Raw genomic sequence first — 72,089 nt, 5'->3', positions numbered from 1 at the left:
TAGTTGGTGGTGTTGTTCCCTACCTCTCTCTTAGCTGGTGGTGTTGTTCCCTACATCTCTCTTTGCTGGTGGTGTTCCCTACCTCTCTCTTAGCTGGTGTTGTTCCCTACCTCTCTCTTAGCTGGTGGTGTTGTTCCCTACCTCTCTCGTAGCTGGTGTTGTTTCCTACCTCTCTCTTAGCTGGTGGTGTTCCCTACCTCTCTCTTAGCTGGTGGTGTTGTTCCCTACCTCTCTCTTAGCTGGTGTTGCTTCCCTACCTCTCTCTTAGCTGGTGCTACTTCCCTACCTCTCTCTTAGATGCTGCTGCTTCCCTTCCTCTCTCTTAGCTGGTGCTGCTTCCCTACCTCTCTCTTAGCTGGTGCTACTTCCCTACCTCTCTCTTAGCTGGTGTTGCTTCCCTACCTCTCTCTTAGTTGGTGGTTTTGTTCCCTACCTCTCTCTTAGCTGGTGTTGCTTCCCTGCCTTTCTCTTAGCTGGTGTTGTTCTCTACATCTCTCTTAGCTGGTGTTGTTGTTGCCTACCTCTCTCTTAGTTGGTGTTGTTCCCTACCTCTCTCTTAGCTGGTGGTGTTGTTCCCTTCCTCTCACTTAGCTGGTGGTGTTGTTCCCAACCTCTTTCTTAGCTGGTGTTGTTCCCTACCTCTCTCTTAGCTGGTGTTGCTTCCCTACCTCTCTCTTAGTTGGTGGTTTTGTTCCCTACCTCTCTCTTAGCTGGTGTTGCTTCCCTACCTCTCTCTTAGCTGGTGTTGTTCTCTACATCTCTCTTAGCTGGTGTTGTTCCCTACCTCTCTCTCAGCTGGTGGTGTTGTTGCCTACCTCTCTCTTAGCTGTTGGTGTTGCTTCCCTACCTCTCTCTTAGCTGGTGTTGTTCCCTACCCCTCTCTTAGCTGGTGGTGTTGTTGCCTACCTCTCTCTTAGCTGTTGGTGTTGCTTCCCTACCTCTCTCTTAGCTGGTGTTGTTCCCTACCTCTCTCTTAGCTGCCTGTGTTGTTCCCTTCCTCTCACTTAGCTGGTGGTGTTGTTCCCTACCTTTTTCTTAGCTGGTGTTGTTCCCTACCTCTCTCTTACTTTCCTACCTCTCTCTTAGCTGGTGTTGCTTCCCTACCTCTCTCTTAGCTGGTGTTGTTCCCTACCTCTCTCTTAGCTGGTGGTGTTGTTCCCTACCTCTCTCTTGGCTGGTGGTGTGACTTCCCTACCTCTCTCTTAGCTGGTGGTGTTGTTCCCTACCTCTCTCTTAGCTGGTGGTGTTGTTCCCTACCTCTCTCTTAGCTGGTGGTGTGACTTCCCTACCTCTCTCTTAGCTGGTGGTGTTGTTCCCTACCTCTCTCTTAGCTGGTGGTGTTGTTCCCTACATCTCTCTTTGCTGGTGGTGTTCCCTACCTCTCTCTTAGCTGGTGTTGTTCCCTACCTCTCTCTTAGCTGGTGGTGTTGTTCCCTACCTCTCTCTTAGCTGGTGTTGTTTCCTACCTCTCTCTTAGCTGGTGGTGTTCCCTACCTCTCTCTTAGCTGGTGGTGTTGTTCCCTACCTCTCTCTTAGCTGGTGTTGCTTCCCTACCTCTCTCTTAGCTGGTGCTGCTTCCCTACCTCTCTCTTAGCTGGTGCTACTTCCCTACCTCTCTCTTAGATGCTGCTGCTTCCCTTCCTGTCTCTTAGCTGGTGCTGCTTCCCTACCTCTCTCTTAGCTGGTGCTACTTCCCTACCTCTCTCTTAGCTGGTGTTGCTTCCCTACCTCTCTCTTAGTTGGTGGTTTTGTTCCCTACCTCTCTCTTAGCTGGTGTTGCTTCCCTACCTTTCTCTTAGCTGGTGTTGTTCTCTACATCTCTCTTAGCTGGTGTTGTTCCCTGCCTCTCTCTTAGCTGGTGGTGTTGTTGCGTACCTCTCTCTTAGCTGTTGGTGTTGCTTCCCTACCTCTCTCTTAGCTGGTGTTGTTCCCTACCTCTCTCTTAGCTGGTGGTGTTGTTCCCTTACTCTCACTTAGCTGGTGGTGTTGATCCCAACCTCTTTCTTAGCTGGTGTTGTTCCCTACCTCTCTCTTAGCTGGTGTTGCTTCCCTACCTCTCTCTTAGTTGGTGGTTTTGTTCCCTACCTCTCTCTTAGCTGGTGTTGCTTCCCTACCTCTCTCTTAGCTGGTATTGTTCTCTACATCTCTCTTAGCTGGTGTTGTTCCCTACCTCTCTCTCAGCTGGTGGTGTTGTTGCCTACCTCTCTCTTAGCTGTTGGTGTTGCTTCCCTACCTCTCTCTTAGCTGGTGTTGTTCCCTACCTCTCTCTTAGCTGGTGGTGTTGTTGCCTACCTCTCTCTTAGCTGTTGGTGTTGCTTCCCTACCTCTCTCTTAGCTGGTGTTGTTCCCTACCTCTCTCTTAGCTGGTGGTGTTGTTCCCTTCCTCTCACTTAGCTGGTGGTGTTGTTCCCTACCTTTTTCTTAGCTGGTGTTGTTCCCTACCTCTCTCTTACTTTCCTACCTCTCTCTTAGCTGGTGTTGCTTCCCTACCTCTCTCTTAGCTGGTGTTGCTTCCCTACCTCTCTCTTAGCTGGTGTTGTTCCCTACCTCTCTCTTAGCTGCCTGTGTTGTTCCCTTCCTCTCACTTAGCTGGTGGTGTTGTTCCCTACCTTTTTCTTAGCTGGTGTTGTTCCCTACCTCTCTCTTACTTTCCTACCTCTCTCTTAGCTGGTGTTGCTTCCCTACCTCTCTCTTAGCTGGTGTTGTTCCCTACCTCTCTCTTAGCTGGTGGTGTTGTTCCCTACCTCTCTCTTGGCTGGTGGTGTGACTTCCCTACCTCTCTCTTAGCTGGTGGTGTTGTTCCCTACCTCTCTCTTAGCTGGTGGTGTTGTTCCCTACCTCTCTCTTAGCTGGTGGTGTGACTTCCCTACCTCTCTCTTAGCTGGTGGTGTTGTTCCCTACCTCTCTCTTAGCTGGTGGTGTTGTTCCCTACATCTCTCTTTGCTGGTGGTGTTCCCTACCTCTCTCTTAGCTGGTGTTGTTCCCTACCTCTCTCTTAGCTGGTGGTGTTGTTCCCTACCTCTCTCTTAGCTGGTGTTGTTTCCTACCTCTCTCTTAGCTGGTGGTGTTCCCTACCTCTCTCTTAGCTGGTGGTGTTGTTCCCTACCTCTCTCTTAGCTGGTGTTGCTTCCCTACCTCTCTCTTAGCTGGTGCTGCTTCCCTACCTCTCTCTTAGCTGGTGCTACTTCCCTACCTCTCTTAGATGCTGCTGCTTCCCTTCCTGTCTCTTAGCTGGTGCTGCTTCCCTACCTCTCTCTTAGCTGGTGCTACTTCCCTACCTCTCTCTTAGCTGGTGTTGCTTCCCTACCTCTCTCTTAGTTGGTGGTTTTGTTCCCTACCTCTCTCTTAGCTGGTGTTGCTTCCCTACCTTTCTCTTAGCTGGTGTTGTTCTCTACATCTCTCTTAGCTGGTGTTGTTCCCTGCCTCTCTCTTAGCTGGTGGTGTTGTTGCGTACCTCTCTCTTAGCTGTTGGTGTTGCTTCCCTACCTCTCTCTTAGCTGGTGTTGTTCCCTACCTCTCTCTTAGCTGGTGGTGTTGTTCCCTTACTCTCACTTAGCTGGTGGTGTTGATCCCAACCTCTTTCTTAGCTGGTGTTGTTCCCTACCTCTCTCTTAGCTGGTGTTGCTTCCCTACCTCTCTCTTAGTTGGTGGTTTTGTTCCCTACCTCTCTCTTAGCTGGTGTTGCTTCCCTACCTCTCTCTTAGCTGGTATTGTTCTCTACATCTCTCTTAGCTGGTGTTGTTCCCTACCTCTCTCTCAGCTGGTGGTGTTGTTGCCTACCTCTCTCTTAGCTGTTGGTGTTGCTTCCCTACCTCTCTCTTAGCTGGTGTTGTTCCCTACCTCTCTCTTAGCTGGTGGTGTTGTTGCCTACCTCTCTCTTAGCTGTTGGTGTTGCTTCCCTACCTCTCTCTTAGCTGGTGTTGTTCCCTACCTCTCTCTTAGCTGGTGGTGTTGTTCCCTTCCTCTCACTTAGCTGGTGGTGTTGTTCCCTACCTTTTTCTTAGCTGGTGTTGTTCCCTACCTCTCTCTTACTTTCCTACCTCTCTCTTAGCTGGTGTTGCTTCCCTACCTCTCTCTTAGCTGGTGTTGTTCCCTACCTCTCTCTCAGCTGGTGGTGTTGTTGCCTACCTCTCTCTTAGCTGTTGGTGTTGCTTCCCTACCTCTCTCTTAGCTGGTGTTGTTCCCTACCCCTCTCTTAGCTGGTGGTGTTGTTGCCTACCTCTCTCTTAGCTGTTGGTGTTGCTTCCCTACCTCTCTCTTAGCTGGTGTTGTTCCCTACCTCTCTCTTAGCTGCCTGTGTTGTTCCCTTCCTCTCACTTAGCTGGTGGTGTTGTTCCCTACCTTTTTCTTAGCTGGTGTTGTTCCCTACCTCTCTCTTACTTTCCTACCTCTCTCTTAGCTGGTGTTGCTTCCCTACCTCTCTCTTAGCTGGTGTTGTTCCCTACCTCTCTCTTAGCTGGTGGTGTTGTTCCCTACCTCTCTCTTGGCTGGTGGTGTGACTTCCCTACCTCTCTCTTAGCTGGTGGTGTTGTTCCCTACCTCTCTCTTAGCTGGTGGTGTTGTTCCCTACCTCTCTCTTAGCTGGTGGTGTGACTTCCCTACCTCTCTCTTAGCTGGTGGTGTTGTTCCCTACCTCTCTCTTAGCTGGTGGTGTTGTTCCCTACATCTCTCTTTGCTGGTGGTGTTCCCTACCTCTCTCTTAGCTGGTGTTGTTCCCTACCTCTCTCTTAGCTGGTGGTGTTGTTCCCTACCTCTCTCTTAGCTGGTGTTGTTTCCTACCTCTCTCTTAGCTGGTGGTGTTCCCTACCTCTCTCTTAGCTGGTGGTGTTGTTCCCTACCTCTCTCTTAGCTGGTGTTGCTTCCCTACCTCTCTCTTAGCTGGTGCTGCTTCCCTACCTCTCTCTTAGCTGGTGCTACTTCCCTACCTCTCTCTTAGATGCTGCTGCTTCCCTTCCTGTCTCTTAGCTGGTGCTGCTTCCCTACCTCTCTCTTAGCTGGTGCTACTTCCCTACCTCTCTCTTAGCTGGTGTTGCTTCCCTACCTCTCTCTTAGTTGGTGGTTTTGTTCCCTACCTCTCTCTTAGCTGGTGTTGCTTCCCTACCTTTCTCTTAGCTGGTGTTGTTCTCTACATCTCTCTTAGCTGGTGTTGTTCCCTGCCTCTCTCTTAGCTGGTGGTGTTGTTGCGTACCTCTCTCTTAGCTGTTGGTGTTGCTTCCCTACCTCTCTCTTAGCTGGTGTTGTTCCCTACCTCTCTCTTAGCTGGTGGTGTTGTTCCCTTACTCTCACTTAGCTGGTGGTGTTGATCCCAACCTCTTTCTTAGCTGGTGTTGTTCCCTACCTCTCTCTTAGCTGGTGTTGCTTCCCTACCTCTCTCTTAGTTGGTGGTTTTGTTCCCTACCTCTCTCTTAGCTGGTGTTGCTTCCCTACCTCTCTCTTAGCTGGTATTGTTCTCTACATCTCTCTTAGCTGGTGTTGTTCCCTACCTCTCTCTCAGCTGGTGGTGTTGTTGCCTACCTCTCTCTTAGCTGTTGGTGTTGCTTCCCTACCTCTCTCTTAGCTGGTGTTGTTCCCTACCTCTCTCTTAGCTGGTGGTGTTGTTGCCTACCTCTCTCTTAGCTGTTGGTGTTGCTTCCCTACCTCTCTCTTAGCTGGTGTTGTTCCCTACCTCTCTCTTAGCTGGTGGTGTTGTTCCCTTCCTCTCACTTAGCTGGTGGTGTTGTTCCCTACCTTTTTCTTAGCTGGTGTTGTTCCCTACCTCTCTCTTACTTTCCTACCTCTCTCTTAGCTGGTGTTGCTTCCCTACCTCTCTCTTAGCTGGTGTTGTTCCCTACCTCTCTCTTAGCTGGTGGTGTTGTTCCCTACCTCTCTCTTGGCTGGTGGTGTGACTTCCCTACCTCTCTCTTAGCTGGTGGTGTTGTTCCCTACCTCTCTCTTAGCTGGTGGTGTTGTTCCCTACCTCTCTCTTAGCTGGTGGTGTGACTTCCCTACCTCTCTCTTAGCTGGTGGTGTTGCTTCCCTACCTCTCTCTTAGCTGGTGGTGTGACTTCCCTACCTCTCTCTTAGCTGGTGGTGTTGCTTCCCTACCTCTCTCTTAGCTGGTGGTGTGACTTCCCTACCTCTCTCTTAGCTAGTGGTGTTACTTCCCTGCCTCTTTCTTAGCTGGTGTTGTTCCCTACCTCTCTCTTAGCTGGTGCTGCTTCCCTATCATGTATCTCTTGTTGTTGCATGGATGAAATACATTTCCATGCCTTTTCCATGACATACACTGACCAGGTGAAACCGTAGTGAAAACTTTGACCCTTATTGATGTCACCTGTTAAATCACTTCACAATGTAGATGAAGGGGAGGTGACAATTGAGACTTGGATTGTGTTTGTGTGCCATTCAGAGTGTCTTTGAGGTAGTGGGTACCAGGCGCACTGGTTTGAGTGTGTCAAGAACTGCAACACTGCTGGGGTTTTCACGCTCAACAGTTTCCTGTGTGTATCAAGAATGGTCCACCACCCAAAGGACATCCAGCCAACTTGACACAACAGTGGGTGGCATTGGAGTCAACATGGGCCAGAATTCCTGTGGAACACTTTCGACACCTTGTAAAGTCCGTGCCCTGACTAATTGAGGCTGTTCTGAGGGCAAAAGGAGTGTTCCTAATGTTTGTACACTCAGTGTATATATTTGGCTAATAACTGAATAATAATGTTGCTCATTTTTTTACTGAAAGTTGTCTCTTGCGAAGTTTCACTAGAAAGCATAATGAACTATGTCCCAATACTGCTTCCTTTTCATGTGCGTTTAGGACTGGACAGATGAAAATGAGATGGGTCTGTCTGTAGACCTACAGTGTTTCCTGGGGTTAGCAGAGATAGAGGGGTCTCAGCTGTGCTAACACACTATGGGATAGTAATGCCAATCTGAACCTTCCTATAGATAACAATGCCAAGGAACTGGAGCAACAAATATAATTACTGTCTTCTAACAGGATGAAAGTGTCCCAGTCCACCCCATTAAAAGCATGTTGTTCTTCATCATTATACTGTTCTGTTTCTGTTTGGGTTGAAGAGACACGTACCCCATGCCTCTCCCTGACCCACTAGGGAGCTACAGTACAGTAGTGGGGAGGGAGAAAATGGTTTAATCACAGGATGGATCCACCCTTTTGTCTTTACTATGTTAGATATTGAATTACAGGCAGGGGGTGGGGGTGGGGGGGCACTGGGAGATACTGCAAGGAGATCACACAGAGTAAAGGCATGGTCGTGACGATGCTGGAGTGCTTTCTAATAAAGTGGAAAAGCAGGATGCATTGTGTGGGGCACGGCATGGTGGAAGTAGGACGGTTTAGAAGGTACAGGAGGTTGTGGCTATGCGTTCCACAGGGTGAGAGGTGCAGGGAGGTTGATGGTGAGGTGTGACTCTAAGGGTGATAATAAGATGGCTCTTTATTGGTTCTCTCCACAGACAACTGTTTGTTTGTTTGCTTGCATGATGTAGAGGAGCAGTTGTCCATGCATCTGAGACTGGGCTGGTTGATGCTGCCCCCTGCAGGGCAGGCACTCTTCCCCCTCACAGTGTTTGCGTGCAGTTTTGGGGAGTAGTTATGTAGTTCAGCTGGTAATTCAATTGCATTTTTCAAGAGACTTGGTGGTAATTGAACTAAATTCAAATGTAAGTAGTGTTTTCAGCAGTTAATTACTTTTTTGTCATGTAGTGGTGTAGCTAACTACTGGAACTACACACTACTTTTTTCTCAAATAAAAGATTGGATGAAGTCGGCAATGATTTCATTTATTTTAAACATAGTTTTTGTGTTTAATAGGGCACATTTCATATTCTGTTAACATATGACCCCAAAGTGATCTGTTGTTGTAATTTGTAGGCTATGACATTTTAGATTTACATATGATAATTTTTGAATGTAGTGAACATGAATATACTGTGCATATTATTCTTAAGGGTAGCTTCAGTGTAGCTTCACTTCTTCTTGTGTGTGTTACCATGCTTACAGATAAGACTGTTGGGGACATTCTTATAAAGTCAGCGGAGGATTTTCATAGACATCCTGTGAACATTCATAAGGTATCATGAATTACTCATGGATGCCCCCCCCCCCCCCCCCCCCGAAAAGAATAACCTATTCTGTCAACCTGTTTTTAATGTGCTCTGTCTCTCTCCCTCTCTCCACTCTCCCCTGTTTCTTAAGGCTACTTTCTGGAGCTTCCCGTCACCAAAAACTTGGCGATGCAATAAGTGAGGTGAGGAAGCACATCTCTCTAGTGCCTCTCTGGGAGGAGGTGGGGGGTGGGTGTTAGAGTTTCACATTTCACGTTTTAATGTCATGTGCAGTGAAATGCCATTCCAAACCAAGCAACGCAGTAATCAATAGCAACGTGATACTAAAAATAACATAAAGTAGAACAAAAACACACAAGAAATAAAAAATAAGAAATAAGAAGAATATGAGAAAGTAAACAAGCATACTATATACAAGGCCAGTCAGTTCCAGTACCATATTTACAGTGTGCAGGAATACTGGAGTGATAGAAGTAGATATGTGTAGGGGTAAGTCGACTAGGCATCACCATATATGATAAACAGAGTAGCAGCAGCGTATAAGATGAGTGTATCAAAGATGAGTGTATCGAATACAATTGGTGTGGACTTTTCAGTGAAATGCTTGCTTACGAACCTTCCCCAATGATGCAAAGTAAAAAAACAAACATAAAATAGTAACTAACACAAGAGAAATAAAATAAAATACACAAGAATGGAGCTATATACAGGGAGTATCACTACCAGATTAATGTGCAGAGGTACGAGGTACTTGAGGTAGATATGTACATTCCAGATAGATAATAATAAGAGTAAAATAAAGAACAGAGTAGCAGCAGCATATGATGAGTGTAAAAGTGTGTGTGTGTGTGAGTGTGCGTAAGTAGAGTTTGAATGTGTGAGGGATTTGTGTGGGTGTGACAGTGTAAGGTGTGTGAGTGAGTGTGTATATGTTATGTATATAAAGTCTAGTCAGTGTGTATATGTTATGTATATAAAGTCTAGTCAGTGTGTATATGATGTTATGTATATAAAGTCTAGTCAGTGTGTATATGATGTTATGTATATAACGTCTAGTCAGTGTGTATATGATGTTATGTATATAAAGTCTAGTCAGTGTGTATATGATGTTATGTATATAAAGTCTAGTCAGTGTGTATATGATGTTATGTATATAACGTCTAGTCAGTGTGTATATGATGTTATGTATATAAAGTCTAGTCAGTGTGTATATGATGTTATGTATATAAAGTCTAGTCAGTGTGTATATGTTATGTATATAAAGTCTAGTCAGTGTGTATATGATGTTATGTATATAAAGTCTAGTCAGTGTGTATATGATGTTATGTATATAAAGTCTAGTCAGTGTGTATATGATGTTATGTATGTAAAGTCTAGTCAGTGTGTATATGATGTTATGTATATAAAGTCTAGTCAGTGTGTGTAGGATCAGTGCAGATATTTCAGGTACCATTAATGTACTATTTGCAGTCTGTCTCTTTAGCAGTCTTATGGCTTGGGGGTAGAAGCTGTCTCATTGACTGTTGGTCCGAGAGCCAATGCTCCGGTACCATTTGCCGGATGGTAGAAGAGTGAACAGTCTATGGTTTGGGTGGCTGGAGTCTTTGAACATTTTCGGGCCTTCCTCTGACACCGCCTGATATAGAGATCCTGGATAGCAGGGAACTTGGGCCCAGTTATGTACTGTGCTGTCCGCAACACCCTTTTTAGCGCTTTGCGATCTAGGCCGTCAATTGCCATACCAAGCAGTGATGCAGCCAGTCAAGATGCTCTCTGTGCAGCTGTAGAACTTTTTGAAGATCTGAGGACCCATGCTAAATCTTTGCAGCCTCCTGAGGGCGAATGTGAGTGAGTGTGCGCAGGGCTCGAAACTACGAGCGTCCCGTTTATTTCTGGGATGGTTGAAAACACTTTGGGACAGTCTGGGACAACAGGCCAGAAAAATATCAAATGCATACAACGGCGTTCCATAATAAAATGTTTAAACACAAAGACGAGGCTGATGAAACAGCTCAAAAAATGTAGCTTAAAAGTTGATAAACTATGAATAATTTACATTACAAGCGCAGCAATGTGTTTACTCGTCTCGGCCATTACGAAACGCGCACCTGATGCGAGCGGTTTTTATAATCAGACATGTGGTAGAAATTTAGAAAGAAGTCAAATGTGAAGATGCAGCAATAGGATTGTGCCTTACTGCCTTTGGCCAGTAGAAGAAGAAATCCTGGTGTCAATGGCAAATAAGGAAATCTTTGCTTTTTTTCTATTGGATTTTGGTTGTAGGCTATCAAAAGCAAGGTAAAATAGGCTATGTAAAACGTCCATGTTTCAAACAGTGATATGACTAGCTAGGCATCGCATGTGTAATTATTTAGGTTATGGAAATGTATAATATTAGAATATCATTCCAAAATTGGTTAAATATGCCTATTAGAATGCACATTTTACTCTCCCAGCTTGTCTGGGGGCCTGAGGTTTTGTGTGCTGGGAGTTGCCATGGCGTTTGCATTGTCTATAGGCTACGGCAGGCAACTACGGTATTCTAGAGAATATGGTTGTAACTCCCTGACCTGAACCGAATGCACTGTAAAATGTGCAAAGTAGTTCTGCCTCGCGCTGCAACACTGCCTGACGGGCTGTGCCTGCACATGTGAAGAGCTGAGTGACCGATTCATTTTTAGAAGTGCTGCGCACAGGCATACAAGTTTGTTTAATTTACTTGAAACGGAAGTCTACTGAAGTGAGAATTTGTCCTTGTGTTCCTTGGCTATTTACAATGTTTTCTTCTCAAGCTAGGTTGTTTTTCAATGTTTGAGTTTGAACTGCTAGGAAAGAGAAGCAACGTGGATACTAGTCAGACTCAATCTCAGAGGCACAAACATTTGAGTTGCATTACCACGGTAGCCTCTCCACTTTAAAGGGGCAGGTGAAAAATGTTGTCTCATCTGTGATATTTTGGTTAAAAGACTCAGGTCAGTGAGTGTGTACTGTATACTGTTGTGTATATAAAGTCTAGTGAGTGCATATGATCTGCAAGATAGAGTCAGTGATTCAACTTTATTCCTATATTGTCTCTATGGAGGTCATAGTGGGACTTGTTCCTGTCCTCAGCCGTAGCCTTAGGGTAATCTGCGGTAGCCCTGTCTGCGGTAGCCCTGTCTGCGGTAGCACTGTCTGCGGTAGCCCTGTCGTTTAGTTTAGCGCCATCCTCTGTGTTAATCCAGGACTGATTATTGGGGAAGCAGCAAACCTTCAATGTGGGGACAATGCCGTCGATGCATTTCCTAATGAAGCCAGTGACGGAGGTGGGAGAGGGTGATAGGGGAGTTGAGGTCTGCTCCAGGAGAAAGATTAGAGCGGGGATCAGTGTCATCAGCAGCAGGAGAGTAATGGCATGGGCCAGGTTCAAGGCGAGAGCCCAGAACATATCGCCATCACAGCCACCCCCATCATCCCTCCCCCCCATGAAATAGAGGTTAACTGTCAATCCTAGACTTTTCCCCCCTTTTACTGAGGGTGAAAACTACCGTTGGGAGTCTCAGGACAATTTTTATATAGGATTAGAAAACAAAAATCAATATTTAATTATCTGTGAGCTTTTTGTGTCACTGCATCTTTAGATCAGTAAGTGTTGGAGCGCCCGGGTCGGCCCGCCACTTTAAGTGAAGGAGTCGTTAAAGAGACAGTATCTTTTTACACAGCGCGAACTGTACAAGGTTCAGGTTTCCTGTATCGTTCCCTTGTGGGTGGCTGCATGTTTGTGTTTGTATGAGTTTGTATGTGTGATAATAACGATAATAATAACTGTGTCTGAGAAATACATTTTATTCGGAAATGCCTAAAACGTGATCTTACAAGAGAATGATCTCAAACTCTTGATTTAACAAACAATACAACTTCATGAACAACGGTGAAATAAAACCCAAGGCGGTGCTTGCATAGCACAAAAGCTTCATGTTCATGTTTATCATGATATGAATAAAATGAAAGAAACTATCAGCAAATGAGTAAAGACAAAATAACTTGCCATTGCCTTTGTCTTTCCTCTATCAGAGTAAAACTATGAACATACCATTTTTTTGCCTGTAGAAAATACAAGGCCAGGCCTTATGCAATTGCATTTTATGTTTAAAGGAATATTCCTTTCACTTTCGCTGTGTTTACTTCAGATAGCCTGCACTGACCCAGTACACAGCAATACACACCAGTGCCATGCACGGCCTCAGAGCCACAACATAAAGCAGCGTGCGTTTGCATGGCTCTCTGGCAGTGTGTTGGATTAAAGTTAGAATCCGCAGTTGCTACATCCATTTTTGGATTTATAACGTAACGATATATACCAATTGATTCTTGAAGAATGGAACTTATAAATGCCTCATGCATCTTACCCCATCAGAACCCCAAATATCAGCTTGTTTTACTTCAATGTTTGCAAACAATGTAAATGTAAACAAACACTGTATATCCTCAAAGCATGGTTAAAACTACAATTTATATTATGGACTGTCAGTCCTTGCATCAATTGCTCTGTCTATGAATTTGAGAGTGGTTACATTTCTCCAGGCCCATCACTCAGCTTTTCACCAATACACAGGTGGGGTGCCCGCTTTGTTGTTTCAACTGTGGATTCTAACTTTAAGGTGGCTCTTTAGCTTTTTCCCCGTGGCAGTGGACGATGGGCTGGTGGAGTGCATGTGACGGCCGCTTTAGCAGTGACAAGCAGAAGGTCAGTGTCGCTGATGAAGGATTGAGACCAGCTGGACCTCTGATGTAGCAGAAAGGGAGAATCTATCCTAGTCAAGACAGACACCCCAGACAGGGACGAACCAGGGAGACACAGAGAGAGGGGGGGGGCTGAGAAAGATAGCGAAATGAGGAACAGAAGAATGAAGCAAGCTATTTTTACTCAGCAAGCAAGCCCATTTTTACTCAGCCCCTAGAGTCATTTATTGGAGGGATGAAAAGCACTGTAGGATGCTATGAATCAGACACTCATGGCCCATATGTATGCTGTTGGGCCGAATGTCCAGGCGCTCACACCAGCTGATGTTAGGTTAAACCAAGTCAAATGGTGGTTGGACAACTTAAGGAGCACCAGATAAAAGTGACCCTTTTTCTCCGCCACATATTGACCTATTTGACTTGGAAATCTAAGTGGCATACGTCTTCAAGCTTAACTAGGACAGTTACCATCCGAGAGGCTACTACTGACACTAGATCCACGCTGCCACTCACATACAGTGTTACCCCATTCCACAGATCCCACCCCATCCCACTGCATCCCACTTACCCACCGAACCCCAGCCCACTGCATCCCACTTACCCACCGAACCCCAGCCCACTGCATCCCACTTACCCACCGAACCCCAGCCCACTGCAACCCACTTACCCACCGAACCCCAGCCCACTGCCCACATCTGCACAACACTATGTGAACTTGGCTGTGCTAAGTCAAGCTGGGCCATGTCATGCCAGGTGTTTGCCTCATTTCCCTTAATGAGGATAGGGAAACTTCCAGGCTCCAATATATAGACATCTGTAATCATAACCCAGTGGTGAAGCACAAGGGCTATGGATAATGCTTGATATCACTGAATTGCTGTAGACATACATGGGAAACACATTCTATACTGTCAAGACAAGGAATGGAACACAGAACTTGGATGGAAGCATAATATTTTCATATATGCAATAAAATGAACATTTTACACAAATGTCCAGGTGCATCTGTAATGTCTCCACATTAAATGTAAAACTAAATTAAACAGATTGAAAGGTTATGTATCTTTTCCTAGATCAAACATAAGTGGAAGGTGTGCATGTATAGATCCATGCTATGATTTATATGCTACCAGCTTTAGATTCTGTTGATTGATCAAAATGATACCTGTCACTTTGGGCACATTCCTCTGCCCATGGCGTTGCTGACGTATGCCAGATTTGACAACGCCTGGATAGGTATTTTACGCATCAACTAACCACATCATATGTTATAGCAATCTGTCCGTCGATGACACAGTCGTTGATGTGGCACGCAACCATTGGTTGATGCATGCAAGGTCTGAGCAGGGGAACGCAACCTTTAAGTATGGGGTCATGTGAGTAGGAAGGGAGAGCAACATGGCTGTGGTATGAGAAACAATGAATTAAATGTTTGTTTGAAAACTTGTAAAGTAAAATAGTTTGAAAATAGTTTGCTTTAAAAAAACAGTTCTTTGTATTATCTACCTGGTAAAAAGGGAATTAGTGTACTAATCTCACATAAGGACTTCATATCATCACCAAGGAATGGTAAGCATCAAAATGTTTTTTCCTTTGTTGATTGAATCTCCAGCATGTCCTATTGGATTAAAATGTATCTTTGTTTGGATTTTTGGGGGGAGAAATAACAGAATTTAACTGAATGTAATACTTTTTGGTAATGTGACCTTTGAACTCTGGACTACTGAATTGACTATTGACTTTGAGTTGCTTTGATTGCTGGCTATAATCAATAATAAAAGCTTTATTGCATGACATTTTGAGTTTGGGATATGAGTCCTGTTGCTGATGCTCTATTGCATCCATTGAATTACTAATCAAAGCTTTCATCTGTTGCTTATTAATGTGTCTTGCATTTAGCTGTGTTTGTGCATAATATGCTTATAGTGCATGCGGCCTGCTATTCTGCAGGAAGGTCTAGGTGTCAAATGATATTCTACACGGTTCCCAATCCTTGTTTTATACAGACTTTATGATCAGGAACGGACAGGTGATTGTTTTCATTTGTCCAATCCAAATGAGTTTAAAGCTAAATTAAAGTCTCACTGTACATGGAATACCAGGATGTTGTAAAATGTAATGATCTAAAATGTTTTATGATATCAGTAAAATGCAGCAAGACAAAATGGGAAACGTTACAGGGTGGCCATTTCCTCTATTAGCACTTACTTACAAAATGCTTACAGTTATTGTAGGACCGGATATGTTCCATATTTTGTCCATTTAACTCGTATTGATAGCTCAGGTTGAGAGGTTAAAAGCTAGATTTAAAAGGTTTTTACTGAGGTGATTTTTGTCCGAAGTGTTAATGGCCATTATCGTCAATTGATTCTTGGATCAGTGAGTACTATTTAACTGGCCAAAGCTCTGAATGTTTGGTCACAAAAAATGTGTCCACTCATTTACTGATAATGTCACACTTGTCTGACAGCACTTACAGAGAGATACAGTATGAAAGGTACTGTATGAAAAGGTGTTGTACAAATATAGGATTGTTATTGCCCCCCCCCCTTCTATCTCGCTCGCTCTCTCTCCCCCCCACTCTCTCTCTCTTTCGCTCTCTCTCTCGCTCACACCTCACCTCAGTCTAACACACAGCAGCAAGCAATCGATACACACTCAGCCGAGAGCAGGGAGGAATTGTGGCAGTGTGGCCATCACACATTACAGGGTGGCCAAGGCCAATAAGAAGAGGAGGGAGCTAGGGGAGTGAAGCAACGGTAGAGTATGAGTTCCATAGATTGGCTTTTCGTGTTTTAACCATTTTCTTGTTTCTCTTAAGATGATGCATGAAGTTGTATTTTTTTCAGGAAGTGCTAATTTGACCTTAAAGCTGGATTCCTTAATGGTGAAACGGCCACGTCTGTTTGCGATATTACAACAACAAATAAGTTACTGCAAACAAAGAACAGTTTTTTTCCCTCTAGACATCATTGCACGCACGACAGAAGAGTACAATATGCACTGCAATTTTGTTGCCATGCTGCGCGATGCTCCTCAGCTCAGCAACAAAAACAATAACAATGGTGGTGGGGTGGTCAGTGGCGCTGTTTCCCCTACTCTATTAGAAAAAAAGGCTATTCCTATGAGGACAGCAGAGTAACCCTTTTTGATTTTTTTTTCTAATAGAGTAGGGGAAACAGAGCCACTGACCACCATTGTTATTGTTTATTGGTTCCAGAGAGAACCCCTCTGTGGAAAGGGTCTTACATGAAACCCAAAAGGTTTCTACCTGGAACCAAAAATGTGTTATTCAAAGGGTTTTTCTATGGGGACAGCCAAATAACCCTTTTAGGTTCCACATAGCCCCTTTTTTTTCTTTGTGTACTACGGATTCCATCTTTACTTTTATCCGTAAGGAAGAGCCTTTTGACTAAAGCACCTCCCCAGCCAAATTACTGTAGTCATTACTGCTGTGGAAGTCTACATTATACAAGGGGAAATAAGACAACAGTATCACACTTACAGAGACATCCCTCCATGTTTCCATGGCAACACATCACACTTCCTCATCATGAACTTAAATGACAGACACAACCTATTAAGCCTGCTAAGATATGAATTACAGTTTGCTAGCATACGAGTAGGAGTGTGTGTGCATGTGTGCATGTGTGTGTGTGTATGTGAGGGAAATTGCTCCATAGCAACCAGCATTACAAATGCTGGACATAATTTTTGATTGGTGCAGCTGGTGTGAATTCTGATGTAGCCTTTAAACTAAACTTTACATGAAGACTAATGTTGTTGTGCTTCCTGCTGGTGCAGCAGCTGACCCCTGCTGTTCCTCTGCTAGGATGTTCAGGGAATTAGGAGGAGCCTAGTCTGGTGGCCGTCAGGTTAATACTGGCTTGTTGACTGATTGCAGTAGGCCTACAATCAGTGCCACCCAAACAGTATTATTAGCAATATAAGACCCCTTTCCTATTTCTAAAGGAAAATCAGAAAAAATCAAAATGCAAGATGTGTGTCTGTGTGCGCATGCGCGCATATACAGTGACATCCTTCTTTCTCATATTGTCTGAAAATAGGTAAGATGGCGCCAACAGACATGGCAGCTCTGCTAAAAGGCAACTTTTAGGAATATATATATAGTTTTTGCATTATTTCTTACATTATTGGCCCTGAAAGTTTTTTTGTGTTATTACATACGGACGGAAATAACTTTTGGATATCAGAGCAGTGGTAACTCACCAGCATTCCGACCAGAAAAACAACTTTCCCGAACTGTACCCCCCAAGGCAATTTAATTTATCCAAGAGGCGGCTCCAAGACGCCGCCGGTGGAGAAGAGGTATTTTGAGTGGCCGTCTAGTCCGACTCAGGAGGCGTGTACACCATCCACCACTTCTGAGTATATTACTCGCTAATGTTCAGTCCCTGGACAATAAAGTAGACGTGCTCAGGGCGGGGATCTCCTTGCAGAGAGACATCAGGGACTGTAACATACTCTTTTTCACGGAATCATGGATGGCTCTTTCTGGATATGCTATCCCTGTTCGTACAGCCAGCTGGGTTCTCAGTACATTGCGCAGACAGAAAGAAAGACGGAGGTTTATGTTTCATGATTAACTACTTATGGTGTGATTGTGATAACATACAGGAAGTCAAGTCCTTTTGTTCACCCGACCTAGAAAACCTCACAATCAAATGTCAACAGTATTGCCTCCCAAAATAATTATCTTTGGTTATAGTCACAGCCGTGTATATTTTCCCTCAAGCAGATACCACGACGGCCCTAGAGGAATAACACCAGACTTTGTGCAAACTGGAAACCACATATCCTGAGGCAACATTTATTGTAGCTAGGGACTCAAAGCAATCTGAGGAAAACTCTACCGAAGTTCTATCAACACAGCGACTGTAGTACTCACGCTTCAAAAACTCTCGACCACTGTTACTCTCCCTTCCGAGTTGGCTACAAAGCCCTCCCCCGCCCTGCCTTCAGCAAATCAGATCACAAATCCATTCTGCTCCTCCCTTCCTATAGGCAGAAACTCAAACAGGAAGAACATATGCTAAGGTCTATTCAATGCTGGTCTGACCAATTGGATTGAATGCTTCAAGATTGTATTGATTGTTTTGCCTCTGAGAATAACATTGATGTATACACGTGGCCACGAACGCCTCCAACTCAGTCATCAAGTTTGCAGATGACACAACAGTGTAGGCCTGATTACAAACAATGACGAAACAGCCTACAGGGAGGAGGTGAGGGCCCCGGTGGAGTGGTGCCAGGAAAATAACCTCTCCCTCAATGTTAACAAAATGAAGGAGCTGATCGTGGACTTCAGGAGACAGCAGAGGGAGCACGCCCCCTCAGATACACCATTGAGAGAATCCTGTCGGGCTGTATCACCGCCTGGTACTGCACCGCCCGCAACCGCAGGGCTCTCCAGAGGGTTGTGCGGTCTGCACACTTCCTGCCCTCCAGGACACCTACAGCACCCGAAGTCACAGGAAGGCCAAAAAAATAATCAAGGATATCAACCACCTGAGCCACAGCCTCTTCACCCCGCTATCATCCAGAAGGCGAGGTCAGTACAGGTGCATCGAAGCTGGGACAAAGAGATTGAAAAACAGCTTCTATCTCAAGGCCATCAGACTGTTAAATAATAATCACTTGCCGGCCTCCACTCAGTACCCTGAACTTAGTCACTGCCACCAGCCGGCTGCCACCCGGTTACGCAACCCTGCACCTTAGAGACTGCTGCCCTATATACATAGACATGGAATCACTGCTCACTTTAATAATTGAGCACTGGTCACTTCAATCATGTTTACATACTGTTTTACTCATTTCATATGTATATACTGTATTTTACTATATTGTAGTCAATGCCACTCCGACATTGCTCATCCTAATGTTTATTCATTCCATTCTTTTACTCTGAAATGTGTGTGTATTGTAATGAATTTTTAGATACTACTGCACTGTTAGAGCCAGGAACACAAGCATTTTACTACACCCGCAATAACATCTGCTAAATATGTGCATGTGACCAATAACATTTTATTTTCTATTATTGGCAGGTTCAGGGTCCTTTTCTAGAGGTTTAGATCAACAGTCCTTATCATTTTGATTCCATGCATGTGTTTAACTGTAATGATAGTGATGATCTCACACCATAAATCATTTAATTTATTGAGCCTCTCATCCTGTGCCTGCCTGACCATGTCCTCTCTACACCGACTGTGGGCAGCACATCCAGAGCCTTGTAAATGGAAGTGTGTGTGTGACTCATCAGGCAACCACAGTCTTTGTTCAGAGGGACCAGTCATTTGTTGAGGCTAAAGCACAGCGTTTGGAGAGAACTGCATCATACTCCACACCCTGCCTCTACGGCTTCCTGGCCTGGACCACCAGTGCTCTCTCTCTCTCTGCTTTGTTGTGGATGCTGGAGTCCAAGAGGCGGCTCAAATATCAAAGGCTGATGAGTGACCACATCAAGAAGCTTGGGAACATGTGTTGAGCACACACACACTCGAGCAAACACACACAAATGCGAGCACACATGCACACTCACACACACACACCCTAAACCAGGGATCATCAACTAGATTCAGTCACGAGTCGATTTTTTTGTTATTGAGCGGATGGCCGGGGGCCCGGAACATAGTTACAAATCATTTGTAGACTGCAAGAAGCCCAAACAGACATAATGTTTGACTAAAACATAATAATTTCAAACCTTGCTTACATTGTATATGATCACCTGTCTCTCTATTATGCCTGGGGATACTTGGGAACAGATTTCTTAAATGAAAATCACTTGGCGCTGATTTCCTGGTGTTTTTCGTCTTTCATGTCTAACAATAAACAAATCGATAAAAATTCTAATTTATCCGCAGCTTTCAATGGGATAATTCCTTCATTTCTATATACCCCATTTTCGAACAACCACTGCGCTAGCCATAGTTTTCTATGTCTCTCACATGCTTCTTTCTTTTTCACACTTTTTTCAGCCCCCCACCCTCTTCTATCTCGTTACCCCCTCCTACCTCCCCTCTACTCCTCATCACTCCTTTCCTCTTCCTTCATAGAGTGACTCTCCCCAATTACATTAGCACTTTCTTCAATCACATAGGAACAAATTACCTGACAAATTAAAAAACATCAGTGATATTCCTTGGCTGGCTTTAGAGCGGGCCCATCTTATCCTTAATGGAATTTGCAGCGCTATACATCTGTTGTCAGTCATGCATTGCTCCTCCAATCTTCCCCAGCCCCCTGCTGTTTTAATATGTATTGTCCTGATCATTATTTCCATATCAAATGTGTGTCACCGTGTCTGCTTCTCGCGCGCTCGTCGTTTTTTCCACCGTAAAATGAGTCCCCTACTGCATTCCTTTCCTTAATGATGACTGGATTAAAAGGAGACACGTATTTGAATATGTATCCACCGCAGTCCGGTTACACTGCTAACACGCAGATGTAATTTGAGTGATTTAAGAGAGTTATACAATCAGTGTCAGGTTCAGCTATACCTAATGAAAGACACATTTTCTTATAATATCCTTCATGGTTACTATACCAAGCAGAATGCAGGTCTATTTCTCTGCTCTCCTCAAATTAAATGTGTCTTCCACATTCAGGAAACCATTAATTATATTTGTAAATCTTTCTCTATCCTACCCTGAAGAAAATATTGTATTCATTACAGAATAAATGTACTCGCACAAGTATGTTCGACACACCGTGAGGTTAAATTAAATGATTCAGCATGCAGACAAATATATGTGTACAGTATGAACATCCATATTTGAGCTGTAGCTACAGGCTCATTTTTCACACTGTCTGTTTATCTACTTTAGTCTCGTGTTTGAACTAGAAGTTATTGGAGGAAATAATAACCTTTCCTTCACTGCAGATCTGGGCATACTGAGAGATGATATACACTTACACGCACACATTATTTGTGTGTGTGTCTGTGTGTGTGTGTGTGTGTGTGTGTGTGTGTGTGTGTGTGTGTGTGTGTGTGTGTGTGTGTGTGTGTGTGTGTGTGTGTGTGTGTGTGTGTGTGTGTGTGTGTGTGTGTGTGTGTGTGTGTGACAGAGAGAGAGAGAGAGTCTAGTGCAGACACATGCTAAGTAAGAGTAGTGGGACACAGAAAGGCTGGATAACAGTTATACAGATATCAATATTTGGCAAGCTGTTATAAAGAGATATTGAATTCAGCTAATGCTTGATATGATGTGTTGTTATATGTTATGACTCCACTTCCTTAGGTTGGTTGGTTTCCCTGCATATCATAAAGCAAGTAAAAATAGCTGTATTATAACAAGAGTAGGTCTTACTGAATAGTAATGACATCTTACGTCAAGTAGTAGTAGGCTGTTTTTCCTGGTCGTTTCGTGTCATCCTCAGTGGACGTTCAACAATGTGCAAAGTTTCAGTCTGTCCTATGCTAACCTACACAGTATCACTGGAGAGTTCATAGGAATCTGTTTCCCTGTGAGCAAAAACCCTACAGAGAGAGGACTGGAGGGATCTGTGGTGATAAACTTGGCTCAGGATGCAGAAAGCAGATGCCGGGGTTGGGAAGGGGCCAACACATGCTGGAGATCAGGGAGGGAGCAGGACAGGGCTGTGGATGAACAGAGAGAAAGAAATGTTTGCTTTTTAGAGGTGAGGTTTAAATGGGGAAGGACCATTAAAGGTGTGCGTGTGGAACTGATGAAGGAGGCCAGAGCCAGATGACCAAGTCTGACTCTCTGGAAGTAGACTTTTATCATTTATCACCAAACACTGTTTGATGGTGTTGAAGACAGATAAAATGTCATTAAATGTATACGAACGCTATACTATCTAGTCCATCATGAACTGTCTGTTCAAGCCCATTCTGTCGTAGTTTGTAGGTTAAGCTAGGAGTGAAAGGAACCTTGAATCTCTGCTATGTGTGAACCCTCTATGGGGGTTATCGATGGGCCTCTTCACCTCCTCCCCGGATCCATAAATCTCTGAGAAATGGCCCCTTCCTGGTGGAGGGCCAGACACTCCGCAATCGGGCTCGAGCCTGATGACAGCTTTAGCTGCTGCTGAAGTGGATGGCTCCAGTTTCTTCCCCGGCATATAGAGACTGGCCTCACTAAAACATGCGGACAGTATGCTCGCTGACCACCTAAAGACTCAATGTTATGATCATGAGAAATTAAGTATCTATTACATCCCTAACTGATGTAGATTAGATGGCTATAACTGTTTGGCTTAAGCATATTATCATGGGTCTAAATGTATTGATGCTGATTGTCTGAGAACTTTCCCCCAGGGCTGACTTCATGTCAATACCTTACTCCATACTCACAACATACAGACATTCATTTACCATTGATTTCAATCTGGTGGCTATAGCATCCACACTAAAGCATATGTCTACAAAGTGCCAATGAGGCCATTGTGTTATCTGGTTACATGTACTGTAGGCTACAGTAGTTTTCATTATATTTACCTAACCTTTAGTTATCCAGGAAGTTTGGCTGGTTAACTGTATTGTTGCCTTAGGTCATAGCCACATCGGGAAATATTCATGACCAGTGTTTGTAATGCTGCGCAGTGCATGCAAAATATTGTGGCAATCACTGCGCACGTTGAGATTGTAGTTGCTGTGTATGTGTGTGTGCATGCATGCATGTGTGTGTCCATGTCTGAATAAAATAAGGGCAAAGCCAGTGGTCATTCCTGCCTGGAGAAGTGATTGGATAGTTCAGTCTGTTAGTCTGCTCTTGCTCCTTCAGTCTGTCTGTCGTAGGATAAAGCAATGAGTGAGTCTCCTAGCTCCAATGAGTGAGTCTGCAGTAGGATGCTGTAAAAGTCAAACAGCAGATCATGCCCACTGGAGGATCCTTACAGAGAATCCTCAGCCAGGAGAAAGCAGTAAAATGTTATGTGTTCTGTGGGACCACTCTCAACGGAAAGACCTGAACATGACATGACGAGCTCTCCTCCATCCACCCCGCCAGGCCTGTGAGGCTGTGACATGTGTCTAAGGGGTGAGAGCTGGTGGTTCACGTCTGTCACATGTCTAGCTTCAGCAGAACCTGGGCTTTTATATTGTTCTCTCATGTCTTGAATCACATTTGTTGATTGTTTGGGACATTTTGGATTTACATTTATATCTAAATCCAGTGGAGGTTGAATGCAATGGATTTTGAAAGTGAGAGAATGTTGCAATGTGGAACGGTTGCATCATATTGCATCTCTCTCTCATTCTCCCTCTTTCTCTTTCTCTCCCTCTAGCAGATAACGAGTAGAGGCCTACATACTGTATCTTCAGATAACGAGTAGAGACCTACATACTGTATCTTCAGATAACGAGTAGAGGCCTACATACTGTATCTTCAGATAACGAGTAGAGGCCTACATACTGTATCTTCAGATAACGAGTAGAGGCCTGCATACTGTATCTTCAGATAACGAGTAGAGGCCTAAATACTGTATCTTCAGATAACGATTAGAGGCCTACATACTGTATCTTCAGATAACGAGTAGAGGCCTACATACTGTATCTTTAGATAACGAGTAGAGGCCTACAGTAGGCCTACATACTGTATCTTCAGATAACGAGTAGAGGCCTACTTACTGTATCTTCAGATAACGAGTAGAGGCCTACATACTGTATCTTTAGATAACGAGTAGAGGCCTACATACTGTATCTTTAGATAACGAGTAGAGGCCTACATACTGTATCTTCAGATAACGAGTAGAGGCCTACATACTGTATCTTTAGATAACGAGTAGAGGCCTACATACTGTATCTTCAGATAACGAGTAGAGGCCTACTTACTGTATCTTCAGATAACGAGTAGAGGCCTACAGTAGGCCTACATACTGTATCTTCAGATAACGAGTAGAGGCCTACTTACTGTATCTTCAGATAACGAGTAGAGGCCTACAGTAGGCCTACATACTGTATCTTCAGATAACTAGTAGAGGCCTACATACTGTATCTTCAGATAACGAGTAGAGACCTAGATACTGTATCTTCAGATAACGAGTAGAGGCCTACATACTGTATCTTCAGATAACGAGTAGAGGCCTACATACTGTATCTTTAGATAACGAGTAGAGACCTACATACTGTATATTCAGATAACGAGTAGAGGCCTACATACTGTATCTTCAGATAACGAGTAGAGACCTACAGTAGGCCTACATACTGTATCTTCAGATAACGAGTAGAGGCCTACATACTGTATCTTCAGATAACTAGTAGAGGCCTACATACTGTATCTTCAGATAACGAGTAGAGGCCTACATACTGTATCTTCAGATAACAAGTAGACGCCTACATACCGTATCTTCAGATAACAAGTAGAGGCCTACATACTGTATCTTCAGATAACAAGTAGAGGCCTACATACTGTATCTTCAGATAACAAGTAGAGGCCTACATACTGTATATTCAGATAACGAGTAGAGGCCTACTTACTGTATCTTCAGATAACGAGTAGAGGCCTACATACTGTATCTTCAGATAACGAGTAGAGGCCTACATACTGTATATTCAGATAACGAGTAGAGGCCTACTTACTGTATCTTCAGATAACGAGTAGAGGCCTACAGTATGCCTACACACTGTATCTTCAGATAACGAGTAGAGGCCTACATACTGTATCTTCAGATAACGAGTAGAGGCCTACTTACTGTATCTTCAGATAACGAGTAGAGGCCTACAGTAGGCCTACATACTGTATCTTCAGATAACGAGTAGAGGCCTACTTACTGTATCTTCAGATAACGAGTAGAGGCCTACAGTAGGCCTACACACTGTATCTTCAGATAACGAGTAGAGGCCTACATACTGTATCTTCAGATAACGAGTAGAGGCCTACTTACTGTATCTTCAGATAACGAGTAGAGGCCTACATACTGTCTCTTCAGATAACGAGTAGAGGCCTACATACTGTATCTTCAGATAACGAGTAGAGGCCTACAGTAGGCCTACATACTGTATCTTCAGATAACGAGTAGAGGCCTACATACTGTATCTTCAGATAACAAGTAGAGGCCTACAGTAGGCCTACATACTGTATCTTCAGATAACGAGTAGAGGCCTGCATACTGTATCTTCAGATAACGAGTAGAGGCCTGCATACTGTATCTTCAGATAACGAGTAGAGGCCTACATACTGTATCTTCAGATAACGAGTAGAGGCCTACATACTGTATCTTCAGATAACGAGTCGAGGCCTACAGTAGGCCTACATACTGTATCTTCAGATAACGAGTAGAGGCCTACATACTGTATCTTCAGATAACGAGTAGAGGCCTACATACTGTATCTTCAGCTGAAGTAAAGGTCAGATGAAAGCCTCTTCTTCCGCTGAAGCATGTGATTCCTCCATCATTGCAATCATAGCCAAATAGATAATTAAACATTTGCATTTTGGCCTCACTTTGTCTCTGTTCCTTTCTTTGGTAAGGGGAAAGACAGAGATGCGTTCATGGCTTTTAAGGAATTTGAATAATAGTGAAATGCAAATCATTCAAAACAAATTTATAAAAAAAGTGGTGCCATTTAATGTTTGTGATTGAAAAATGTTACATCATACATGTAAATGTGTTGTACAACATAGCTACACACATTGTACTAGACATCTACACATTCATCTACACAATTTATGTAATTTATATAATTTTCGAAACTGCAATTGAATTTAATCGAATGTTATGAATTGAATTGATAATAATTACTCTTGCTTGATAGAGGTCTGCTCCAGAGTCTATAAAGGAATTCCTCTTAGGAGCCCCATGGAGAGAAATGTTGGTGTTGCTGCAGCACCTCTCTGTCCCTGTGCACCCTGCTGGTTTGGTGTTGCTGCAGCACCTCTCTGTCCCTGTGCACCCTGCTGGTTTGGTGTTGCTGCAGCACCTCTCTGTCCCTGTGCACCCTGCTGGTTTGGTGTTGCTGCAGCACCTCTCTGTCCCTGTGCACCCTGCTGGTTTGGTGTTGCTGCAGCACCTCTCTGTCCCTGTGCACCCTGCTGGTTTGGTGTTGCTGCAGCACCTCTCTGTCCCTGTGCACCCTGCTGGTTTGGTGTTGCTGCAGCACCTCTCTGTCCCTGTGCACCCTGCTGGTTTGGTGTTGCTGCAGCACCTCTCTGTCCCTGTGCACCCTGCTGGTTTGGTGTTGCTGCAGCACTTCTCTGTCCCTGTGCACCCTGCTGGTTTGGTGTTGCTGCAGCACCTCTCTGTCCCTGTGCACCCTGCTGGTTTGGTGTTGCTGCAGCACCTCTCTGTCCCTGTGCACCCTGCTGGTTTGGTGTTGCTGCAGCACCTCTCTGTCCCTGTGCACCCTGCTGGTTTGGTGTTGCTGCAGCACCTCTCTGTCCCTGTGCACCCTGCTGGTTTGGTGTTGCTGCAGCACCTCTCTGTCCCTGTGCACCCTGCTGGTTTGGTGTTGACCTATAAACCTCCAGGAGTCATCAGTGTTTTAATATCTGCTCATCAGCCACTTGTAGTGTTTCTGTCTTCATTGTTACCACTATCCACAGAGTCTATGAAGACATGTCTCTAGTTCCACCATTTACACTGTGTCTAATTACGAATAACAAACATACTGTGCTATTACTGTGCAATCAGTGGACATGCCTTGGCAACATAAACTATTTAGTCTTGATAACATCATTAAATTATTATAATCTTTATTTTAGTTATAATCTTTCTCATAATTGATCTCCTGTATGAGTGAAACTAAACATTTAACGCTACAAAAACAATAGAACAACAGAATGCATTTAAGTTTGCTCTTTAAATCATAAGGGGGTAAAAATGACTAGCCCTTGGAGCATATGCACCCATGCAAGAACAGAAAAAAAGACTGAAAACAAAACAGAAAACAATTAAAATGCTAATTGAAGAGTGTGGTAGCTGTGAGGGGAAAAGTGGGTACGGAGGCCTCAAGAGCAGCCTTCTCAAACTGGAGCTGTCATCTCATCTGCTATTGCTGCTCCTGTGTGCGTGTGTGTGTGTGTGTGCGTGTGAGCGTGTGTGCGTGTTTACATATGTGGGTAAAATACAGACATTAAAAACGAAACATTATTCTAATTGTTTAACCACACTGAATGTTAACATTTAAATGTTAACATTTTCATATTAATTAAAATCCTGCCTCCCTCTCTCTCTCACTATTACTACACAGATGTCTCTGAATGGCTAATCTATTTTGGTGATTACTTTTCTAAGTGTAACTTCATAGGAGTTGTTTACTGAGCATGGTTATGGTTCATATTGGACGTCATACATCATACATCATGCTTCACCTGCTGGGTTTGACTGACAGTGGCCTATCAGTGAATAAGGTATAATGTGAAGGATATGACTGTAACCCCCTGTACTAAAACATTCCAAACGCACAGGCCCACCAGTGCTGAATAGACAGAAAATGTAAACGCTTATTACTTAACAAGCCTCCAGCTCTCTATCCCCGCCACCCCTGGCTGCCTACCTCTTGCCCCCATCCTGCCCCACTGCCCCCCCCCCCCCCCCCCCCCCCCCCGCCTCTTTACACATTAAGTATGCATTGATTCAGCCTTCCCATGTGTTATAAATACAGAATCGATCTGCTGGACGGTCAATAAACTCATTTGAATGCATAGAGCCACTTTGATAACTCTCCTGCTCACTGCCTTCTCTATAGCATCTCTTTCTGTCTCCCCTCTCAGCGTCTCTCTCTCTCTCTCTCTCTCTCTCTCTCTCTCTCGCCCTCTTTCTATCTTTGTCTGTCAGCCATTCTATGTTTCTATATTTTGCCAGACATTACAGAGACCCATAGATATACAGCTATACATCTTAGTATGCTCACACAGTATTATTTATTTACATACCTGATGTCAACTAAACTCACTATCTTCTCCACTCATATAGTCATGCAGAAGGGATACCCTAGTCTAGAGTACCACAGAATGAGGACTAGACAATTGATGTGGTCAATGTATTCAAAATGGGATATCATTTCTAACAGTGGTAGACTTTGCAGCAGATTTTATGATGACAAGGTTATCTGTATTGGGCTATGAATGATTTTCTATGAGTGTGTTTATGATTACTTAACTGAGAAATACTGCAGTTACAAAGTAAAACAATGCTGAAAATAAATAAATAAACTTGCTGCCAATGAGTGAGTTCAGTTTTAGTTTTTTTAATCAGGCTTGGTTAAAGTTCTGTGGCATTTCTCTGTTTGAGATTACATCCAGGTTGTTTATGATCTCTGGAGCAAGAAATGTCCCCATTGCAAAAAAAATCACTTGCTGTCTCTTTTCACCCCAAGCCTACCCACCTCTCTCACTCTCTCTCTCTCTCTCTCTCTCACGGATCAGGTTCAGGACAGTTTAATACGGGCTGCTGAGGAAGGTTGAGTGGACTGATGGTCTTTACAGGGGTCTGTCTCTGTTGTACACTTTAGTTGCTCCTCATTGCTTTTATGGTGACTCACTAAAACCTGTCTTGTAAAAACGAGGTCTGGGGAGGATGAGGGATGGAGGGATGGGGAAATGGAGGGTTGCAGGAACAAAGGTCTAGGGAAAGGGAGGGATAGAGGTGTGGAGGGATGGGGAAGAGAATAAAAAATATATTTCATTTCTGATATGGGATGCTCAGATACACTTTCTCATACTGCTCTTCATACACATAATACACACATTCAAAATGTGACCTACTGTAACTGGTGAAATGAAACTACAACTGAAGGATTCAGACCATGGATGTTTAGAAACGACCAAATCCACTGTGACAAAATGTGATTTCGCAACCACCATCTTCACATGTTTGTAATTGTGTGTTTTATACACTTTGCAACCACAAAATACACAGAATCTGATTTTCTCATTTTTCAAACATACTCTGATTTTCTCATTTTTCATACTTTCTGCAGTAAACAACCATACAGCTTTATTTTCAAATAAACCAACAATAATCTATGTAACCCTGACTGTTTGTTTGTTATCTTTCTTGAGGTTTGTCAGTCAATAGTTTGTCATTTCAAAGCCCTATAGTTTTTCTCTCTCAGCTAATGCTGACAGTCACAAAGCCTATTCCTAAAGTAGTTCAATCTGAAATACGCTGCATTACATTAGCTCACTACATTACGCTGCACTACATTGCTGTACTACATTACGCTGTACTACATTACGCTGCACTACATTACGCTGCACTACATTACGCTGCACTACATTACGCTGCACTACATTACGCTGTACTACATTAAGCTGCACTACATTACGCTGTACTACATTACGCTGTACTACATTACGCTGCACTACATTACGCTGCACTACATTGCTGTACTACATTACGCTGTACTACATTACGCTGCACTACATTACGCTGCACTACATTACGCTGCACTACATTACGCTGTACTACATTACGCTGCACTACATTACGCTGCACTACATTACGCTGCACTACATTACGCTGTACTACATTAAGCTGCACTACATTACGCTGTACTACATTACGCTGTACTACATTACGCTGTACTACATTACGCTGTACTACATTACGCTGCACTACATTACGCTGCACTACATTACGCTGCACTACATTACGCTGCACTACATTACGCTGTACTACATTACGCTGTACTACATTACGCTGCACTACATTACGCTGCATTACATTACGCTGTACTACATTACGCTGCACTACATTGCGCTGCACTACATTACGCTCACTACATTAGACTGCACTGCATTACATTAGCTCACTACATTACGCTGCACTACATTACGCTGTACTACATTACGCTGCACTACATTGCGCTGCACTACATTACGCTCACTACATTAAACTGCACTGCATTACGCTGCACTACATTACGCTGCACTACATTACGCTGCACTACATTACGCTCAATACATTAGACTGCACTGCATTACGCTGTACTACATTACACTGCACTGCATTACGCTGTACTACATTATGCTGCACTACATTACGCTGCACTACATTACGCTCACTACATTAGACTGCACTGCATTACGCTGTACTACATTACGCCTCACTGCATTACGCTGTACTACATTACGCTGCACTACATTACGCTGCACTACATTACGCCTCACTGCATTACGCTGTACTACATTACGCTGCACTACATTACGCTGCACTACATTACGCTGCACTACTGTACATTACGCTGCACTACATTACGCTGCACTACATTACGCTGCACTACTGTACATTACGCTGCACTACATTACACTGCTCTACTGTACATTACGCTGCACTACATTACGCTGTACTACATTACGCTGCACTACATTACGCTGCACTACATTACGCTGCACTACTGTACATTACGCTGTACTACATTACGCTGCACTACATTACACTGCACTACTGTACATTACGCTGTACTACATTACGCTGCACTACATTACGCTGCACTGCATTACGCTGTACTACATTACGCTGCACTACATTACGCTGCGCTACTGTACATTGTGCTGCACTACATTACGCTGCACTACATTATCACATTACGCTTCACAACTGTACATTACGCTGCACTACATTACGCTGCACTACACAGAATCTGATTTTCTCATTTTTCAAACATACTCTGATTTTCTCATTTTTCATACTTTCTGCAGTAAACAACCATACAGCTTTATTTTCAAATAAACCAACAATAATCTATGTAACCCTGACTGTTTGTTTGTTATCTTTCTTGAGGTTTGTCAGTCAATAGTTTGTCATTTCAAAGCCCTATAGTTTTTCTCTCTCAGCTAATGCTGACAGTCACAAAGCCTATTCCTAAAGTAGTTCAATCTGAAATACGCTGCATTACATTAGCTCACTACATTACGCTGCACTACATTGCTGTACTACATTACGCTGTACTACATTACGCTGCACTACATTACGCTGCACTACATTACGCTGCACTACATTACGCTGCACTACATTACGCTGTACTACATTAAGCTGCACTACATTACGCTGTACTACATTACGCTGTACTACATTACGCTGCACTACATTACGCTGCACTACATTGCTGTACTACATTACGCTGTACTACATTACGCTGCACTACATTACGCTGCACTACATTACGCTGCACTACATTACGCTGTACTACATTACGCTGCACTACATTACGCTGCACTACATTACGCTGCACTACATTACGCTGTACTACATTAAGCTGCACTACATTACGCTGTACTACATTACGCTGTACTACATTACGCTGTACTACATTACGCTGTACTACATTACGCTGCACTACATTACGCTGCACTACATTACGCTGCACTACATTACGCTGCACTACATTACGCTGCACTACATTACGCTGTACTACATTACGCTGTACTACATTACGCTGCACTACATTACGCTGCATTACATTACGCTGTACTACATTACGCTGCACTACATTGCGCTGCACTACATTACGCTCACTACATTAGACTGCACTGCATTACATTAGCTCACTACATTACGCTGCACTACATTACGCTGTACTACATTACGCTGCACTACATTGCGCTGCACTACATTACGCTCACTACATTAAACTGCACTGCATTACGCTGCACTACATTACGCTGCACTACATTACGCTGCACTACATTACGCTCAATACATTAGACTGCACTGCATTACGCTGTACTACATTACACTGCACTGCATTACGCTGTACTACATTATGCTGCACTACATTACGCTGCACTACATTACGCTCACTACATTAGACTGCACTGCATTACGCTGTACTACATTACGCCTCACTGCATTACGCTGTACTACATTACGCTGCACTACATTACGCTGCACTACATTACGCTGCACTACTGTACATTACGCTGCACTACATTACGCTGCACTACATTACGCTGCACTACTGTACATTACGCTGCACTACATTACACTGCTCTACTGTACATTACGCTGCACTACATTACGCTGTACTACATTACGCTGCACTACATTACGCTGCACTACATTACGCTGCACTACTGTACATTACGCTGTACTACATTACGCTGCACTACATTACACTGCACTACTGTACATTACGCTGTACTACATTACGCTGCACTACATTACGCTGCACTGCATTACGCTGTACTACATTACGCTGCACTACATTACGCTGCGCTACTGTACATTGTGCTGCACTACATTACGCTGCACTACATTATCACATTACGCTTCACTACTGTACATTACGCTGCACTACATTACGCTGCACTACATTATGCTGCACTACATTACGCTGCACTACATTACGCTGCAATACTGTCCATTACGCTGCACTACATTACGCTGCACTACATTACGCTGCACTACATTACGCTGCACTACATTACGCTGTTCTACTGTACATTGCGCTGCACTACAATACGCTGCACTACAATATGCTGCACAACAAAACGCTGCACTACTGTACATTATGCTGCAATACTGTACATTACGCTGCACTACATTAAGCTGCACTACATTACGCTGCATTACATTATGCTGCACTAGATTACGCTGCACTACATTACGCTGCACTACATTATGCTGCACTAGATTACGCTGCACTACATTACGCTGCACTACATTACGCTGCAATACTGTCCATTACGCTGCACTACATTACGCTGCACTACATTACGCTGCACTACATTACGCTGCAATACTGTCCATTACGCTGCACTACATTAAGCTGCACTACATTACGCTGCACTACATTACGCTGCACTACATTATGCTGCACTAGATTACGCTGCACTACATTACGCTGCACTACATTACGCTGCAATACTGTCCATTACGCTGCACTACATTAAGCTGCACTACATTACGCTGCACTACATTCCGCTGCACTACATTATGCTGCACTAGATTACGCTGCACTACATTACGCTGCAATACTGTCCATTACGCTGCACTACATTACGCTGCACTACATTACGCTGCACTACATTACGCTGCACTACATTACGCTGCACTACATTACGCTGTTCTACTGTACATTATGCTGCAATACTGTACATTACGCTGCACTACATTACGCTGTTCTACTGTACATTGCGCTGCACTACAATACGCTGCACTACAATATGCTGCACAACAAAACGCTGCACTACTGTACATTATGCTGCAATACTGTACATTACGCTGCACTACATTACGCTGCTCTACTGGACATTACGCTGCACTACTGTCCATTACGCTGCACTACATTAAGCTGCACTACATTACGCTGCACTACATTAAGCTGCACTACATTACGCTGCACTACATTACGCTGCACTACATTATGCTGCACTAGATTACGCTGCACTACATTACGCTGCAATACTGTCCATTACGCTGCACTACATTACGCTGCACTACATTACGCTGCACTACATTACGCTGCACTACATTACGCTGCACTACATTACGCTGTTCTACTGTACATTGCGCTGCACTACAATACGCTGCACTACAATATGCTGCACAACAAAACGCTGCACTACTGTACATTATGCTGCAATACTGTACATTACGCTGCACTACATTACGCTGCTCTACTGTACATTACGCTGCATTACATTATGCTGCAATACTGTACATTACGCTGCACTACATTACGCTGCAATACTGTCCATTACGCTGCACTACATTAAGCTGCACTACATTACGCTGCACTACATTACGCTGCAATACTGTCCATTACGCTGCACTACATTACGCTGCTCTGCTGGACATTACGCTGCACTACATTACGCTGCTCTACTGCACATTACGCTGCACTACATTATGCTGCTCTACTGTACATTACGCTGCACTACATTATGCTGCTCTACTGCACATTACGCTGCTCTACTGTACATTACGCTGCACTACATTATGCTGCAATACTGTACATTACGCTGCACTACATTACGCTGCTCTACTGGACATTACGCTGCACTACATTACGCTGCTCTACTGCACATTACGCTGCACTCCATTAGGCTGCACTACATTACGATGCACTACATTACGCTGTTCTACTGTACATTGCGCTGCACTACAATACGCTGCACTACAATACGCTGCACAACAAAACGCTGCACTACTGTACATTACGCTGCACTACATTACGCTGCTCTACTGTACATTACGCTGCACTTCATTACGCTGCTCTACTGTACATTGCGCTGCACTACAATATGCTGCACTACAATACGCTGCACAACAAAACGCTGCACTACTGTACATTATGCTGCACTACATTACGCTGCACTACATTACTACATTACACTGCACTACAGTACATTATGCTGCACTACTGTACATTACGCTGCACTACTGTACATTACGCTGCTCTACTGTACATTACGCTGCACTACATTACGCTGCTCTACTGTACATTACGCTGCTCTACATTACGCTGCACTACTGTACATTACGCTGCTCTACTGTACATTACGCTGCACTACATTACGCTGCTCTACTGTACATTACGCTGCACTACATTACGCTGCTCTACTGCACAATACGCTGCACTACATTACGCTGCTCTACTGCACATTACGCTGCACTACATTACGCTGCTCTACTGTACATTACGCTGCACTACATTACACTGCACTACATTACGCTGCTCTACTGTACATTACGCTGCACTACATTACGCTGCTCTACTGTACATTACGCTGCACTACATTACGCTGCAATACTGTCCATTACGCTGCACTACATTAAGCTGCACTACATTACGCTGCACTACATTCCGCTGCACTACATTATGCTGCACTAGATTACGCTGCACTACATTACGCTGCAATACTGTCCATTACGCTGCACTACATTACGCTGCACTACATTACGCTGCACTACATTACGCTGCACTACATTACGCTGCACTACATTACGCTGTTCTACTGTACATTATGCTGCAATACTGTACATTACGCTGCACTACATTACGCTGTTCTACTGTACATTGCGCTGCACTACAATACGCTGCACTACAATATGCTGCACAACAAAACGCTGCACTACTGTACATTATGCTGCAATACTGTACATTACGCTGCACTACATTACGCTGCTCTACTGGACATTACGCTGCACTACTGTCCATTACGCTGCACTACATTAAGCTGCACTACATTAAGCTGCACTACATTACGCTGCACTACATTACGCTGCACTACATTATGCTGCACTAGATTACGCTGCACTACATTACGCTGCAATACTGTCCATTACGCTGCACTACATTACGCTGCACTACATTACGCTGCACTACATTACGCTGCACTACATTACGCTGTTCTACAATATGCTGCACAACAAAACGCTGCACTACTGTACATTACGCTGCACTACAATACGCTGCACTACAATATGCTGCACAACAAAACGCTGCACTACTGTACATTATGCTGCAATACTGTACATTACGCTGCACTACATTACGCTGCTCTACTGTACATTACGCTGCATTACATTATGCTGCAATACTGTACATTACGCTGCACTACATTACGCTGCAATACTGTCCATTACGCTGCACTACATTAAGCTGCACTACATTACGCTGCACTACATTACGCTGCAATACTGTCCATTACGCTGCACTACATTACGCTGCTCTGCTGGACATTACGCTGCACTACATTACGCTGCTCTACTGCACATTACGCTGCACTACATTATGCTGCTCTACTGTACATTACGCTGCACTACATTATGCTGCTCTACTGCACATTACGCTGCTCTACTGTACATTACGCTGCACTACAATATGCTGCAATACTGTACATTACGCTGCACTACATTACGCTGCTCTACTGGACATTACGCTGCACTACATTACGCTGCTCTACTGCACATTACGCTGCACTCCATTACGCTGCACTACATTACGATGCACTACATTACGCTGTTCTACTGTACATTGCGCTGCACTACAATACGCTGCACAACAAAACGCTGCAATACTGTACATTACGCTGCACTACATTACGCTGCTCTACTGTACATTACGCTGCACTTCATTACGCTGCTCTACTGTACATTGCGCTGCACTACAATATGCTGCACTACAATACGCTGCACAACAAAACGCTGCACTACTGTACATTATGATGCAATACTGTACATTACGCTGCACTACATTACGCTGCACTACATTACTACATTACACTGCACTACAGTACATTATGCTGCACTACTGTACATTACGCTGCACTACTGTACATTACGCTGCTCTACTGTACATTACGCTGCACTACATTACGCTGCTCTACTGTACATTACGCTGCTCTACATTACGCTGCACTACTGTACATTACGCTGCTCTACTGTACATTACGCTGCACTACATTACGCTGCTCTACTGTACATTACGCTGCACTACATTACGCTGCTCTACTGCACAATACGCTGCACTACATTACGCTGCTCTACTGCACATTACGCTGCACTACATTACGCTGCTCTACTGTACATTACGCTGCACTACATTACACTGCACTACATTACGCTGCTCTACTGTACATTACGCTGCACTACATTACGCTGCTCTACTGTACATTACGCTGCACTACATTACGCTGCTCTACTGTACATTACGCTGCACTACATTACACTGCACTACATTACGCTGCTCTACTGTACATTACGCTGCACTACATTACGCTGCTCTACTGTACATTACGCTGCACTACATTACGCTGCAATACTGTACATTACACTGCACTACTATACATTACGCTGCACTACATTACGCTGCTCTACTGTACATTACGCTGCACTACTGTACATTACGCTGCACTACATTACGCTGCACTACATTATGCTGCACTACATTACGCTGCTCTACTGTACATTACGCTGCACTACATTACGCTGCACTACATTACGCTGCACTACATTATGCTGCACTACATTACGCTGCTCTACTGTACATTACGCTGCACTACATTACGCTGCACTACATTACGCTGCTCTACTGTACATTACGCTGCACTACATTACGCTGCTCTACTGTACATTACGCTGCACTACTGTACATTACGCTGCACTACATTACGCTGCTCTACTGTACATTACGCTGCACTACATTACGCTGCAATACTGTACATTACACTGCACTACTGTACATTACGCTGCACTACATTACGCTGCTCTACTGTACATTACGCTGCACTACATTACGCTGCTCTACTGTACATTACGCTGCACTACATTACGCTGCTCTACTGTACATTACGCTGCACTACATTACGCTGCTCTACTGTACATTACGCTGCACTACACTACGCTGCTCTACTGTACATTACGCTGCACTACATTACGCTGCTCTACTGTACATTACGCTGCACTACATTACGCTGCTCTACTGTACATTACGCTGCACTACATTACGCTGCTCTACTGTACATTACGCTGCACTACATTACGCTGCACTACATTACACTGCTCTACTGTACATTACGCTGCACTACATTACGCTGCACTACATTACGCTGCTCTACTGTACATTACGCTGCACTACATTACGCTGCTCTACTGTACATTACGCTGCACTACATTACGCTGCTCTACTGTACATTACGCTGCACTACATTACGCTGCTCTACTGTACATTACGCTGCACTACATTACACTGCACTACATTACGCTGCTCTACTGTACATTACGCTGCACTACATTACGCTGCTCTACTGTACATTACGCTGCACTACATTACACTGCACTACATTACGCTGCTCTACTGTACATTACGCTGCACTACATTACGCTGCTCTACTGTACATTACGCTGCACTACATTACGCTGCTCTACTGTACATTATGCTGCACTACATTACACTGCACTACTGTACATTACGCTGCACTACTGTACATTACACTGCACTACTGTACATTACGCTGCACTACATTACACTGCACTACATTACGCTGCTCTACTGTACATTACGCTGCACTACATTACACTGCACTACATTACGCTGCTCTACTGTACATTACGCTGCACTACATTACGCTGCTCTACTGTACATTACGCTGCACTACATTACGCTGCTCTACTGTACATTACGCTGCACTACATTACGCTGCACTACATTACACTGCTCTACTGTACATTACGCTGCACTACATTACGCTGCACTACATTACGCTGCTCTACTGTACATTACGCTGCACTACATTACGCTGCTCTACTGTACATTACGCTGCACTACATTACGCTGCTCTACTGTACATTACGCTGCACTACATTACGCTGTACTACATTACGCTGCACTACTGTACATTACGCTGTACTACATTACGCTGCACTACATTACGCTGCTCTACTGTACATTACGCTGCACTACATTACGCTGCTCTACTGTACATTACGCTGCACTACATTACGCTGCTCTACTGTACATTACGCTGCACTACATTACGCTGCTCTACTGTACATTACGCTGCACTACATTACGCTGATCTACTGTACATTACGCTGCACTACATTACGCTGCACTACATTACACTGATCTACTGTACATTACGCTGCACTACATTACACTGCACCGCTGCACTACATTTAAAAAACTCTTCTTAATGTCAAACCTCTCTTCACATTAACTGTGGCGTAGAACAAGCAAGCAGATAATGTAATTTTGTCACTGTGCTTTTCAGCTGTTCCATTTTAACGGTGAGACGCTCTCCTAATAGTGCCTCTCTTCCTAAAGATCAACCTTAATTGCGAAAACGTGCAGGATCCATGAGTCTGGGAAACAACGTATAGCCCTAGGCAATGCTGTTGATTCATTGATTGCGCAGAGCGGCTTACAGTTGGCCTAAAATTATAGTACATTTTTATTTGGTTTTAAATAGCCTAGTAATAGGGCTTTAAAATATATATATTTTCATAATTAATAGGCTGACACATTACCTTTAGCTATACAGAATATACAGTGCCTTCAGAAAGAATTCACACCACTTGACTTTTTCCGAATTTTGTTGTGTTAAAGACTGAATTTAAAATTGATCCAAATTTGATGTTTGTCATTGGCCTAGAAACAATAAATAACCCATAATAGCTAAGTGTAAATATGTTTATTTTTTAGTTTTATTAGTTACAAATTAAAAACTGAAATGTCAGTCAATAAGTATTATACCCCTTTGATATAGCAAGCCTAAATAAGTTTAGAAGTAAAAATGTGCTTAACAAGTCACATAATAAGTTGCAAGTGCAATAATAGTGTTTAACACGATTTTTGAATGACTACCCACACATACAATTATCTGTAAGGTCCCTCAGTCGAGCAGTGAATTTCAAACACAGATTCAACCATGAAGACCTGGGAGGTTTTCCAATGCCTCACAAAAAGGGCACCCATTGGTAGATGGGTAAAAATAGAACAAGCAGACAATGAATATCCATTTGAGCATGGTGAAGTTATTAATTACACTTTGGATGGTGTATCAATACACCCAATATGTATTGTAAACATACAGGTGTCCTTCCTAACTCAGTGGCCGTAGAGGAAGGAAACATCTCAGGGATTTCACCATGAGGCCAATGGTGACTGTAAAACAGGTACATGGCTATTATAGGAGAAAACTTAAGGTTAGGCATTAACTCTGAATGGTTAAGGTTTGGGATAGGCTTTTAACAAAAATATCAAAAGCAACTTTCCATTGTTGGATTCAAACTTGCAACCTTTGGAATGAGAGGCAGATGCAAACCGGCCCAACAAAACCAAAACCTACTTAAAAATAAATGTAACTAAGCAAGTCAGTTAAGAACAATTTTTTTTACAATAACAGCCTACCGGGGAACAGTGGGTTAATTGCCTTGTTCAGGGGTAGAACAACAGCTTTTTACCTTGTCAGCTCAGGGATTTGATCCAGCAACCTTTTGGTTACTGGCCCAACACACTAACCACTAGGCTACCTGCCACCCACCTTGAAGGTAACAGTGCTCGCTGTGGCCCTTAGTGGTTGGTTTTCATGTTATCTCCCAATGTCCTCCTCATAGGCTAGGTAGTAGCAACTGCATGATGGGTACAGGGAAAATTCTAGTATCATGTAGTAGCCTAAACCTATTGATGTTACATTGAACTGGGTGAATGGAATATGAATGACATTCATCCAATATGCTGTAATAGAAATAAGGCCATGCTCATAAAATAGTAATCCTCTCTCATCAGCACCAACCATGCTCCTCAAACAGTGGTTGAGCTGTGGAGTGAAATAAGTGTTTTGATATTTATTTCTCAGCTGCTCATATTAAGCACATGCTCGCTATCAAGCCGAAGTAGCCTACACAGCATCTTTGAAAAACGAACCGGCAGGAAAGCGGCCTCCATTCGCTATTCGAGAGCATACTAATGGCATATTTCCTCTGCCCCTGTTCCTGCCTATTTGATAACGGGCCATTCTAAATCAAAACAAATTTTACATACACCACATGACCAAAAGTACACCTGCTCGTCAAACATCTAATTCTAAAATCATTACCATTAATATGGAGTTGGTCCCCCCTTTGCTGCTATAACAGCCTCCACTCTTCTGAGAAGGCTTTCCACTAGATGTTAGAACATTGCTGCGGGGACTTGCTTCTATTCAGCCACTACAGCGTTAGTGAGGTCGGGCACTGATGTTGGGCAGATTAGGCCTGACTCGCTTTCGGTGTTCCAATTCATCCCAAAGGTGTTTGATGGGGTTGAGGTCAGGGGTCTGTGCAGGCCAGTTAACTTCTTCCACACCGATCTCGACAAACCATTTCTACACTGAAATCGTTTTGTGCACGAGGGCATTGTTATGCTGAAACAGGAAAGGGCCTTCCCCAAACTGTTGCCACAAGGTTAGAAGCACAGAATCATCTAGAATGTCATTGTATGCTGTAGCGTTATGATTACCGTTCACTGGAACTAATGGGCCTAGCCCAAACCATGAAAAATAGTCCCAGGCCATTAATCCTCCTCCACCAAACTTTACAGTTGGCACTATGCATTCGGGCATGTAGCGTTCTCCTGACATCCGCCAAACCCAGATTTGTACTTCGGAATGCCAGATAGTGAAGCGTGATTCTTCACTCCAGAGAACGCGTTTCCACTGCTCCAGAGTCCAATTGCGGCAAGCTTTACACCACTCCAGCCGATGCTTGGCATTGCGCATTGTGACCTTAGGCTTGGGCACAGCCATGGAAACCCATTTCATGAAGCTCCCGACCAACAGTTCTTGCGTTGATATTGTTTGGAACTCTGTAGTGAGTGTTACAACCGAGGACAGACGATTTTTACATGACACACCCATTTATGTTTCGCTTTCTACGAAATTCTAAGGTTTGTATAATTCACAATTTAAGTTGACAAATAATTCACAATGTGGCGTATAGGACCTGATTCAAATGATCACTTTTACACTCAACATAACACAAAAGTGATGGGGGAAAATATCCTTTCTATTTTTTGCAGCTAAGTTCAATTATATTCTTCTTACTATTAGAAGAAGAATTACAGAAGAATTTGTAACAGAATTACTGCAATTGAATTGGTTACATTGGGAAATCATAGTCGTCACAAACCACACCTGCTACTGTCCTCCCTTCCATTGGTACAGAGTTATGTTCAGCTCATAACTGTTTTATTTCTCTTTCTTGTTGTCTGGTGGTTAATATAAATACTGGCATGGGACTTCTACTGTGCATTCGGAAAGTATTCAGACATTTTCCACATTTTGTTACGTTACAGCATTATTCTAAAATTATAACATTATTCTCATCAAACTACACACAATACTCCATAATGACAAAACAAATAAACATTGAAATATCACATTTACATACGTTTTCAGACCCTTTACTCAGCACTTTGTTGAAGCACCTTTGGCAGCGATTACAGCCTTGAGTCTTCTTGATTATGACGCTACAAGCTTGGCACACCTGTATTTGGAGAAGTTCTCCCATTCTTCTCTGCAGATCCTCTCAAGCTCTATCAGGTTGGATGGAGAGTGTCGCTGCACAGCTATTTTCAGGTCTCTTCAGAGATGTTCAATCGGTCACTCAAGGACATTCAGAGACTTGTCCTGAAACCACTCCTGCATTGTCTTAATTATGTGCTTATGATTGTTGTCCTGTTGGAAGGTGAACCTTCGCCCCAGTCTGAGTTCCTGAGCACACTGGAGCAGGTTTTCATCAAGGATCTCTCTGTACTTTGCAGCATTCATATTTGCCTCAATCCACACTAGTCTACCAGTCCCTGCCGCTGAAAAACATCCCCACAGCATGATGCTGCCACTACCATGCTTCACCGTAGTGATGGTGCCAGATTTCCTCCAGATGTGATGCTTGGCATTCAGGCCAAAGAGTTCAATCTTCGTTTCATCAGATCAGAGAATCTGGTTTCTCATAGTCTGAGAGTCATTTAGGTGCCTTTTGTCAAACTCAAAGTGGGCTGTCATGTGCCTTTTCCTGAGAAGTGGCTTCAGTCTGGCCACTCTACCAGAAAGGCCTGATTGGTGGAGTGCTGCAGAGATGGTTGTCCTTCTGGAAGGTTCTTCCATCTCCACAGAGGAACTCTAGAGCTCTCTCAGAGTGACCATCGGGTTCTTGGTCACATCCCTGACCAAGGTCCTTCCCCCCCGATCGCTCAGTTTGGCCAGGTGGCCAGCTCTAGGAAGAGTCTTGGTGGTTCCAAACTTCTTCCATTTAAGAATGGAGTCTTCTTGGGTATGAGATGTGAAATCACAGACAGTGTCAACAGTAAAGCATCCCCACACCATCACACCCCCTCCTCCATGCTTCACGGTGTGAACCAAACATGCGGAGATCATCCGTTCACCTACTTTGCGTCTCAAAGATACGGCGGTTGGAACAAAAAATCTCAAATATGGACTAATCAGAACAAAGGACAGATTTCTACCGGTCTAATGTACATTGCTCGTGTTTCTTGGCCCAAGCAAGTCTCTTCTTCTTATTAGTGTCCTTTAGTAGTGATTTCATTGCAGTAATTCGACCATGAAGACCATGAAGGTCTCTGAACAGTTAATGTTGAGAAGTGTCTGTTACTTCAACTCCGTGAAGCATTTATTTGGGCTGCAATTTCTGAGGCTGGTAACTAATGAACTTATCCTCTGCAGCAGAGGTAACTCTGGGTCTTTCTTTCCTGTGGCGGTCCTCATGAGAGCAGGATTCATCATAGCGCTTGATGGTTTTTGCAACTGCACTTGAAGAAACTTTAAAAGTTCTTGAAATGTTCCGTATTGACTGACCTTCATGTCTTAAAGTAATGAGGGTCTGTCATTTCTCTTTGCTTATTTGAGCTGTTTTGCCATAATATGGACTTGTTTTTTTACCAAATAGGGCTATCTTCTGTATACCACCCCTACTGTTAAGGTGCGTGAATGAGGACCCAAAAGCGAATTAACAAAACAGAGTTACTTTAATGACGAAAACAAAACGTAGGCTCAGACGGACAGGCAGATTCCGACAGGACAGGACAAGGTTACAGTAACACGACGATGGTCTGGTTCAGGCATGAATGACACAAACAAACAAACAAGAATCCGACAAGGACAGGAGCAGAAACAGAGGGAGATATAGGGACCTAATCAGAGGGAAAAAGGGAACAGGTGGGGAACGGGGTGAATGGGTAGTTAGGAGGAGACAGGGAACAGCTGGGGGAAAGAAGGGGAGAAAAGGTAACCTGACACGACCAGCAGAGGGAGACAGGGTGAAGGGAAAGGACAGAGACAAGACAACATGACAGTACCCCCCCACTCACCGAGCGCCTCCTGGCGCACTCGAGGAGGAAACCTGGCGGCAACGGAGGAAATCCTCGATCAGCGCACGGTCCAGCACGTCCCGAGAGGGAACCCAACTCCTCTCCTCCGGACCGTACCCCTCCCAATCAACAAGGTACTGGTGACCACGGCCCCGAGGACGCATGTCCAAAATCCTGCGGACCCTGTAGATGGGTGCGCCCTCGACAAGGATGGGGGGGGGGGGGGGGAAGACGAGTGGGGGCGCGAAGAACGGGCTTAACACAAGAGACATGGAAGACCGGGTGGACGCGACGAAGGTATCGCGGAAGAAGAAGTCGCACTGCGACAGGATTAATGACCCGAGAAATACGGAACGGACCAATGAACCGCGGGGTCAACTTGCGAGACGCCGTCTTAAGGGGAAGGTTCTGAGTGGAGAGCCAAACTCTCTGACCGCGACAATATCTAGGACTCTTAGTTCTACGTTTATTAGCAGCCCTCACAGTCTGCGTCCTATAACGGCAAAGTGCAGACCTGACCCTCTTCCAGGTGCGCTCGCAACGTTGGACAAAAGCCTGAGCGGAGGGGACGCTGGACTCGGCGAACTGAGATGAGAACAGCGGAGGCTGGTACCCGAGGCTACTCTGAAAAGGAGATAGCCCGGTTGCAGACGAAGGAAGCGAGTTGTGGGCGTATTCTGCCCAGGGGAGCTGTTCTGACCAAGACGCAGGGTTGCGAAAAGAAAGACTGCGTAAGATGCGACCAATAGTCTGATTGGCCCGTTCTGCTTGACCGTTAGACTGGGGGTGAAAGCCGGAAGAGAGACTGACGGAAGCCCCAATCAAACGACAAAACTCCCTCCAAAATTGAGACGTGAATTGCGGACCTCTGTCCGAAACGACGTCTGACGGAAGGCCATGAATTCTGAAAACATTCTCGATGATGATTTGTGCCGTCTCTTTAGCAGAAGGAAGCTTAGCAAGGGGAATGAAATGAGCCGCCTTAGAGAACCTATCGACAACCGTAAGAATAACAGTCTTCCCCGCTGACGAAGGCAGTCCGGTGACAAAATCTAAGGCGATGTGAGACCACGGTCGAGAGGGAATGGGAAGCGGCCTGAGACGGCCGGCAGGAGGGGAGTTACCGGACTTAGTCTGCGCGCAGACCGAACAAGCAGCCACGAAACGACGCGTGTCATGCTCCCGGGTGGGCCACCAAAAACGCTGGCGAATGGAAGCAAGCGTACCCCGAACGCCAGGGTGGCCGGCTAACTTGGCAGAGTGAGCCCACTGAAGAACGGCCAGACGAGTAGGAACGGGAACGAAAAGAAGGTTCCTAGGACAAGCGCGCGGCGACGGAGTGTGAGTGAGCGCTTGCTTTACCTGCCTCTCAATTCCCCAGACAGTCAACCCGACAACACGCCCCTCAGGGAGAATCCCCTCGGGGTCAGTGGAGGCTACTGAAGAACTGAAGAGACGAGATAAAGCATCAGGCTTGGTGTTCTTAGAGCCCGGACGATAAGAAATCACGAACTCGAAACGAGCGAAAAACAGCGCCCAACGCGCCTGACGCGCATTAAGACGTTTGGCAGAACGGATGTACTCAAGGTTCCTATGGTCAGTCCAAACGACAAAAGGAACGGTCGCCCCCTCCAACCACTGTCGCCATTCGCCTAGGGCTAACCGGATGGCGAGCAGTTCGCGGTTTCCCACATCATAGTTACGTTCCGACGGGGACAGGCGATGAGAAAAATACGCGCATGGGTGGACCTTGTCGTCAGAGAGGGAGCGCTGAGAAAGAATGGCTCCCACGCCCACCTCTGACGCGTCAACCTCGACAACGAACTGTCTAGAGACGTCAGGTGTAACAAGGATAGGAGCGGATGTAAAACGATTCTTGAGGAGATCAAAAGCTCCCTGGGCGGAAACGGACCACTTAAAGCACGTCTTGACAGAAGTAAGGGCTGTGAGAGGAGCTGCCACCTGACCGAAATTACGGATGAAACGACGATAGAAGTTCGCGAAGCCGAGAAAGCGCTGCAGCTCGACGCGTGACTTAGGAGCGGGCCAATCAATGACAGCTTGGACCTTAGCGGGATCCATCTTAATGCCTTCAGCGGAAATAACAGAACCGAGAAATGTGACGGAGGAGGCATGAAAAGTGCACTTCTCAGCCTTCACAAAAAGACAATTCTCTAAAAGGCGCTGGAGGACACGTCGAACGTGCTGAAGATGAATCTGGAGTGACGGTGAAAAAATCAGGATATCGTCAAGGTAAACGAAAACAAAGATGTTCAGCATGTCTCTCAGGACATCATTGACTAATGCCTGAAAGACAGCTGGAGCGTTAGCGAGGCCGAAAGGAAGAACCCGGTATTCAAAGTGCCCTAACGGAGTGTTAAACGCCGTCTTCCACTCGTCCCCCTCCCTGATGCGCACGAGATGGTAAGCGTTACGAAGGTCCAACTTAGTGAAAAACCTGGCTCCCTGCAGGATCTCGAAGGCTGAAGACATAAGAGGAAGCGGATAACGATTCTTAACTGTTATGTCATTCAGCCCTCGATAATCTATGCAGGGGCGCAGAGACCCGTCCTTCTTCTTGACAAAAAAAAACCCCGCTCCGGCGGGAGAGGAGGAGGGGACTATGGTACCGGAGTCAAGAGCTACAGACAAATAATCCTCGAGAGCCTTACGTTCGGGGGCCGACAGAGAGTATAGTCTACCCCGGGGGGGAGTGGTTCCCGGAAGGAGATCAATACTACAATCATACGACCGGTGTGGAGGAAGAGAGGTGGCCCTGGACCGACTGAACACCGTGCGCAGATCGTGATATTCCTCCGGCACCCCTGTCAAATCACCAGGCTCCTCCTGTGAAGAAGAGACAGAGGAAACAGGAGGGATAGCAGACATTAAACATTTCACATGACAAGAGACGTTCCAGGAGAGGATAGAATTACTAGACCAATTAATGGAAGGATTATGACAAACTAGCCAGGGATGGCCCAAAACAACAGGTGTAAAAGGTGAACGAAAAATCAAAAAAGAAATGGTTTCGCTATGATTACCAGAAACAGTGAGGGTTAAAGGTAGCGTCTCACGCTGAATCCTGGGGAGAGGACTACCATCCAGGGCGAACAAGGCAGTGGACTCCCTTAACTGTCTGAGAGGAATGTCATGTTCCCGAGCCCAGGTCTCGTCCATAAAACAGCCCTCCGCCCCAGAGTCTATTAAGGCACTGCAGGAAGCTGACGAACCGGTCCAGCGTAGATGGACCGACAAGGTAGTGCAGGATCTTGAAGGAGAGACAGGAGTAGTAGCGCTCACCAGTAGCCCTCCGCTTACTGATGAGCTCTGGCTTTTACTGGACATGAAGTGACAAAATGACCAGCAGAACCGCAATAGAGACAGAGGCGGTTGGTGATTCTCCGTTCCCTCTCCTTAGTCGAGATGCGGATACCTCCCAGCTGCATAGGCTCAGCTCCCGAGCCGGCAGAGGAAGATGGTAGTGATGCGGAGAGGGGGGCAACGGAGAACGCGAGCTCCTTTCCACGAGCTCGGTGACGAAGATCAACCCATCGCTCAATGCGAATAGCGAGTTCAATCAAGGAATCCACGCTGGAAGGAACCTCCCGGGAGAGAATCTCATCCTTTACCTCTGCGCGGAGACCCTCCAGAAGACGAGCGAGCAAAGCCGGCTCGTTCCAGCCACTGGAGGCAGCAAGAGTGCGAAACTCAATAGAGTAGTCTGTTATGGATCGATTGCCTTGACATAGGGAAGACAGGGCCCTGGAAGCCTCCTCCCCAAAAACAGATCGATCAAAAACCCGTATCATCTCCTCCTTAAAGTCCTGATACTGGTTAGTACACTCAGCCCTTGCCTCCCAGATTGCCGTGCCCCACTCACGAGCCCGTCCAGTAAGGAGAGATATGACGTAGGCGACACGAGCAGTGCTCCTGGCGTAAGTGTTGGGCTGGAGAGAAAACACAATATCACACTGGGTGAGGAACGAGCGGCATTCAGTGGGCTCCCCAGAGTAACACGGCGGGTTATTGATTCTGGGCTCCGGAGATTCGAAAGCCCTGGAAGTGGCCGGTGGATCGAGGCGGAGATGGTGAACCTGTTCTGTGAGGTTGGAGACTTGGGTGGCCAGGGTCTCAACGGCATGTCGAGCAGCAGACAATTCCTGCTCGTGTCTGCCTAGCATCGCTCCCTGGATCTCGACGGCTGAGTGGAGAGGATCCGAAGTCGCTGGGTCCATTCTTGGTCGGATTCTTCTGTTAAGGTGCGTGAATGAGGACCCAAAAGCGAATTAACAAAACAGAGTTACTTTAATGACGAAAACAAAACGTAGGCTCAGACGGACAGGCAGATTCCGACAGGACAGGACAAGGTTACAGTAACACGACGATGGTCTGGTTCAGGCATGAATGACACAAACAAACAAACAAGAATCCGACAAGGACAGGAGCAGAAACAGAGGGAGATATAGGGACCTAATCAGAGGGAAAAGGGGAACAGGTGGGGAACGGGGTGAATGGGTAGTTAGGAGGAGACAGGGAACAGCTGGGGGAAAGAAGGGGAGAAAAGGTAACCTGACACGACCAGCAGAGGGAGACAGGGTGAAGGGAAAGGACAGAGACAAGACAACATGACACCTACCTTGTCACAACACAATTGGTTGCCTCAGTTAACTTTTAACTTTTAACAAGGCACACCTGTTAATTAAAATGCATTCCAGGTGACGATCTCATGAAGCTGGTTGAGAGAATGGCAAGAGTGTGCAAAGCTGTCATCAAGGCAAAATATTATTTGAAGAATCTCAAATATAAAATACATTTTGATTTGTTTAACACATTTTTTGGTTACTACATGATTATTAATGTATCATTTCATAGTTTTGATGTCTTCACTGTGATTCTACGATGTAGAAAATAGTACAAATAAAGAAAAACCCTTGATTGAGCCAGCTGTGGGAATGTTGGCAGGATTGAAACAAACCCAACCTTCAGTTACGTTATGATGCAGTCACAATCACAAGTTTCACAAAACATATTTTTTGGTCGAGAATGACTTCATGACCCAAATTATTGTATTTACATTTTGAAGTAAATTTTGCCAGTAGAATAAATGTTTCTGACTCATATTTATGCCACGGGCTGTTTTCTAAACGAGAAGTAGTTTTTTTAGTCGAAGTTGATCTTTAAAGATATGTGTGTTTTTGGTAACGGAATTACAAGGTACAATGCAGTGCTTCTTAAACTTACAGAATTTTTCCAAAACTAAATATAGGTTTTGATATTAGTTGGTAGGGGCCTTTACTTCAACATTATTTTGTTTTGATGTATTATAATATATTTAAAAACTTTTCTGCAAGATGTCTAAGTCTTTGCTTATTCCTAAATGCCTTAATTTCTCAAACATATAGACTCATAGCTTTCATTTGACACCCAATTTGGTGCTCTTATGGGTCCTTTAACATGGAAATGCCCTACAGTAATGGCCCTTCGCCATTTGCCTCTTTCTCTCCAATCATGTCCTCTTTCAATGCACTTGGTTTTAAAGGCACACCTCAACTTTGATTCTTCTAACTGTATTTAATAAGGCTCGTTCATAGAAATGGGGGAGAGTGAGGGGTAATTTGCATGCCTTTGAAGACTAAAAGCACAGCACCTTTCAACCTGAAAGGTAAAAAACCCACCAATTCAAACTCACAGATTGATGGTAATGATTGCAGTAATATATTTTATTATATGTCTGGAATTCCTTGACTGAGATAGAGAAAATGAATTAAAGAGTATTTCTGCATATGAAAGTGTGCAGTTTTGCCATTAAATAAGAAGCAAAGTATTCCCTTAGGTGCGGACAAATGTGACAAACAGTACAAAGGGCTTGCTTTATATTATACAGCATGCACACATACAGTACATATACACATACAGTACATATATATATACATGCTTTGTAAGTAGGAAAACCTGCAAAATCGGCAGTGTAACAAATACTTGTTCTCCCCCCTGTATGTATTCCCTCTGTTCCCCCCATGTCTTTGTGTGGAATTGTTTTGTTACGTGTTTTGTGTGACGCGCCAGGCTGGTTTTTCCCTGGGTACCGTGTTTAATCCAATGTTTGTTTAATTGTTAAACATTTGCATTATTGTGACTGTTGTCGTGCATTTTCACTTTTGCCATTGGCTGGAGGTTTTTTGACGCAGTTGTGTCCGTCTGTTGTTGCTCCTGCCAAACAAAGTGTGCGCCTGATCACAACTCTCTGCTCTCCTGCACCTGACTTCTATACCAGTAGCACACAACCTGACAGAATTCCACACCAGGAGCAGGTACCCCGGTTCGAGGGGTCGAGGAGCACGTCCGAGTACACTAGGCGATGCTGCAACATCTCGGCGCCACGATGGATCGAGTTGTCCAGACCATGGACCGCTGGGAGAGACAGGGAGACTCAACCAGCACAACTGGGGTTGCCACTACTCGTCCCTCCTGTATCCGGTCCCAGTGGGATGCGTCTCGCTCTTCCCAGGGAGTATGATGGCACGGCAGCACGGTGCCAGGGGTTCCTATTACAGCTGGACCTATACCTGGCCACCGTTCACCCCGCTCTCGTCTCGTGCCTCTCGGGGAGAACTCTGGAGTGGGCAAACGCCGTGTGGAGACAATGAGATGCGGCATTGGACCACTTCCACCTGAGGCAGGGGGCGAGGAGCGTCCAGGAGTTTGCCCTGGAATTTAGGACCCTTGGCTGCCGGAGCAGGATGGAACGACAGGGCCCTCATCGACCATTACCGATGCAGCCTGTGCGAGGATGTCCATCGGGACTTGGCCTGCAGGGATGCCATGTTCACCTTTGACCAGCTGGTGGATCTGTCCATTCTGTTGGAAAACGTGCTGGTCACCCGCGGACGTTCAGAGAGGGCTCTGTCGGTTCCTGCTTCCAGCACCCCCGCTCCGGTGCCAATGGAACTGGGTGGAGCTGCGCTCAGGGAGGCCGGAGGAGGGGCCTTCACGTGCACTATCTGTGGCCGCAGAGGGCACACTTCCGGTCGGTGCCGGGTTGGTGCCTCTGGGAGTCGAGGCAGCAGGCAGGGCTCTCTGGCGTCACCCCAGGTGAGTCTGCACCACTCTCATCCAGAGCCCTCTGTTGTTAACCTGTTTGTGCATGTTTTTTTTCCTGCGTTTCCCCCGCATTCCCAGCATAAGGCGCTCAACGATTCAGGCGCGGCTAGGAATTTTATCGACAGCGCATTCGCCTTTAGTTTAGGGACTCCCATTGTTTCTGTGGTTAGACCCTTGTTTAGGGGTTTTCGTTGGTGCTACCACGGTGGAAAGTCCAGACCAGGTCTCCACCGTGCGCAACCCCCTGAATATGCCGATTTCGCTCTCGCCTTCTCCAAAAAGAAGGCGACTCAATTACCACCCCATTGACGGGGGGATTGTGCGATAAATCTCCTGGTAGACGCCACACATCCAAGGAGTCAAGTGTATCCCCTGTCACAGGCGGAGACAGCGGCTATGGAGACATATGTCTCTGAATCCCTGCGTCAGGGGTACATTCGGTCCTCCACTTCACCCGCCTCCTCGAGGTAATTTTTTGTGAAGAAGAAGGAGGGAGGTCTGCGCTCGTGTATTGACTATCGAGGTCTAAATCAAATCTCGTCGCCACGGCGATTGAGTCAATGCACGGGCCCGCTTCTACACTAAACTGGATCTCAGGAGCACTTACAACCTGGTGCGTATCCGGGAGGGAGACGAGTGGAAGACGCCTTTCAGTACCCCCTCATGGCATTATGAGTACCTTGTCATGCCGTACGGGTTGATGAATGCTCCATCAGTCTTCCAATCCTTTGTAGACGAGATTTTCAGGGACCTGCACGGGCAGGGTGTAGTGGTGTATATCAATGACATTCTGATATACTCTGCTACACGCACCAAGCATATGTCCTTGGTGCACGTGGTGCTTGGACGACTGTTGGAGCATGACCTGTACGTCAAGGCTGAGAAATGCCTGTTCTTTCAGCAGTCCGTCTCCTTCCTAGGGTATCGCATTTCCACCTCAGAGGTGGAGATGGAGAATGACCGAATTTCAGCCGTGCGTAATTGGCCGACTCCCACCACAGTAAAGGAGGTGCAGCAGTTTTTAGGGTTTGCCAATTACTGCCGGAGATTTATCCGGGGTTTTGGCCAGGTGGCGGCTTCCATTACCTCACTGCTGAAGGGGGGTCCTGTACGTTTGCAGTGGTCGGCTGAGGCGGACAGGGCTTTTGGGAACCTAAGGGCTCTGTTTACCTCGGCTCCCGTGCTGGTCCATCCAGGTCCATCTTTGGCAATCATAGTGGAGGTGAACATGTCCAAAGCTGGGATAGGAGCCGTGTCTCTCAGCACTCGGGCAGCTCCGCCCCTGTGCTTTCTTATCGAAGAAGCTCAGCCCGGCGGAGTGGAACTATGATGTGGGGGACCGGGAGCTGTTGGCTGTGGGTAAGGCTTTGAAGGCCTGGAGACGTTGGCTTGAGGTTGCTAAACACCCTTTTCTCATCTGAACTGACCACCGCAACCTGAGGTACATCCGGGCAGCGAGGAGACTGAATCCTCGTCAGGCAAGGTGGGCCATGTTTTTTTTTACCCATTTTGTGTTCACCCTGTCCTACAGACCAGGTTCCCAAAATGTGAAGGCAGACGCACTGTCCCGGCTGTATGACACAGAGGAGCGGCCCATGGATCAGCTTCCTGCCTGGTAGTGCCAGTCGTATGGGAGCTGGACTCGGACATTGAGCAGGCGTTACGTACAGTGCCTGCTCCCCTCCAGTGTCCCGTCGGGCGTCTGTACGTTCTGTCTGCTGTCCGTGACCAGTTGATCTATTGGGCCCACACATCACCCTCCTCTGGTCATCCGGGGATCGGTCAGACGGTGCGCTGTCTGAGTGGGATGTACTGGTGGCCTACCTTGGCAAAGGACGTAAGGGTTTATGTTTCCTCCTGCTCAGTGTGCGCCCATTGTAAGGCTCCTAGACACCTGCCCAGAGGTAAGCTACATCCCTTACCCTTTCCACAACGGGCCTTGGTCACACCTGTCGGTGGATTTTCTGACTAATCTTCCTCCCTCACAGGGAAACACCACGGTCCTGGTGGACCAGGGATTGTTTCTATAAATACTGCCGTCTCCTTCCTCTGCCCGGTCTCTCTACGACTCTTCAGACTGCGGAGGCCTTGTTTACACATGTCTTCCGGCACTACGGTGTGCCTGAGGATATAGTGTCTGATTGAGGTCCCCAATGCACTTCGATAGTCTGGAGGGCGTTCATGGAACGTCTGGGGGTCTCGATCAGCCTTACCTCAGGTTTTCATCCCGATAGTAATTGGCAGGTGGAGAGAGTGAACCAGGATGTGTGCAGGTTTCTGTGGTATTATTGCCAGGACCGGCCGGGGAGTGGGCGGCGTTCGTGCCCTGGGCAGAGATGGCGCAGAACTCGCTCTGCCACTCCTCCATTAACCTCTCCTACTTCCAGTGCGTATTGGGGTACCAGCCGGTTCTGGCAATGTGCCATCAGAGTCTGAACGATGCTCCTGTGGTGGACGACTGGTTCAGGCGCACGCAGGAGGCATGGGAAGCCGCCCATGTTCACCTCCAGTGGGCCGCGCTGTGCCAAATAACCTGCGCGTACTGTCACCGCACTGGGTCTGGCTCTCGACCCGAAACCTGCCCCTACGCCTGCCCTGCAGGAAGCTGGGTCTGTGGTTTGTGGGGCCATTTAACTTCTTGACGCTACCCATCCCTTAAGCAGGATAATTGTCATCAGCAACCGCTGAATAGCATAGCGCCACAGTCAAATAATATTACTAAAAATATGAATATTCATGTCACAAGTGCAATATTGCAAAACACAGCTTAGCCTTTTGTTAATCCACCTGTCGTCTCAGATTTTGAAATTATGTTTTACAGCGAAAGCAATCCAAGCGTTTGTGTAAGTTTATCGATCGCATGACAAAACATTAAGTACACTTAGCATCAGGTAGCTTGGTCACGAAAATCAGAAAAACAATCAAATTAATTGTTTACCTTTGAAGATCTTCGTATGTTTTCACTCACGAGACTCCCAGTTACACAACAAACGTTCCTTTTGCTCCATAAAGATTATTTTTATATCCAAAATACCTCCGTTTGTTTGGCGCGTTATGTTCAGAAATCCACAGGAAAGAGCGGTCACGACAACGCAGACAAATTCCAAATAATATCCGTAATGTCCACAGAAACATGTCAAACGTTCTTTATAATCAATCCTCAGGTTGTTTTTAAAATATATAATTGATAATATATCAACCGCAAATGTCTTTATCAGTAGGAGAGGGAAAAACAATAGCTGTCCAAACTCTGTTGCGCGAGCAAAACTCATGTGACCACCTGACGCAATGTTATCTTTCTGGCTCATTTTTCAAAATAAAAGCCTGAAACTATGTCTGAAGACTGTTGACACCTTGAGGAAGCGATAGGAAAAGGAATCTGGTTGATATCCCTTTAAATGGAGCAATGTGAGGCTATGGAACATGGAGTTTTCAAAATAGAAGCCACTTCCTGGTTTGAAATCTCATCATTAAAATTCCTCAAACATGCAAGTATTATACACCATTTAAAATATAAACTTGTTGTTAATCCCACGACAGTGTACTATTTCATAAAGGCTCTACAAAAACATACCTTGCGATTATGTTAGGTCAGTGCCTAGTCACAAAAAACACAGCCATTTTTCCAGCCAAAGAGAGGAGCCACAAAAAGCAGAAATAGAGATAAAATTAATCACTAACCTTTGATGATCTTCATCAGATGGCACTCTTAGGACTTCATGTTACACAGTACATGTATGTTTTGTTTGATAAAGTTCATATTTATATCCAAAAATCTCAGTTTACGTTGGCGTGTTATGTTCAGTAATGTTTTGCTTCCAAAACATCCTGTGATTTTGCAGAGAGCCACATCAATTTACATAAATACTCATCATAAATGTTGATGAAAATACAAGTGTTATGCATGGAATTAAAGATATACTTCACCTTAATGAAAATGCTATGTCATATAAAAAAAAAGCTTTACAGCGAAAGCACACCATGGAATAATCTGAGTACAGGGCTCAGCCACCAAAACAAGCCATACAGATACCTGCCATGTTGTGGAGTCAACAGAAGTCAGAAATAGCATTATAAATATTCACTTACCTTTGATGATCTTCATCGGAATGCACTCCCAGGTATCCCAGTTCCACAATAAATGTTTGTTTTGTTCGATAAAGTCCATAATTTATGTCCAAATACCTTTTTGTTTGCGCGTTTAGTTCACAAATCCAAATTTTCAAGGCGCAGGCACTTAGTCCAGACAAAAAGTCAAAACAGTTCCATTACAGTTCGTAGAAACATGTCAAACGATGTATAGAATCAATCTTTAGGATGTTTTTATCATCGATCTTCAATAATATTCCAACCGGACAATTCCTTTGTCTTTAGAAATGAAAGTGAACGCAGCTCGCTCTCACGGCCGCACGCGTGACTTAGCTCATGGCATTCTGCCAGACCCCTTAGTCAAGCAGCTCTTATTCGCTCCCCCTTCACAGTAGAAACAAGGCTCTAAAGACTTTTGACATCTAGTGGAAGCCTTAGGAAGTGCAATTGGACCAAATTGACACTGTATCTTGGATAGGTATATACTTGAAAATCTACAAACCTCAGATTTCCCACTTCCTGGTGGATTTTTTCTCAGGTTTTTGCCTGCCATGTGAGTTCTGTTATACTCACAGACATCATTCGAACAGTTTTAGAAACGTCAGAGTGTTTTCTATCCAAATATACTAATACTATGCATATCTTAGCTTCTGGGCCTGAGTAGCAGGCAGTTTACTCTAGGCACCTGCCCCCAGCAGTATTGAGGAGAGTCCTGAGGAGAGTGAACGAGGTGTGTTACAGGTTACAGTTTCCCAGACTACCGTATTAACTCCTTGTTCCATATGTCTCTCCTCAGGCCGGTGGTGGTTAGTCCGCTCCCGGAGTCTGAGGTACGGGAGGTTCCTCCGCCCCCTCTGGACATCGAGGGGGCCCCGGTGTACTCCGTTCGGTCCATCCTGGATTCAAGGCGTCTGCGAGGGGCCTTCAATATCTCGTGGAGTGGGAGGGGTACGGTCCGGAGGAGAGGTGCTGGGTTCCGGTGGAGGACGTGTTGGACCCTTCAATGCTGCGGGAGTTCCACCGTCTCCGGCCGGATCGCCCTGCGCCTCGCCATTCGGTTCGTCCCCGAGGCCAGTATCGGTGCACTGCTGGAGCCACGCGTCGGGGGGGGGGGGGGGGGGGGGGGGGGTATTGTCATGACCTCCGCCGAAGTCGGCTCCTCTCCTTGTTCGGGCAGCGGTCGGCGGTCGACGTCACCGGTCTTCTAGCCATCGTCGCTCCACTTTTCATTGTTCCATTTGTTTTGTCTGGTTCCCAGCACACCTGGTTTACATTCCCTAATCACACTACATATATTTTCCCTCTGTTCCCCCCATGTATTAGTGTGGAATTGTTTTGTGAAGTGTTTTGTGTGACGCGCCAAGGTGGTTTTTCCCCGGGTACCTTGTTTAACCCAAAGTATGTTTAATTGTTAAACATTTGCATTATTGTGACTGTTGTCGTGCATTTTCACTTTTGCCATTGGCTGGAGGTTTTTTGACGCAGTTGTGTCCGTCTGTTGTTGCTTCTGTCAAACAAAGTGTGCGCCTGATCACAACTCTCTGCTCTCCTGCACCTGACTTCTATACCAGTAGCACACAACCTGACACAAGGTGTCATTCTCTTACCAAACTTTACATCTGCACAATTCTTCCAGTAAATATGTTTTGGTAAAATGTTTAGTGGAAATTGTTAAAATTAGTCCTTGTGCATAGAGTGGTAAGGTTTGTTAAATGATTAAATCAATTGTTTTTGAAGTGAATAATCTGAGTCTCATGTTATTGTGGAATTACCCTGTACACTACTTCAATTAGGGTCCTTGGAGTGTCTCTATGTCCATTACTGTACACTACTTAACTTAGAACCAATTAGATTCCCAGTCCCTTTTTGGTTGCTAATGCCCAGGCTTGCAGGGTCTATGCTAAATGAACCACTAGATCTTCATTGCAGGCAGCAAAGCAATTGATTTTACCCCTTAAACAATTTATTTCATGAGTTATACATTCCTCTTCTTCCCCCTCTCGCCTCTATCTCTCCCAGCTTGTCTCATGAGCCAGCATCTGGAGAGTGACCTATCCCAGCGCATGACACGGGAGGCGAGTGATTTGAATGATAACCAAATAGCTAGCGCGGCCTCGCCGGTGTTTAAAGATCATATGTAAATCAAATGTCGGGGGGAGAAATTGCTTGGTGGGGTTCTGTCAGAAAACAATTTAGTGATCGTTAAAAGAGATGCCTCGCCATCGCACAAATTAAATCAATGCAGCCACTGGACTCTGCCCCCTCTCACTTCTATCAAACCCCTCTCTCTCTCTCTCTCTCTCTCTCTCTCTCTCTCTCTCTCTCTCTCTCTCTCTCTCTCTCTCTCTCTCTCTCTCTCCTTTCTTTAACCACCATACACACCTCCAAATCTAAACTCCAAACTATCCTTTGTCATCCCCAAAAAGAGATATTCTTTCATTAATGATATACCGCGTCAGAAGAGATTGAATTATGAAGACAGAATGAGAGCTGCAAAGCGGCTTTGTAAATAATACAAAGAGACACAGCATATCACGTCTGATGACAGCCGTGATAATGCAACATAAGTTGGTGGGAGAGTGAAACAGTCCACACCAAGTATTTATCCTAATGAGAAGGTTATCATATCAGCCAGGCGGCTCTGATGGAGGAGCCATCAGGACTAGATGATGGAGGATACAGGAAATATTCTGATATATACCCCCACAAGATAAATATTTAGGACTCCCATCCCAAAGAGGGGATGTGTCAGTCACTGTCCCGGGGGACTGGCTGTGTAGTAGAGAACGCTTCAAGGAAGAGAGAAACATGTAGCAAGAAATATGCATGAGGTAGATGGAGGCTATGTCGCTCAGTGTACAGTGTTAACTGAGTTTTTTTGTATGTGTAAAGATGTGGTTTTCTATTTTAAACGAGCATAAACACTTCCCAGCTGTCTTTCAAACACATACACACACACACACACACACTCTTACAGTCATACTCATTCACACACATATTCATGGTTTTGGCCTCCACTTGGTGTAACTACCATGTAACTACACACACACACACACACACACACACACACACACACACACACACACACACACACACACACACACACACACACACACACACACAGACACACACACACACACACACACACACACACTATCAGTCCAGAGTACCAAAAACATTGTCTCAGTCGTTGAGACACACACACACTCACATACACACAATCTCACACACAATGTATCAGTCCGGAGTATCCCACACAGGTCCACTGTGCAGAACACACTCATTGCGTCCCCTCGTCAAATGGCACCTGATATCATCCACCGTTGGGGAATCAAATTAAGAGAGCTGCTGCTGCTGCTGCTGCTGCCTCTTTCCCTTTTTTCTCATCTGCCATCCCTGGGTATAATTAATTTTATCATCAGCGTCATTATTATTGTTAAATTGTTTTTCAGATTTCTTCATTTTTTTCTTTGCCTGCCTGGAATACCAAGTGGATGCTAATGTATTTGGAAATTGCCAGCACAGAGGGAGAAAGGGGGAGGGAGAGAGAGAGAGAATTAGAGGGAGAGAGAGAGAATGATAGAGAGTGGGATGAAGGGGGGAGGGATAGGCGGTGGAGACAGAGTGAAAAAAGCGGAGAGTGGTGGAGAGAGGAGAAGATGAGAGGAGAGTGGAGCATAGGGAGGGGTGTTGTGAAGGAAACATTACGTATTCCACCGGCATTTTTGGAACCCAATTAATCAAGCGGAGGAGAGGAGAGATGCAGAAAGGATGAGTCCGCCCTTCACGTTGATGAGGCCTGGCCAGGGCAAACGCTCAACCACCTGAGCTCCTAACAGCCATGCCGATACGCAGGAATTATGGGAATACCTCCACACCTTTGTCTGTCTGTCTCTCTCTCTCTCTGTTTATCTCTCTCATTCACAAACACACACACATGCATGTGCACACAACCACACATACACACTACACTTTCCCTCTCTGTCTTTTTCATGTAAAGAATAGTCTCAACTTCTGCTATTGACTCCAGCCTCAAACACAAACTCAATGTATCTTACACATGCTCAAAAGTTGAAGACTGTAGTTGAAGACAGACATTTCACATTATAAACTTTATTGACTACAGACATTGTACTCAAGGCGCTTGTATTTCTGCAAAGTCGCAAGCCGACTTTTGAATAGGTTTGGTCTTATGCTTTAACTGTCTTGTGGTACAGTAGGCTACTTACATGCTCTCTCAGCCGCATAAGCCTTCCTTTCGCTCCCTAAAGCTCGGGTCAAGCCGATGGCTCACCGCCACCAGCAGCGATCATTGCAGAAATGTCCGATTGAGAGACTAAGAGAGAGAGAGAGAGAGAGAGAAAAACTCCAGTCCCTCATTGACTTAATTTGATTCCCTCCTGGAGAATGCAAGCCAATAGATACCGTATCTACATAGTGCTCTGCTCAGGGTCTATAAATATTGACCCTCCATTTCCTGTGTGGCATTAATGAAGTATTTAGTATACCCACAGCATTATGGATGACCTCTCTAAAGCCACCTCTCCTCTCATCTCCCTCCGTCAATGTCATCCCTTCACATACACGCACACGCACGCACGCACGCACGCACGCACGCACACACACACACACACACACACACACACACACACACACACACACACACACACACACACACACACACACACACACACACAGTCAAGGGATGAACCATGGTGCCAACAGAGGGTCGCGCAGTCTGTGTCGGCATCTTCAATCCCCATTGGTGAAGCGGGGCACTTTGAATGGCTATTGGGATGGTATCATACTGTATTAATGCATGTACTACAGTAAATAACTAAAATGCTGGTGTATATCACTTGTACGGTGATGTTGATGGATTTAAATAGTTCATATAGCTTTGGACTCTTAGTCAGACTTGGCTCTAGCAAGTCATAACCTTGGCACATCCCATGCTGCTCCAGTCTTCCTCTGAATCCTCTTTGGCTTGACTTTACCATAATGGCCATGAAGGACATGATTTGCAATGTCCTCTCAGAACTAACCAACAGCCCCCCAGTGTACCTCTCCACCCCACACCTGTTTCCCCTCTCCCTCCATATTCACCACCAAACACCCTCCAGCCTTTTTGGGGGGAAATGAAAGAATTTTGTTTTGGGGTCCCCGGGCGGTTTTGTAATTTCATGCTTGTGTATGATAATTTTATGCTGTCCTGCGTAACGTAACTCAGAGCTGCCAAATGCTGACAGGTGATAAATACGATTTTTTTCCGCCCCGTGTGCAACAGACCTGAAAAAAAGAGACAGGAAGGGACTGCGGGTGGGGGGGGGCACCAATTTCAGCAGTGAGGCTGAGGCCTTGGTGGAAGCTCGGCACACAGCGGCATTGCCACTGTTGGACTAATTTCACGGCCTGCCCACCCCACCTTCCTTCCCTCTACCTCTCTCTCTCGTTCTCTCTTTCTCCATCCCTCTCACTCTCTTTCTCTCCTCTTCTCCCTACTACGCTCACTCTCTTCCCCTCTTCCTCTTTCACCTCAGACAGCTAGAGAGAGGGCTGAGAAGAGGAGGGGACCTTCAGGTGGCCTTGAGGAGCTGGGACAGTGATCATGGAATTTTCCTGCTCTGAGGCGTTACAGGAAATAAACAAGTGGGCAGTTTGGGGATGTGACTCTTCTGACTGTGCCAAGGAGACTTGTAGGCTATTTGGCTGAGGGAGGGATGGAGGGAGGAGGCAGAGAGGAGAGCGACCGGAGCATAGCAGAGTGATGGTGTTCTGACTGACGGAATGATTCGCTCCTCTGCGTAGCTCAGTTAGAGTGACATGATGATCTCCAGTGAAACTGCCTGCTCCCTCCTGCACATACGGTAAACACGGTATACACATTTCACACAGTACACACTGACCTTCACATCACACTTTTACATCATAACTGCCTAACTGTTACACAGCCTCTGACAACAGTAACACTAATCGGTAACACTTCACTTAATAATATTCTATAAAATATTTATGAAGGGGTTGTAAGTGGTTCATAAACTGTCAGTTATTAGTTTAAATGACACGTATAGTTTATAGTCTAAAACAGTAGTAAGTTATCTGGGAATTCAGTCAAAAGTGCATTGATGTAGCAGGAATGACAGCTGAGATAAGGGGGAATTTAGTTGTAGCATATTGGAAAAGAGGAGCCAGAGCAAAAAGAGGAGCTAGCATCTCTGTAGCATCGTAGCATTGTAGTACTCTAGCTTTGTAGCTTTGGTAAGTGATGGCCAGATCTAACTGTTGTGTTGGAAGAACGAGACTTTGTTCTTTATAAACGGCTTGGGTTTATAAACTATCACTCTAACATATTTGCATTACTGAGCTAGCATAACAACAACATTTTCTCAAAGTACGGTGGCCATTCAGGATAACAATACGAGTCAAAAAGACAAACAACAAACTCATAGGAGCTTTATAATAACATTTCCCCTCCACTCCCAAAGTCTATGTATAAAAGATATCATTAAAGTCCTGAAAACGCCCAGCGTGTTCAAAGGCCCTGAGAGGTCTGGGCTCAGGGGCAGCTAGAGCCGGCTGTAAGCTCAGGAGGCTGAGCAGGTGGTATGACAACAGGAATGTCCTGCCTGACCACTGGAGCAGTGGCCACATTGGGAGCAGAGGTGTGCCAAAGAGATCCATCTGCCATTTGAAATGTCACTGGGCCCAGTTGACGATTGACCTGCCTTGGAGAGCACCAGAATGCTTGTTGGCCCAATGAGGTCGACGGACTCTGACCCAGTCAGACACCTTGATGATTGACGGCTGAGCTCTGTGCTTCTTGTGGTAGAAAGCGGTACGGATGTGGGTGACCCTGTTTGCCTGCAGGTGGTAGAAAGTGGCACATTTGTGGGTGACCCTGTTTGCCTGCAGGTGGTAGAAAGTGGTACGTATGTGGGTGGCACCTACCGGCTGCGAGACAAGAGGTGAAGTGGTTAGACTGGAACTGGGGTCCATTGTCCGTGGTCCTAGCGAGCGAAGAGCTGGTCAAATAGCCCAACAAGGAACTTTTGATGTGGGACGTTGTGTAGCTCCCCAAAGATGTTGAGCTGTAGGTGCTACCAAGGCCTAGATGGCCAGTCCAGGGGCAGAATAGGGGCAGGGGCAGGTGGACCAGTCTTCCCACTTATGAGCTATGGCATTCAGGACCTGATGAGCTCTTCAGCCTCACCATTTATGCCAAGCCACCACACCATGACAGCTTGTTTTTCACGTGAGAATGACTCCAGTTCTGGTAGGACACTGGAAGGCCATCCGTTTCTGATGTACTCAATGTGTGCCAAATGTGTGACAAATAATGATGTCTCCTCGAGGTCCTGCAGGGACACCATGTTCTGTAGAGGAGAGTAGATGAGATGCATCAACTCCTCTTCCCCATCTGTCACCATCTGAGTAGGTGAGCTCTGTGTGGTGATGATGCGGGGAAAAGAAGTCTGCTACAACATTTACTTTTCCTGGAGTGAACTGTACTTGGAAATAGTACTGTCGAAGGTGATCTGACCACCTATGGAGACTGAGGGGCCAGGTGCAAGCGAGAGCCCAGGTGCAAGCCCAGGTGCAAGCGAGAGCCTCGCACTCCCCAATTGAGTACTTTTGCTCTGTCAGACTGAGGGCGTGAGAGGCGAAGCTATGGGCTTTTCCACACCATCATGCAGCTGAGACAGGATGGCCCTCATATCCACTGCCATCACAGATCACCAGCATGGGGCAGTTCAAGTGAAAGTGAGCCAGGGTCAGGGACATGGTGAGAAGACGTTTTAGCTCGATCGCTGCCTGACAGGAGTCCAGTCCCAAGAAGCATCCTGCTTAAGAAGCTGTCGCAGCAGTGACGTGATGAAGGAGTATTCTGGTAGACACTGCATGTAGTAAATGGTCATGGCTAGGAACGAAGACAACAGTGAAGCTAGTGTGGGGGCGGGCACTTTGAGGATGGCATCCATTTTCGACTGCAGCTGAGAGATGCCAGTGGATGACACCCAGAACCTCACAAAGTCTATGGTTGACGCGGAGAACTCAAACATGTCAGTGTGAGGTGATGGCGGTTGAGGCTGGTGAACACCTGTCGTAGGAACACCTGCCGTAGGCAGCATTTGGCCCATGCACCACAACATCATCCAGGTAGACCACAACACCGGGGCAGCCGGTGATCTTCTGAAAGCAACTTGGTGCTGAACTCAGGTCAAAAGCAATGCACTTGTAGATAAGTGTGTTGTCAGCTCCTCAGTGGATATTTGACACATCTGCTTTGTTGACTGCTCGCATGTCAATGCAGGTTCTGATGCCCCCCAGATTTCTTCTGAACCATCACCAGGTTCAACATCCAAGGAGAGATGTCGATGGGTTCGATTAGGACCTCTGTCACAAGGCATTGGAGATCCTCCTCTACATCTTTGCTGAAGGCCAGGGGGATCCGACTCTGTGGTTGAATTACAAGAAAAACATTGGGGTCCAAGAGCAGTGTTTGTGTGAATGCATTCAAGCATCTCAATTCACTGAACAGCTCTGGATACGGTTGGTGTCACGGGGAGGACACATGTCTTGGCCCCACTGTTGTACTAAAGAGAGAATCCAAATTAAGTTCCTGTGTTTGTTAACTCTTGGGCCGCTTTATTTAGTGAGTCACAAACAAGTGAAATATGTAGAGCTAGGTCGCTCACTTTGATGGTCCTTTGTCTCGTCGGATTTATGACTTTGCTGACACCCCTACAGTATGGTGGCTGTAGTGGTGTCCAGTGAACTATTACCATGTGGACTATAACCCATCTCTGGAGCCTATGGGAGCCTCATGCCTGCCGACGGTGCAGCATGGACCCTATGGCCCCTCTCCTTCCCCTGTGGGATACTATTGAACAACGAGTGGGGCCACATCCCCAACAACCCCGTGTGTAAGGAATGGAATGGCGCCGAAGGAGATGGCGGCCATTTTATGATCCCGTAACCAATTGTGCTATTGTGTATGTTTTTTTTTTTATTTGTAACTTATTTGTACATAATGTTTCTGCCACCGTGTCTTATGTCCAAAAGGAGCTTCTTGATATCAGGGCAGCGATTACTCACCCCGTATTGGAGGAATTCTTCTTCTTCAACAAGTCGGACAGGAAGGATTTAATCCAGACACCCTACAAGGCCCTCATCCCTGTCATTCGCAGGAGGAAAAGACAGAGGTATCGTGGATGACGGTCCGGGTGCCTTGTAAGGATTCGTCGCCGAGAGGGTAATCTACCTTTATCATCATTCCTATTAGCCAACGTACAATCAATCGATAATAAAATAGAAGAACTACGAGCACGTATATCCTACCAACGGGACATTAAAAACTGTAATATCATATGTTTCGCAGAGTTGGGGCTGAACGACAACATGATTAGCATACAGCTGTGGGTTTTACATTTTTTTCTGGCAGGATAGAACAGCGGCCACTGGTAAGACATGGGGCGGAGTCTTGTGCATATTTATAAACATAGTCCCTGTGCCCAAGAACACTAAGGTAACCTGCCTAAATGACTAGCGGCCCGTAGCACTCAGATCTGTAGCTAACAAGTGCTTTGAAAAGCTGGTCAGGGCTCACATCAACACCATTATACCAGAAAACCTAGACCCGATCCAATTTGCATACCACACCAACAGATTCACAGATGATGCAAGCTCTATTGCACTCCACACTGCCCTTTGCCACCTGGACAAAAGGAACAACTATGTGAGAATGCTATTCATTGAGTACAGCTCAGCTCAGTGTTCACTAGACCCTGGGACTAAACACCTCCCTCTGCAACTGGATCCTCGACTTCCTGACAGGCCGCCCCCAGGTGGTAAGGTTAGATAACAACACATCCGCCACGCTGATCCTCAACACGGGGGCCCCTCACAGGTGCGTGCTCAGTCCACTCCTGTACTCCCTGTTCACTCATGACTGCATGGCCAGGCACGACTCCAACACCATCATCAAGTTTACTGATGACACAACAGTGATAGGCCTGATCACTGACAATGATGAGACAGCCTATAGGGAGGAGGTCAGAGACCTGACCATGTGGTGCAGGGACAGCTTCTCCCTCAAAGTTATCAAGACAACGGAGATGATTGTGGACTGCAGGAAAAGGAGGACCGAGCACGCCCCCATTCTCATCGACGAGGCTGTAGTGGAACAGGTTGAGAGCTTCAAGTTCCTTGGTGTCCACATCACCAGCAAACTATCATGGTCCAAACCCTAAGACAGTCGTGAAGAGGGCAAGACAAACGCCTATTCCCCCTCAGGAGACTCACCAGCACTGCCTCCTGATAAAGGCCCTGACCCTGGGTGTACCGTTAGGGCCTGCCCCAAGCTTTCCCGGGGCCATCCTCTGCTTTCTGCACTGGGGGACTTGCCTGTCTCATTTGGGGAACTGCCATGCCTGCTCGCCGCTGCTGGGGTCTGGCCTGCTTTATTCCCCTCTAACCGAGGGCGGTGTCAGTGAGTCACAAACCAGTAAAACATGTAGACCCCGGTCGCTCTCTTTCAGGGACACAGCTCTCTTCCAGTTAGAGAGGGCACATAGTAAAGTTCACTGAGTGGGGCCCCACTGTATGGATCACTGAAGTGTGATTGGCTTCATAGTCACCTGGTTGCGCTGATACGTCAGCAGGTGTGGACAAGAACCACTTGGTTAAAAACATATCTGGCCACATATCCACATATCTGGCCTAAAGCTGGGCAATCTGGAGCCCTTATAGCATGACGGGTAGATCCACAGTTTCCACAGCGCCTCTGCTGGCGCCATTGGTGCGGACATGCAAGCAGTATTGCGGAGGTTGAGTCTGTGTCACACCCGTCATAGCTAGTATCTGCTGCACTGACTGCTCTCTAATGCTTGCACTTGTTATGGGGTAAGCTTGTGTTTCAGCTATTTTAGCAGCACATTCAGTGGCTGACTCAATTTGTAGAGCAAGTGTGAGTGAATTACCAATTAGCATCTTCAAGTAACTTGTACTTGGGGTTGGAAGTGTTTTCAATCAGCTGATCTCTTATTAGTTTGTCTTGTATTGTTCCAAAATTACATGACTGTGCTAGAGCTTTCAAATCAGCTACAAACTGTTAAGCTGACTCACAAGCTCGCTGACGTCATTGTTTGAATAGCAGGCGTCAGTTGAGAAAAATGTCAGTTGAGAGCTGCTATTGTTTCTTTATATGAAGCTGCAGGTCCCAAACGGCTGAAAATGTTGTGCCCCTCCTCTCCGAGGCAGTGTAGGAGGATAGCACATTTCCTGCTACCGGCAACAGCATCCAGTCCTATGACTAGAAGGTACATTTCAAACCAGTCTTTCTGTTCTCCCAGGGAATGACTGAGTGAGGCAGAAATGGGTCCGGAGGCGGCAGAGAGATGGTGGGGATGACAGGTGCAGGATCAGCTATTCTCATCGCCAATGTTGTGCTGGTAGAACGAGACTTTGTTCTTTATAAATGTCTATTACATGCTCACGTTACTGAGCTAGCATAACAACAACGTTTTCTCAAAGTACGGTGGCCCTTCAGGATAACAATACGGAGTCAAGAAGACACGCACAACAAACTCACAGGAGCTATATAACGAACATAACACTAACATCATCATTTATCCCATCATCATCATCTCCATGGAATCTGCAGCGTGTCCAAAAAATAATCTCAGTCAAACAAGTGATCTGAAGCAGCAAGGGGAGGAATGTCTGCACTACAGCGGTTCCAAGTCATTAAGCAGCCAGATATGAATTGACTTCACAGTGCTTATATGGCTGAGGGTGCGTTTAACCTAGGCAGGGGGCCCTGGCTCCATAAGTAGGCCCTTAGTGCAGTTGGTTGGAGGAACAAACCCTGTCTCAGGTCAACGCAAACCACAATACCACTTCCTGTACCATAAAACAATTAGGTTGAAATGAGCACATTCAAGAACTACTGCAATATTCCCAAGATTGTGCAGATGTGAGAAAGTCATGTAAGCTACCTAATATTTTACTTCACTGTACATTATGTACAATTCTATAACGATGGTGACATATTTAAAAATGTGACACTGCAGACAGGCACCTGAAATCCAATCTAGCCACACTTTGACTAACTGCTCCCAAGATGGAAATTGAAGGTGAAGGGTGTGCTCCCCTTTTATGCACTTTTCTATCTATTCTGTATTCTGACCTTGAACTTAAGCATGAGAATAGTGTGCTATTCATCCGCTATTAGTTTCGGGTGGAGATCAAATAAATGAATGTTTTGCGGAGATGTGTCTACAGATACGCCGTATTCTGACCTTGACTCAATTCCCTAATTATTCCACCACCTTTACATGTGAGGAAACCATGAATAAGGTCTAGCAAACCTACCGGTTCTAAGTGGAAAAAACATATACTTTATTTATTTTTTAATAGAAATAACACCAATCCCCATGCACACATCGACGGGCCGCAGTGGAGAAGGTGAAAAGCTTCAAGGTCCTCGGCGTGCACATCACTGACAATCTGAAATGGTCCACCCACACAGACAGAGTGGTGAAGGAGGCTGATTTGGTTTGGCCCCTAAGACCCTCACAAACCTTTACAGATGCACCATTGAGAACATCCTGTCGGGCTGTTTCACCATCTGGTATGGCAACTGCACCGCCCGCAACCACAGGGCTCTCTAGAGGGTGGTACGGTCTTCCCAACGCATTGCCGGGGACACAATACCTTCCCTCCGGGACATCTACAGCACCCGATGTCACAGGAAGGCCAAAAATATCATCAAAGACAACAACCACCCGAGCCATGGCCTGTTCACCCCGTTTTCATCCAGAAGGCGAGGTCAGTACAGGTGCATCAAAGCTGGGATCGAAAGACTGAAAAACAGCTTCTATCTCAAGGCCATCAGACTGTTAAATAGCAATTAGTAGCCGGCACACATCCAGTACCATGCTCTGAACTTAGTCACTGCCAGTTGCCGACTACCACCCTGTTACTCAACCCTGCACCTTAGAGGCTGCTGCCCTATGTACATAGTCATGGAATCACTGGTCACTTTAATAATGGACACTGGTCACTTTAATGTTTACATACTGTTTTACTCATTTCATATGTATATACTGTATTCTAGTTAATGCCATCCTATTAAACTATTGTTGTATTTATACTATTCTATCCTACGTATTCCACAGATATATTGAATATTCTATCCACATACTGTCCATAATGTCTATAATGTCTATACATCCAATCACATATATATTTATACTCCGGACTCTGACATTGCTCCTAATATTTATATATTTGTTAATTCCATTATTTTACTTTTAGATCTATGTGTATTGTTGTGAATTGTTAGATATTACTGCACTGCTGGAACACAACCCTTTCGCTACACCTGCAAAAACATCTGCTATATATGTGTATTTGACCAATACAATTTGATTTGATTTAAGTCAAAACTGTAACTAGGCCAATCAGGAACATTCAATGTTATCTTAGTACGCAGCTCCAGTGTATATGGCCTTGTGCTTTAGGTTATTGTCCTGCTGAAAGGTGAACTTGTCTCCCAGTGTCTGTTGGAAAGCCGATTCAACCAGATTTTTCTCTAGCATTTTTCCTGTGCTTAGCTCATATTTCTGTTTCTAGTTCTTGCAGATAACAAGCAAAGCATACCCATAACATGATGCAGCTACCACCATGCTTGAAAATATGAAGAGTGGTACTCAGCAAAGTGTTATGTTGGATTTTCCCCAAACATAACGCTTGGTATTCAGGACATAAAGTACATTTCTTTACCACATTTCTAGCAGTTTAACTTTAGTGATTTATTGCGAATAGGATGCATGTTTTGGACAATTTTTTATTTTGTGCAGTCTTCCTTCTTTTCACTGTCATTTAGGTTAGTTTTGTGGAGTAACTACAATGTTCCTGATACATCCTCAGTTTTCTACTATCACAGACACGAAATTCTGTAACTGTTTTAATGTGACCATTGGCCTCATGGTTTCCTTCCTCTTCAGCAACTGAGTTAGGAAGGACGCCTGTATCTTTGTAGTGACTGGGTGTATTGCTATACCATCCAAAGTGTAATTAATAACTCATCATGCTTAAAGGGATATTCAATGTCTGCTTTTTTATCTTTGTACCAATAGGTGCCCTTATTTGCGAGGCATTGGAAAGCCTTCCTGGTCTTTGGTGTTGAATTTGTGTTTGATATTCACTGCTCGAATGAGGGACCTTACAGATTATTGCATGTGTTGGGTACAGAGATGAGGTAGTCAAAAATCATGTTAAACATTGTTATTGCACGGAGTGAGTCCATTCAACTTATTATGTGACTTGTTAAGCACAATTTTACGTCTGAACTTTTTTAGACTTGCCATAACAAAATAATTTAATACTTATTGACTCAAGACATTTCAGCATTTCATTTGTATTCATTTGTCAAAATGTATAAAACATAATTCCACTTTGACATTATGGGGTATTGTGTGTATGACAGTGACACAAACTCTAAATGTAATGCATTTTATTTGCAGGCTGTAACATAAAATAAAACACATTCAAGGTGTGTGAATACTTTCTGAAGGCTCTGCCAATGTACTGTTAGTTCCCTTCAGTTGGTAGAGCCTACATTATCATTCCATTTAATTCCATTGTTTCGTTCACCTTCATGTTGCTTCCTCTGTGAACGCATGCACACACTCACAAACTCACACACACACACTTTAAGATCAGGGGCGTCCTCGAGGCACTCTTTGACATCTGTGTTCGATCCTTCTTTCAGAATCCAATCAGGCTGAAATCTCTGGGGGAGGAAGGATGGGGGAAGACGGGCAGTGTAGTGAAACACGGGCTGAACTCACATGCTCATGTGTAACTGTGCTCAGGGGCAAGGGGTCAGTGGTGGGTGCTTAACATAGCATGCTGGTTCTGTATACCCAAGATTAGTACAGTTCACTGGCAGGGGATGGGGATGGGGGCCTCTCTCTATTTGCCTCATATTTGTTGACTTGATGTCAGTTTGTGCAGCGGAAGAACCAGATCTGTGTATCCACTATTGTTTCTGGTTGGTCACTCAGGTGCTTATAGGAACTGTCACTCACTCTGAAGATTTTCTCTGTTTGTGGATCCGATTACTGTAAAACCAAAATCTACAGAGTGAGTGAATGAAGGAAAAAGATGGATGGATGGCTGTACTTCCAGAGTGATCTTTCACTGTCAAATAGCATAATTATAAATGTAGAAACTATTTCTGCTGTGTAAGGTGTGGCAGCACCTAGTCCTGGTTGATTCAGTTGTTGTTGTTTTGCCCGCTCCATTTTGACTGGGTCAGACCATCAGAACCTTTGTTGAGTTTCAGTGGAAGAGGCCCTCAGGTCTGTCAGGTTAGACAACCACTCATATTCACAGTCAGAAATCCAATACTCCAATGTACAGTAAGGCCTTATACACCATGGGTCCACTTTTTGTTTGTCTCCAATGCATATAAAAAACTAATGTTGGATTGAATAAATTAACTTTCTCTTTTTCTGCAAATATATGGGTGTGGAAGCCAAACTCCTATCCTGTATATTGAATGACAAAACAAATAGCTAAATGCTGGCTTTTTGCGTTTTATCTCAGAGAAGAGCAGTGCATATTTGTCATTCGGCCCCTTCAGGGTTCTTGGTCAGACCAAAGCCGGACAGTTGAGGTTTTAGACTGTCTCTGGGTCTCTATTCACTTCTTCCACTGTGTTGTGCTGCTGTTGCCTGGGCTTTGAACATCAGCTACAAACACACTGCTACAGGGGACAGAGTGCCACCTATTGGTCTCCAAATGCAACTCCCTCATCCTTCTGTTGTCTTTTGTCACTCAGGACAAGGCAGCGTTGCCAAAATCACTATACTGATAGCACTAAAAATACACAATCTAAAATAATAGACATAAACAACCATTTTGCCAATATCTCTTTTGTTATGTCCATGAAAGGCAGCACAAGTATGTGGGTTTAAAGTAAACAGTGCATATTTCTGCACCAAACCCATTCTAAAGTCTAAGTATTTGAAAATATACTGTCTTCTGTGGTAATATCTCTGCTCTTCCCTCTGCTGTCAAAATGTCACCTAAGGATACATAATGTAACATTGTGCATCTGTCTAAGGAGAACGGATAAACAAAACAATAAAAGCAAATGTAGGCACAAATCTATAAAAGAGAAAAGACACACATGCAATATTCAAACCAGTACTACAGTTTTATCTATTAAGCATGTAGTCATGATGGCACCAGCCGGAGAGACAAATCATTAAAACCATGTCAAGGAGAGATCGCAGAGAGCTTAATAAAACAGTTTGCTAAATATTCAAGCAAGGACAGTAGTTATTCCACACACAATGGCTGGCTGCTTAACATACAGCGATATGCGGGCGCTAGGTCTCAGTGTCCCATGGCTCAGTGCATGTACAGAGCAAGGTTTGTTTTACATTTTTAACATTTCTGACTAAACAAGCTGCTAACACATTTATGTTCCACAATGAGGGGAGGATTAGAGGAGTATTCCTCCACCTCTGACCTCCCTCAGGTCTCTCATCCAAACTGCTACTGCTCAGTTACGTGCTGGAATAAAACACTACCCACTGCTTTTCAGCTCCATCTTATTCGTCTTCACTCCTTTTAATCTCTCCCTTTCTCTTTGTCATTCTCTCTCTCCATCTCTTTCTCCACTCTCTCGCTCCCAGAGGCAGGTTTCACCTTCGGAAAGTCAAACAGGTGTGAATGTCAGGGACAGTAGAAGTCCCCGGGTCAAACTATTCCCCCTTCTTTCTGTTTGTTTCCATAAGTAGCAGGCCTTTTAGAAGATGTTTGTTGTCAGTTAAGTAAAGTAGAGACAGGAGCTAGGAGAAGTCCATGCACCTGGCTGGTGGAGATTTCCGATGGGTTTGTGTGTGCGCCGCGCACGCGCGTGTTCTGTTAACTCCAGCGCAGGGGAACACCTAAATGCAGGGCCAGGTCAATGCTGATCACATGACAGAGATAATGGTCCAAACAACCTTGACGGGGGCAGAAGAGGTCTCTCTATTTAATTAGAAACTTTAATATTTCATCCCCTGCTATGCCTCATTAACGCCCTTCTATCACATTGTACCTTCCCAGCTCCAAGCCAGGCCCACACTCATATTCACTTTCACTGAGTTTCTGTCTCCTAGCTTTGCAATTATTTGAAAGTGGAAAGGAGTGTATCTAATCACCAGAGAGTGAGGTAGAGGGATTTTACTATTGGTCAGGATTATTTTGTTCACACACTTCAGTACTACAGTAATGGGTTGTACATACCTTCTCAAATTAGATCATCTTTACCATAGTTGTGCATTTTGGAAATGCATATTAT

General features: G+C 45.1%; 1 long non-coding RNA gene across 1 annotated transcript; it reads left to right on the top strand.

Moving 5' to 3' along the window:
- The first annotated feature begins 14,028 nt into the window (after nt 1-14,028).
- LOC118937455 lies at nt 14,029-55,838 on the top strand. Its single transcript, XR_005034804.1, has 3 exons — nt 14,029-14,361; nt 15,418-15,551; nt 55,524-55,838. It is a non-coding gene; the product is annotated as an uncharacterized LOC118937455 (long non-coding RNA).
- The last annotated feature ends 16,251 nt before the right edge of the window (nt 55,839-72,089 follow it).

Source organism: Oncorhynchus mykiss, chromosome 11 (assembly GCF_013265735.2).
Source record: "Oncorhynchus mykiss isolate Arlee chromosome 11, USDA_OmykA_1.1, whole genome shotgun sequence".
NCBI lineage: Eukaryota > Metazoa > Chordata > Actinopteri > Salmoniformes > Salmonidae > Oncorhynchus > Oncorhynchus mykiss.
This window is presented reverse-complemented; position numbering and strand designations above follow the sequence as displayed.